The sequence below is a fragment of the Plecotus auritus genome, assembly GCF_963455305.1.
Source record: "Plecotus auritus genome assembly, chromosome: 4".
In the NCBI taxonomy this organism is placed as follows: domain Eukaryota; kingdom Metazoa; phylum Chordata; class Mammalia; order Chiroptera; family Vespertilionidae; genus Plecotus; species Plecotus auritus.
This window is the reverse complement of record NC_137775.1, coordinates 85,193,428-85,265,516: the sequence shown is the minus strand read 5'-3', so window position 1 is coordinate 85,265,516 and position 72,089 is coordinate 85,193,428. Positions and strand designations below refer to the sequence as shown.

At 40.6% G+C, this 72,089-nt stretch overlaps 1 protein-coding gene across 1 annotated transcript; it reads right to left on the bottom strand.

Moving 5' to 3' along the window:
- Positions 1–20,813: 20,813 nt before the first annotated feature.
- Positions 20,814–50,261, bottom strand: RHAG (Rh associated glycoprotein; the record flags this gene model as incomplete). Its single annotated transcript, XM_080665077.1, has 10 exons — positions 20,814–20,888; positions 21,588–21,661; positions 21,906–21,979; positions 27,602–27,723; positions 28,582–28,719; positions 31,158–31,324; positions 31,577–31,724; positions 34,154–34,304; positions 34,905–35,088; positions 50,105–50,261. 10 exons carry the CDS (start codon positions 50,259–50,261, stop codon positions 20,814–20,816), a joined length of 1,290 nt encoding a protein of 429 aa, XP_080521203.1.
- Positions 50,262–72,089: the final 21,828 nt, after the last annotated feature.

Sequence of the window (72,089 nt, the reverse complement as noted above, 5' to 3'; positions counted from 1 at the left end):
GAATAATTTGTTTTTGAAGAATGACATGAAAATCTTGATACTCCCCTTCCATAGTGTTTACATTCTATGCCAATAAAAAAATGTCAAAAAAATGTCAAATAACAAATGATTGAGTACTAACATATCCAAAAGAGTAAGATACATTTTATGCTGATGTTTTTCTGGAGGTTGTGTAAAACAATAACAATTTAGGTATTTTTAATTAGTAAACGCTAATTAAGAAATCCAAGAAATTATAGAAGATCCTTACAACATGTCCGATTTATAGCTTAGGACAAAGATAATAAAAAATATGAGTCTGAAGCATTATAGAGATAAAGTTAATCATTTCAAAAAGTTGTCTGATTCAATCTGATCAAAGTTAGGCTGAATTTCCAAATACAAAAATTGTTAATAGTAGCAAATTTTTATTTCAAAAAGTCAACAGTTCAAGACCTGTCCTTTTAACTCACAGATGAAGTAACTTAAGTCTAAATTTGAAGCAGAACATGAAATTTTACATTATAGTGGTAAAAAAAAATTGAAGTTTAACATTATATGGGTAAGAAAGTTGTTTCTACATTCTTGCTCAGTAGCAAAGGTCCTTATTCAGAGGCCTCAATGAGTCCATGAGCAGCCCCAGGGAAAAGTGTGTGGGCAATTCTTCAGTTCATTTTTGGGAGTAAAAGATTCTCAATGCTCCTTATAATCTGAAAAATTAAATTCTTGAGTAAATCACTCACAAAAATTCCAGAAACATTTCAGAGTCAGGGTGAGGAATGGGGAAAAATCCATAATATCAGTCCATTGAACTAAGTCAGTTGGATTTTAACAGTAAGAATAACAATGGGTAAGAATAAAATTTGTACGTGTGTGTGTGTGTGTGTGTGTGTGTGTGTGTGTGTGAGAGAGAGAGAGAGAGACAGAGAGACAGAGAGACAGAGAGACAGAGAGAGACACTGGGCTGCTGTTCCTGCTCTTGCTGATGTCATCCCAGCCCCCAATCAGGCAAGGGGCAGTAATTGCAGTCCAGTCAGGTCCATTGTGTGGGGACTGGGGCTGTGGCACCTGGGGCTGTTGGAGTGGTCATTTCAGATAGATGACAACGCCCACTTCTGGAAGGGGGCTTGCTGCTCTGAAAGAGCAAGACAGCATGTGTCCTTGTCACAGAGGCAGCTCAATGACGAGAAGCTGGGTCAACTTTGGGATGTGGCCGCCCTGAATGGCCTATGATGTGTCCGAGTCCACGGAGGCCTGGGGGCCCTGATGGTCCAGAAGCTGGGGGTAAGTCTCCTCTGGTCCCCACACCCTAGGATGGCAGCCTTCATCAGTGCCTGGAGATGGGGCAGATGCAGAAGGCCAAGGATACCAGAAGCAGAAGTCCTTCATTCCTAAATAGTGGATGAACTTCACTCCTGTCCTCCTGTCCCTTATGACGGGGGAGTGACAGATTCCGAGGGCCAGGGTGGTGGAGGTGGCCTGTGAGGGGCTTGGTCCAGTTAGCACCATCCTCTTTTGTCCAGGGGACTCCTATCCTACACAGAGTGCTGTGTCCTGGGTCTTCCCAAGAGGGATTCGCTGGTTGCTGCCCTGGAGTCCCTTTCCTGTGGACCTGTGTGTTCCTGTCCATGGAGGGGCAGCTGGATTCCTGCCCTACAGACCCTTGCCTGCCCTCATGGCTGTGCTCTAGCCCCAAAAGCTTCTTTTTGTCCATAGGATGGAGCCCAAACTCCTGGGCCCCTCTGACCTCCAGTCCTGTCACCCCCACGCCCAACCCCAAACCCCCTCGTACCCCCATCCCCATTCCAAACACACACACACACACAAGTCCTGGAACATGCCAGCTCTCTCCAGCCTCTGGGCCTTTGTTCTTGGTTCTAGCCCTGCCTTCCTTAACTTGGCTATATGGCCCTCTACCTCCTAGAGGGTCTAACTCATCAGACACACTCCTGTCTCCCTGTCCTTGAGGTCACAGAGCAGGCCTGGGCTGGCCTGGCCATGGGCACTGGGCTCCATTCCTTCCACAGCCCTGACATGGGGCCCGCCTCGGCCTTTTTTCTGCCCAGGATGCCAGACCCTGCATAGGCTTCTGGGCTGGAGAAAATGATGGTTATAACCAGAACAAAACAAACTAAATACATTTCTTGGAGGGCAGAGCATGGGGATGGAAATAGAATCCCACCCTGCCTGGACAGTCTTCCCCAGAGCATTGCAAAGACCCAGGGCTGGCTCTTTGCTCTTTATTCCACCCCTTCCATTTAAAAACATCCACAAGAATATATTGAAATAAGTTACAATCTTCAGCAGCCAAATGCACCTGTTGACTCGGGGCAAGGTAATCCTAATATGGATATGTATGTAGGCATTATTGCAACTCTGATGCTCACATTATAAATTATTCAGAAACCCAAAAGCATGGCCTTTGTTGTTGTCACAGCTGTCTGACACTCCTCTGTCTCATGTGGCAGTTTATTAAACTGTTCCCCAAATGTTCAAAAACATGGCAGCTACCATTTTTTAGGGCTTAATCTGTACCAGGTATTTGCTTAGCACTATATTTGCTAAGAATTATATCTAATTTACATAACCACCCACAGGCTTAACATTAGCATCGTTACTCCTTATCCTATATAATAAAAGCATAATATGCTAAGTGTCCGACTAATCATTTGACCATTTGATGGACTGCTCGACCAGTCGCTATGACACACGCTAACCACGAGGGGTCAGACACTACAACCGGTAGGTTGGCTTGCTGCTGGGTCTGGCCGATCAGGACTGGGTGAGAAGGCCGGATATGCCCTGGAGCCCTCCCCAGCCAGCCGACCCCCACAAGCCCCAATTGCTGGCCAGGCCAAGGGACCCCACCCGTGCATGAATTTGTGCATCAGGCTTCTAGTAATAGATATAAGCCTAAGAAACAGTGGATATATATATATATATATATATATATATATATATGAGAATCAGGGAAGACTTCTCAGCAGAAGTTATTCATGAAATGAGACCAAATGACAGGAGAATTAGCCAGAAGAGAATGAGAAGGAGTGCCCCAGAGCCAGCTTAGGAAGAACAATGAAAAGTATATTAAGAAGGTCTTAATAATTTTAAATATCTCTTAAGGTTTCTTTCCATCACTGTACTCAGACTTAACTGGTAACCCACCATTTTCAATTGTGCCAAGTGATTTGTCTGATAATTTGAAACACTGACCATTGAAATAGTCACTAACTGGATTTTGCTAGTTTTGTAAATAAGTAAACTAGGCAAAGAGATGTTAACTTTCCCAAGGCCACAGAGGGTGTAAGTAACAAAGCCAACATTTAAACTGAACGCTAGATGACCCCAAGCCAGTTTTTTTTATTTTCTATTGGAGTTGATATTCAATGTTATTTTATATTAGTTTAATATGAAGTATGATTTCATGATTTTACTTGTATGTGAAATTTAAATAGCAAGATAAAATAACAAAACAGAAACAGACTCATAGATGCAAAGAATAATAGACTGATGGTTGCCAGAGGAAAGCGGGTTTTGGAGGATGGATGAAAAAGCTGTAGGGATTGAGTCCAAATTCATAGTTACAAAATAGTCATAGGGATGTAAAGGACAGCATGGACAACATAGTCAATACTATTTGAATAACTATGTGTGGTGCCAGGTGGGTACTTGAATTACTGGGGGAGTCACACTGTCAAGTATATAATTGTCAAATCACTATTCTGTAAGCCTGAAACTAATATAAGATGATATTGAATATCAAATGTGGTTGAAAATAAAATTAAAAAAAAAAGAAAGTACTGCCCTACACTAAGTAAAGCAGAGCGCTCATGCTGTAATGCTGGAAGCTGAATCTTCCCCTCTGATGTCATCTTCACCAGGGTGGAAATCTGCCCTGTCTTGTCCATCTTGCTCTAGCCCAGTGGTCGGTAAACTCATTAGTCAACAGAGCCAAATATCAACAGTACAACAACTGAAATTTCTTTCGAGAGCCAAATTTTTTAAACTTAAACTTGTTCTAACACCACTTCTTCAAAATAGACATGCCCAGGCCGTGGTATTTTGTGGAAGAGCCACACACAAGGGGCCAAAGAGCCGCATGTGGCTCGCAAGCCGCAGTTTGCCGACCACAGCTCTAGCCTAATGTCAAATTGGTTCACATCCCTTTTCTTTTCCATTGGCCTCCACTGAAGCCTAAATGGACTCCGCCCACCTCTACCCAGAGCTTTACCTGGCTGACTCATCCTTGTCTTCAAGTGTCTCCTCCACTGTCTCACTTTCCATGACCAGCCACCCTGGCCCAGACTACCATGGTACATGGTACACGAGACTGACATCACTTCATTACTTATTTTTATTCCCTCCCCCCCCATCCTCACCCATTTAGCAACCATCAGCTCATCATTTAGAATTGAGTTCAAATGTCACCTCCTCAGAGATGCATTCCCTGATTTGGCAGCCACCATTTACCTACTCAAGGTCATTCTGTCTTCTTTGTTGCCAAATATCTATATTTGATGACTCATTATGATTTTGCACCAATTCTGGCCACTTTTCTGAATTAGATGTAGACAGGTGACCATTTGTGTTTAATAAGCTGGGAGAGGACTGAACTTCTAGGAAGGACTTTTTCCTGATAAAATGAGAGAGTGACACTAGAAAAAAAAGATGACCTTGCCTCTCTTCCCCTACCTCTTTCTCCCTCTGGCTTTCAAACCTGTAAGAGAATGTAGTGTCTGCAGCTATGGCAACCATCTTGCAACTATGAAGAAACAAGCCTGAGGAAAATGACAAAATGTTGAGGGTAGGGGAACAGAAGGATGCAAAAGCCTTGGACCTTAGTGACACCACTACATTGGTAAACCCACTCTGGGATCAATAACCTCTGGGCTTTTAAAATTAAAAAAAAAAAAATTAATGTTCCCAAGAATTGTGCCACGGTGAGGTCTTCTATTACTTGTGGCCAAAGTACCTTAATTGATACTTCTAACACCCTGTCAGTAGCAGCACCCCAATTGTTCTCTCTTACGTTCCACTTACTTTTTATCTATATAACTGGTCAAAATGATCATACGTGGGAAGGTTATTGGTTAATTTTATTCTCCAAGGATTATGGGGGCAGGAATTTAGTCAGCTTTATTACTGCTGTAGTTCTAGGACCTAGAACAGTGTCTGGCACTTTGTAGGATTTTAATAAATATGTGCTAGACAGTGCTCAGAGGAATAAATACCTCTTGTGACAACTCTGGTTCTTGCCCATCTCACATCAGATTGTGAGCTCCTATAGATCAGAGACCCAGATTTTATTACTTTATTTCCCCCAAACCTAACAGACTGCTTGGCATATAGTAGGTAAATAATAAGTATTTTCTGAATAGATACACCTGTTCTCTGGATTCCTTCTTCAATAATGACCTCTCTACATAAGATACAACTTCTGAGCATCCAACACTGGACACCTGGGCAAAGAAATTCTGAACTGCCATTTCATGAGAGTTGAACTTATAAGAAAACTTTTTGATAGAGTATTAATCTGGCAAAAGAGATTTGACCCTGTAGACCAAACTTCCAGATGAAACACTTCTATTAACATAGACCTGATCACCTCAGGAGGATGGGCTTACAATGAGGTTGGAAATACATTAAATGTGAATGGGCTCAAATAGACCTCTTTGTGAAACACAACTACTGTATTGTCAAGCTGCTATCTATTCATCTTGTTTTGCCTTTGCTCTGGTTTAAGCTATGCTTTCTGGCAAGTGGGAAGCAGTGTGGCTTCCTTCACAGGACACATCTCTAACTTCACAAAAGAGGTGCTGATGAAGGGATTTGAAAAAGAAGTAGAGACACCGGACTCTAAAAGGAAGGAGGTGAGAGCCACTTGGGCAATTTTAAGAGCAGAGAATGAAAGACTTGAAACTCTTTGTAGTAATCTAGAACAGAAATATGAATATCAGAGCTTCAAATGAAGCAGCATAATGCTACTTACTGACATAAACTACAACAAAAAAGATGTAGAAATCAAACTCTAAAAAACAATGAGATGCAGATGAAGCATGGTAGCAATCATCTTGGGTAGAAACTGCAGTTTAACTTTAACCCTGTTGTTTTGGCTTCTGTACTTATTGGCTTGCTAAAACAATAGAAAAATCACTTTGATTTTCTGAACTTATGTATGCTATCCCAATCCACTGAATACTCCATTGTTGGTGGTTTGAATATCCCCTTGATTGTGATCTTACTGGTCATCGAAACACATTCTTCTGTACCTGAAGACCAGGACTCTAAATTGCCTCAGGGGCTCCAGATAATGTGTTTCGGTTGACTCAATGGTCCCAAGACCCAAAACTGTGGCTCCAGATAATGTGTTTTGGTTGACTCAATGGTCCCAAGACCCAAAACTGTGGCTCCAGATAATGTGTTTCAGTTGATTCAGTGATCCGAAGACCCAAAACTATAATTAATCCTTGTAGATAACTAACTTGCTCAATTTCGCTTCTGTAACTGCTTTGTGCAAACCAGGTTCCTCATTCCAAACCCAAAGATGTAATCGATACCTTTGTAATATTCTGCCTATATAAGTCTGATGATGCCAGCATTTCGGGGCTGCGAGATTTGAAGTGCTATTGCCCCCTTGTAGCCACCGGCTTTTGAATAAATGACTCCATAATTTGACTTCTTGATTGAGGTGTCTTTTGTGCGATTTGTGGTTACACTACAACACAGAAGCTCCAGTCAGCCACTTGATCAGGAAATTCTGGAGCTGGCCTTGTACCATCAACATCGGCATCACCTTGACTGGTGATGACATCAACCCACATGCTTCTGCTGCTTACAACACAAAGACTTAGACATCATGCCGCTGCAAGGAAGACAGGTAGTGCTAAAGAATAAGCTGAAGAAGCTTCAGTCAGGAAATTCTGTAGCTGGCTTTGTACCATCAACCACCGCATCACCTTCACTGGGTGATGATGAGAGGAATTCTAGGGCTAAAATAGGCAGGGTTAGGGAGTCTTAGGAATCAAGAGGGTCCATGGGGGAGCAATGCATAGGTGAGGGCTTGGAGCCTCCAGATTGCATACATTCACAGAGAATAGAAAGGGGCCACAGGATAAGGGGCGAGGGAGACATACATTCGCAGAAGATAAGTAAAAGCCACAGAGTGTGGGGAAAAAAGAAACATACTTTGACAGAGGATAGAGAAATGTCGACAGATGCTGGAAAGTGGAAAATCTATGTTTACATGAGATAGAGGAAAGTTGCAAGGTAAGGGGGAGAGGGAAAGGGGGGCACTGAAGCTGATATTCTGCAAAAGACTGACCAATTAGAAAAGCTTAGGGTCATAAAGTGGGGAAGGGGTCCAATTAGCAGTGAGCATGAAGGGACAAAGAACAACAGCCTTTGTAAATCTTAGAAAAAAGGAGCTTGGTGGGTTACTCCCTTGGGAACCTCTCCCTATGTGTGAGTCTGTATTTGCTTCCAATAAATTTCCACCCTTTTAACTAACAAGTCCTTTTAGTTCTCAAATTTTATTCTTCAAACTTCGTGAGACAAGAACCCTCAAGGAGGAGATCTGCTCCCCGCACCCCATGCTTTAATGACATCAACCCTCATGCTTCTGATGTTTTCAATAGAAATACTTAGACATCACACTTCTGAAAAAAGAACAAATCGTGCTAAAGAATATGCTGCAGAAACTTCAGTCAGCCACTTGGTCAGGAAATTCTGGAGCTGGCCTTGTACAAAGTACATCCATGGAAGAAGCGTTGAGAGTGCAACAAGCACTGTCTGCTGCGGAAAATAAAATACTGAGATGGAGCAGCTTAAGTCAGGATAACAATCTCATTGACAACAATCAACATTTGGAGAAGAAACCAGCACTAACTCAGCTCAGTGTAAGGCAGCTCTGCAATGCCAACGATGCTCTTTCAGGTCAGTCTGAGCTTATTTCACCACAGCCCTCCACCGGATCAATGACCGCAGAATGCAGTCTCTCTGAAGGCAATGAAATCTGATGAACTCAGTGAGTCTTCTAAATTGCTCCCAGAAGGGCTTCAAGGGCTGAGAAAATCAATGCATGAAAAAGGAGCAACAATTAGAACCATCAAGAAAGAGAGAAAGATCACCAGATTGTCTGATTCAATTGCTGCCACCTCTGAATGAAAAGAAAAGAACGTGAACAAATTGATTTAGAAATTAAGCAGCTAAAGGAGAAATAAGATGTTTTACAAAATCTATTACGAAAAAAAGAGCCCTGACTGGTTTGGCTCAGTGAATAGAGCGTCAGCCTGCGGACTGAAAGGTCCCAGGTTCAATTCTGGCCAAGGGCATGTACCTTGGTTGCGGGCACATCCCCAGTAGGGGGTGTGCAGGAGGCAGCTGATGGATGTTTCTAACTCTCTTTACCTCTCCCTTCACTATGTAAAAAGTCAATAAAAATATATTTTTTTAAAAATAAAACCCTTAAAAGGGTGTGTGTGTGTTTTTTTTAATAAAAGAAAAAAAGAGCTCTTATTCAAAGCAAAATGTGATGAATTCCTTTCTTTAAGTGGCAATTTCACTAATAAAGTGAGCGAAAATGAACTTTTGAGGCAGGCGGCAACCAAAGTGAAGGAGAGACTATTGAATTTCGAAATTGACATGTGGAAACTAAAACAGAAAAATGAAAAATTAGTAGAAACATCAAGGGAAAAGGAAACAGAAAATCAAGCATGAGACAAATATGCAACTTTCCATGATGAGGAAGGAGAAAGAATTGGAATATGTTGCTGTTATGCCCAGATTTCATGATCCCCAAAGACCACCAGGGAGCCGAGTCCGATGCAAAAGCAAAGAGCCTTTAATCGAACTAGCTCGAGCTCAGTCCCACACACACACACCGGCACAGCGGCGAGGTGGAGAGAGAGAGAGCCCCAGACCCCAAACGCGCTGATTTATAGGGGGCCTGGGAGAGGTAGGAGGGGTGAGGTAGTGTGGCCTCGGCTGATTGGTCGGGGTCAGGTTGCACATGGGGGCAGGGCGCGGCTTGCTTTCCTCTTGCATTTCTATTGGCTAATTCAAAAGCGTGGGATGGGCTCTTGGAGAGGTTCTAGGGTGGGAACCTGACTCCACGAGGTGGAGGACATGGAACAAAGGGAACATGGAGTCGGTCTCTCCCCGCCCTTTCAGTTGCAATGAGGAGCAAGGCTTGCTGTAGATCAACTATTAAAAAAAACAACAGAGCAAGACGGGGGGAATTAAATACAAGTCCTGGCTGTAACAATTCTGTAGAGGATTCTAGACATCAGCATATATTTAGACACCCAGGTAATTCTAATGTGACCCAGGACTGAGAACACCTGTACAAGCTATCTTTCTAGCTTAGTTTCTCAAAATGCCTCCTAGATGCCTGTAGCCATTTCCTGAATAGACTATGCTTTCTCTCATTCTTCTCATATTCTCTTTCTGTGGAATCACTAGAAAAGTCTAGTGAATGCATTCTGCTAATTTTCTAGGTCTCTTCATAAAGCACCTCATTATTTATGCATAATAACTATTTATCTGGCAATTGTCAAAATACACTTTGGAAAAATGAAAAACAAATAACTTCCTAATAACTACCAGAAGCCAGTTGCCTGACACATGCATACTAATTGATTTTATGTTATGGCATGTTTAACATTTGGTTAAGTCTGTTTCAGGTATGGGTATAAATTAATATTATTTACTACTTCTTAAGAGGTCAAGATTATGCTTAGGTTCAAACTGGAGTGATATATTACAAATATAAAAATGTTCTTTGTAGAACATTGGAGATAAGTATTGTTTTCTTATTGGAAGGCACATTAAATATAAAATTCAGTAGAGTTATGCCATGACTCATCTCAGAGTCCATGTATTACAGATTGTTACAGATGAAAAGACATTTGAGTTTGGTACCTTCAATAATAAATGCCCTAAGTGAGCCACACACATGGATCTTCATTTTATGTTTTTAATGGAATTAAATATCCCATTTATTAATTTCTAAACCATAATAAAACCAGTTAGTTGTTTTCCCCTCACCAGCAGATCTTGCCTTAGAAGACAAATACACAAATATACAACTTTCAGCAACACAGAAATTTCATGAAACCTGAATGGAGGCCTAATCCATATTGGAGTTAGAGTATATGTTCAAGGAGTCAGCTATTCTAATCATAAAGACAACCACCGTAATAACTTTGCTGTGCAAAATTACCTCTGTTTGTCATTCACCTGTGAGAAAAACTCACTGTAGATTTGACTGTCTCTGCTGAGGGCACTCAGCCAGCTCTTGGCACCCATCACACCCTACGAAGGTTCCGCACAGCAATCATCTCAAAACTTATCATCGTAATGCACGAGGACAACCAAAAGGGACTCCTGAGGCTGGTGGCTCATAAACTGACAGGCCAGAAGGCATCTGAGACCTCTCAGGAGCAGCCCATTCATGCTCTGGCAAAAGAGAACCTCTTAAATACAACATACCAGTTATCAAAAGCAAACCAAAGAGGAGTCAAGCATAAATTATGTCACTTCCTCTCTGGATGGAAATGCCTCACTCCCCAGGAGGTAAGTGGTGACCCCCATCCATCTACCGGGGGCTGTGCTAAAGGAAGAAAGCAGCCATCACCCCAGAGACCTCCAGCCCAGCCAGTGGTCTCCTCCGGGAGGAAGGACACAGTCCTTGGTGATGCCAGGACTGACAGAGTCCCTGACCTGGACTTCAGCACACAGGGGTACCCGCTGGGCTCACATAATCCTCCTGATGATGTGAACTTGCCAAAGCCCAAACTTTTTCTTGACCAAAGGATCTGAATTGGCCAACCAGATCCTAGTGTGGTGCTCGCCCCTTCTCCCCTTCACCAGGACACGATTCAGATTCCAAGGTAAACACCACAAGAACAGGCCATGGAATCAAAGCATTGTGCTCTTGTCTGTCATACCAACCGTGGAGGTGACATTCTTGATTCCTTCCCCTTTCAGCGACTGTGGTCATTTGGAAGGTGCTTCTCAACACCTCATTGCTTCCTAACCAGTGCTGAAATGTGTCAAGGCAGGCATCACCAGTATTAGCTTTCTTGTTTTGAAACATTTAAAAACAAAAGAGTTTCTAGTCTATCAGCCAGTCCTCATGCATCCCCTCCTGGGGATGTGTGTATTTATATACACACAACTATAAAATAGTCCCTACAAAAATGAGAGATCCTCGTGAAATCAACATCCTGCTAGGTCGCCCACAGCAGTGAAAATCCACCAGAAAAGACACACAAAAAAAAGACAGAAATAGAGCTTGAAACACAGAATAAGATTTCTTAATGACCCCTTTCCCAGCCCCCACAGTCACCTCCTCCTTAATGCCCCCAGAGGAACCCTGGCCAGCTCAGCCCTTCCCTCTGGATCCCAAAACACAGGACTCTGACTTGCAGGTCAAAGAATCAGCCTCTAAGAATTCCATGCTTGCGGCAATAGCTGTTCTCCTGGGAGCACTTGCCAGTAGCTGCGAATGGCCAAGGGACTGGTGGGGAAACTGTGTCCATCTCTTGCCCACTCCAAGGTCTGTATCCCCAGCAATCCCGCCTTTCCAGGGTGTTATCTGGAAATGCTATTTGGGAAGCAGAACAGGAACTCTGAAATACATACTTGGGCAGTAAGTGCTCACAGGAGGGTCAACCCTGGCCAAGCTGTCCATAGCGTCACCGCCCACAGAGGACCGCTGCAGGAAGAAGGCAGGAAACACCTGAGCCACAAGGCAGTGGTCCTCACTGCAGGGAGGGCCTCCTGCTGACCCGGGCCAGGGACCCCAGAGTGCTCTGATGGCTGTGCAGGACCCCGAGACTGGGCTTCCATTCACTGGTTGTCATTAGTTTCTGATCCTGCTGGGGGTGGGGGAGGAGTCACAGAATGGCCCACCCTTGCCTCTAGGCCAGGGATTTTCAACCCTTTTCATCTCATGGCGCATAAACTCTAAAATTCTGTGGCACAACAACAAAAATTTTGTCGATCTGACAAAAAAAAATAGGTATAATTTTGATTCATTCACACCAGACGGCTATTGTTGTGTTGGCTGTTGTCGTTTTTAAATGTGACACTCTAAGGGAAAAGAGGTCAGTGCCCCTGACTAAATAGATATTGCATGTTTTCAAAATTCTTGTGGTTGACAATCACTGCTAGGCTCTGTACGTCAGAGTGGTTCAAATTGTCTGAGTTTGGGAAGTGGTCTGTTAAGATGTGATTGTGGTCATTTGGACAGTCCCCTTGCTGGGAGGAGAGGACGCTGTGCTGAGACATCTCCAGGGAGCTCTGATAGTGCTCCTTACTGCTCGTGTCCCCTGTCCTGATGGGGAGGAGGCACTGACAGCCAGGAGCTGGAGTTTCCAGGGACACTGGGACACTAGGTCAGGTCACTGCTGACCAGGAAAGCAGTGGGTCCACCAGGACCCAAGTGGGGATCATAAAGAAGAAGGTGTGGCAGCCCAAGATGTGCAGCAGCTGGAAATGGTGGATCCACAACTCTCTCAGTACCTTTATGGAGAAAATATTCTGAAGCAAGAAGTGCAGTGTGGATGAGAAAGCACCAAGAAGCCCCAGCTTGTCAAACTACAGCTTGGAGACAGCGGCCAGCAGGCAGCCACTCATGATGCTGATGAATGACCTGGTCCTCTGCTTCTCCTTCATGAAGATCGGAAGGGAGGACCACCCAGAGGGACACGGTGACCTTGACAGTGTGGCATAGGACCCTGGCACGCTGACTTGCACCTAAAGGGATGAGAAGTACTTTCCAAAGGCGGCCTGCAGTGAGGACCACAGGTTAGAGGCACTGCATCAGAGCGGCGGCTGGTAATGGTTCTGGCAACGGCGCGACTGGCGGGTGCCCAGGCGCGAGAGGCGGCGCTTGGGGAGAGGGGACGAAGCGGGGAGGCGCGGGGCACGCGCCGGGGCGCGCAGCAGCGGTGGGAGTCTGCGCACAGCGCCAGGATGCGGCGCAGAATCACTGGGAACCCAGAGGGCGCCGAGGGTCACCTTGCTGACAACATTGCCGCTGGCGCTCAGCACTTACTAGCGCAGGCACAGCACTGCCACCTGGCGTTCACTCCTGGAACCACCACTTCCCCCGCGCGCCCGCCATCCTGCCTCCACAGCGACCCCTTCCAGCCAGTTGGACCAATAATCTTTATTTTATTTATTTTCCACACTGTGTTGCACCACAGCTTGAGAACTTCACAGTGGCGTCTTACTCCTTTCCTGTGATTCGTGTCTCATTTCAGTGCATTTCTAGAAAGCCTGGAGCCATGTACGTGGCACATTTTCAACAAGAGTACATAGTCCTGATGTCTTCCAGATTCTCCCTGTGTCGTATTTACCAGGGTTTCCAGTTGTAAGTCCAGAAATCCACGTTGATGAGAATGCTTATGCTTAAGGAACCTAGCAATGCATGGGTAGCTGGGGCTCAGGAATGATTTGTAATCAGTTTTAAAATTCTTGTGGATTGTATGCCTCTCTGTATGCTTTATTAAGTAGGTTCTTTCATATCAGCTTTTTCCAGGTGGCAGAATGTAATTGCGGAGAGCTCCCAGGCTGAGTCTAGCTCTGTGTTTCAAATTTTTAAAATCTCAGTCTCTAAGGTTAATAACACCATTTGGACAACGTACTCTCCCTTCTGCCGGTCACTGAGTGAGATGGAAGCAGCTCTGTTGTGAATATAAAACAAACGAAAGGTGTATTTCCCCCAAAGAAAGGCAGTAGTAGGCCTCCTTTCTCTTAATCATATCCATCTCTGTAAAATGCTTTTGAGAAGAGGAAAAGAGAAGCTTCCATTTTAAAAAAATCTACTCCATGCCAAGCACTCTATAAGTTACTTTATGTAAACTGACATTTTTAGTTCTTTAGACCCAATAAATTTAAAATATAGTTCACATTTTCCCAAATATATTTAACAATCCAATATAACTTAACTAAATTCCTTTTATAAATCCTATAGTGCAAGCAATATGAAATATTCTAAAAGCAGAAGAAATTATTTTGATTAATTCATTAGATATTACTACATGCATGGGTGAGTAATCTGGACACAGCTAGAAAACTCCTATTACATTGCCCAGAATATAAACAGCACTGCAAACAAACAGGCACAACAGTGTCATCCTGGGTAAGAAGCTAAAAGTGAATGAATATATACATATATACAAAATATAACCAGTTATTGATGAAAGTGTCTACCTAATCAGTAAATTATGGCTCTTGAATATATTTGTTCAGTTCTGATAAAATCCCCAGGTGAATAAAGCATAGTCTCATATCCTTCCCTCCCTAGGCAAAGCCTTCTCAAATTGTAAAATAAAGGGTTTAAGATTATTGGTGGAAACAAAGATTGGTAAAGTCTAAAAACAGGTAAAATTTCACCAACTGTCTAAAATTATAGTCAATAATTTATAAACTAATGATTCAGATTTAAAATGTGAACAAAAAAAAAAAAAAACCCACCAAAAACTTCCAGAAATAGGCCATTTGAGTAGAGTTTGAGATTTTTAAATCATCCAATGACTTTAAGAAGAACACTGAGACATTTTGGGGGTCTAGCAATCTGAACCTGTGCCAATAACCTAATACACATTCTTATTAGCCTATAGTCTAGTCTCTGCCCCTTTAATTGTCTGGTCCTACAAGATCTGCTTACTCCCATTTTAGAGAGGCCATAAACCATCCCCAGACAGAGTTATCAGTGCTGGTGCCAGGCCAGGCCTTTAGTTGTGGTCTCAAGGCCACAGCACATGGGGCTCTTTAAGAACTTGAAAAGGAGACCGGGAAAACCCTTATTTGGGAGACAAAGAACTGGAAAAAGTATAACTAGGGAAAGTGTCCTCCATGTTTTTGGTTCAGAATTTGAAAGACATTTTTCTCTAGGCCCACATGTAATAATAAAGTGTAACTCCATTTCTCCAAGCGTTGCTTGGTGTTTCTCTGGTCTTCTGTAACATTATTTTCCACTTTATATGATTTTGGAACACATAAGGCATAAACATCCCCAAATCATTGTTTCAGTGCCTTGGAGTTGGGCTAGGCCTTGGGGCTCTCCCTCAGGTAGAGGATCCTGAGACCAGGAGGGTGTGGGAAGGGTGAGATGGGGATAAGGAGGGGCAGTGACACAAAGAAGCCATAGAGAAGAGAAAGGGATGCCTTCTAGTGCAATGAAAGGTTAAAGGAAACAATAAAAAGGAAATTAGAAAAATTTTAAAAAAGAGACAGAAATAAAATATATTTGGGGTTTATGGATAGACATACAGTATTTATACTTTTAGGTTATGAATATTTACATAAACATCACCTCAAAATCTTTAAAGCAAATGAGTAGAAGTCTCTATCTACATTTTCACATTTACCCTTTAATTTATTAAAAGATCAACTGGGGCATATTAAACCTTTTAAGAGTTTTTGGGCAAAAAACTGATTCAAATTAGGTAATGCTAAATCAGAAGTGGTTAGGAGGGCTCCACACACAGGAAGTTGGAGAGAGACCTTTATACAGAAAAGGCAATAGCAAAATAAGGTAATTATTTAATTATCTATAGCCTAAAGCCTAGCTGTCTGTCTGTAATATTTTATCCTTAGCATTTGATTTTGTAACCTTGAGGTGTTCACAGGCTTAGATTTTAGTTTGCTTACATAGGCCTCTCGGCATTAGAGCCACCTTGGTCTAATGACCTTGTTTAATTAATTTAACAAACTTGATTCCCCCCCATGTTCTTCCTTAGTGTGAAATTTAACCTAACTTTATATATATATCAATGTAATCCAAAAATCTATTATCTCAACATTCAACAAAATTTGTCAAATAAAAAACACACAACAGATTTAGTACACAGAGACTTCATTCAAAATAATTATTGCAAAGGAGAGAGAGGGACTATTATGATAATGAGAAGGTTGTGATCGTAATAAAGTCTGCAAGTATCTTAACAATATAGAGCCCAGCTGGGGTGGCTAAGTGGTTGAGCATCAACCTATGAACCAGAAGGTCATGGTTCGATTCCTTTGCCGTGACTGGCCTGGGTTGTGGGCTCAATCCCCAGTAGGGCACTCAGGAGGCAGCCAATCAATAATTCTCTCTCATCACTGATGTTTCTATCTCTCCCTCTCCTTCCCTCTCTGAAATCAATATAAAAAAATACATTGAAAGGAGTGAGCAAGACCAGAAAGACTAGAGTGTGTGCAAGTGGGATGAAAGGGCAGCTTGATGGGGTAGTAGTAGTAGCTCAGAGAATATTTTACCCTGAGGCCAGCATCTTCTTGTGTTTTCCCTCTTAGTTCTTCTGGCTGGTTAATAAACAAATTGACATGAGACAGATGAACAAGGCAGAAAACCAAATTTATTACATATTTACATGCAAGTGTTCCATAAGAATTGATTCAAATCAGGTAATGAGCTGACTTAAATGAAACCTGAGGACATATTGGACAGTCGAGGCTTAAATGCCATCTTGAGCTAAGGAATAGGGGGTAATGGTCTGGGACTTTAAGGAGAAGATAGGTAATTCACAGGTAGATAAGAAGGAGCAAACATTTGGTAAACAAATTATTTCTGGGTCCCCCAGAAACAATGGAATGCAGAAGGGAGTCTAACAGACTTGGCCAGGTTGCTCCCTGTCTGTTACACTTATGCTAAGGTGATCTCTCTTCCTGGAGCAGATTTTTCTATCTGAATTCACAAGGAGGAGGTAAAAGGCTCTTTTTTGTGTCTTTTGTTCTTAAAAATCACCAGCTTAATTAATATCCTCAAAAGCCATATTTTGGGGTGACAGACTTTGCTCCTCCTTAATGGGAATTTGGAGGGTTTGTGCCTGACATCATCATAGGGCTTGTGTGAGTTTTATCTAAGTTATATGAGGAAGGGTTGTTTTTTCAATAAGTTGTTTTGTGAAACATAAAAGGGTGGTTTCTATTAACTTTTGCTCTTTCCTGGAGCACAGAGTTGAGGTAAAAGTCATCATTGTCAAATCCCTGTTATCTAACGATGTTATTTAAAAACTTGTTTAAAACTAGAAAAAGGCACTAGAGAATAGAAATCCATACATATATATTTATTCACCAATTCTTGTTGTAAGGCCAAGGGCTCTCCTTTGAGTCTGCTCATAAAAATTTCCCATCTTCTTCCTGGCATAAATTACACAAAAAGTAGTTCAGCTAAGATGTTCAGATGTCTAAGATGTTCAGCTTCAGGCTCTTTAAATAACATGAAGAAACTTGACAAACAATCTGAATGAAGAGTCATTCTAGATCATGTTGTATACTTTCCAATCTTCATTATTGTCTGGTTTATACCTAATGCAAAGGCAATTTCTGTTTTCCTTATTGTTATAGTTTTAACAAATTGTCTTTATAGTCTTTCTAATATATCCAATATAAAAATTACTGTTTGTTAGTTGCACTTTCAATATAAGAAATGTCCAAACCTACAGAGAATTTTTGTGACTTTATTTGAGCCAAACTGATGACAATTGTCAGGAAGCCAAAATCTCAATGGATTGAGAAAATGCTCCAGAGGATGGTAGTTTTGCACCCTACTTGACATCTTAAATGCTATTGTTGCTTTTTTTTTTTTAATATATTTTATTGATTTTTTTTATAGAGAGGAAGGGAGAGGGATAGAGAGTTAGAAACATCAATGAGAGAGAAACATCGATCAGCTGCCTCCTGCACACCTCCCCCTGGGGATGTGCCCGCAACCAAGGTACATGCCCTTGGACGGAATCAAACCCGGGACCCTTCAGTCCGCAGGCCGACGCTCTATCCACTGAGCCAAACTGATCAGGGCTGCTTTTTTTTTTTTTTTTTTTTTTAACAGATAGCATATAGATGTTATTTAAGTGTTGACAGAGCTGGGTTAGATTTTGATTTTGATCTTGAACAAAAAGAAGACCCTGCTCCTCAATATGAAAAATCATAAAAACAAGGAGATTAAAGCATAGCACACACAGGCATGCATACCCACACACGCAGACAAAAAAAAAGAAAACTTTGCTGGTTCTCTAAAAATGGACCATAATTTGTGTGCACACACACACACGCAATATGAATAAAAGGAACAGAGATTCTCAGTTAAAACCAATGAGATAAGGTGGGGAAATAATAGATTTGGATAAAAATTGCAGTTGACTTTCTGGGTGAATAAAAACGGTGCTAAAAAAATAAAAATGAAGAGATGAAGCAGAGGAAGTTATTAAATAGTATGAGAGCTTATCTGAGCAGAAGCAGACTTAAATCTTCAGATTAAAATGCATCATTGAATTCCAGGTGACACAGATAAAAAGAGTATATACACTATTGGGAAATAAAGACCACTAAATCAGAATTAAAAAAAATAAAATGTTACTGTTTCTAAGAACAGCATTGCAGGAAGATAGGAGGGAGTGTTCACAAGTCAGAGGTGATGACCATTATAACCCACTTCCTTAACACATCAAATTATAACCTTTTACAAAGTACCTGAGTAAAGTTAAGTTTTGCATTATGATCAGCACAGAAGGAAGGGTGTTGGGACATCCTGGTAGCAAAAATGATTCTTTGTGATGCTCAGCAAGGAGGGGACAGTGGGTTTCATATTTATAAATGAGCACACTTCCAAAAGCTCATAGGAAAGAGAAACTGATGTACATGTAAAAGAAATCATCTATTTGTCTAGGGAAATACTATAAATAAACTATTTGTCCAGAGGAATAAAATCTTATATAATAAAAGGCTAATATGCAAATAGACCACATAGTGGAACGACTGGTCACTATGATGCACATTGACCACCAGGGGACAGTTGCTCAACTCAGGAGCTTCCCCCTGGTGGTCAGTGTGCTCCCACAGGGGGAGCGCCACTCAGCCAGAAGACCTGAGCCGGGGTCACAGCTGGCGAGCTCAGTGGTGGTGGCGGGAGCCTCTCCCACCTCTGCAGCAGCACTAAGGATGTCCCACTGCCAGCTTAGGCCTGCTCCCTGTGTGGAGAGAGCCTAAGCCATCAGTCAGACATCCCCTGAGGGTTCCCAGACTACAAGAAGGCACAGGCCAGGCTGAGGGATACCCCCCTACCCCCGGAGTGCATGAATTTTGTGCACTGGGCCTCTAGTGTTTAATAATTTGCTATTGTAATTTTTAATTTCTAGCATTCAGGAATTGAAGTTCTATTAATTACAACAGGGCTGTTTTCCTTAGTGATGCTTAGGTACATCCCGGTAAGATTCCAGGATACCAGAAATAGAAGAAAAATACTAAGAGCTTTCAGAAAGAAGAAAAATTTATTTTATTTTCCTAGAAATGATTTTATATGACTAAATATAATGATGAGTTACCTTTTCTAAAACTCAGTTCTTTAAAACTTATCCTATAAGACATTAATTTAATTTTTATAGTGAATACATAATAATGTAACAATTTATTTGCTTTGAGTATGGAATAAATATGATGAGTATCTGTGTGTGTGTGTGCATGTGTGTGTATGTGGTTGTTATTAAAATGAATTCCTATAACCGAAATAAATAAATAAATAAATAAATAAATAAATAAATAAATAGAAAGAAAGAGAGCAAGAAAGGAGAGCCAAAGACTAATGCTATATTTTATAGTAATATTTAATTCATTGAAATTTTATACAAAATTGATTTTGGTCAGACAGCATGTGAGTTCTTTTGGCAAATAATAAACATACAAAAGAAATTAAGCATAAGAATATTCAAGCAAAGACGTAACATTACTAACTCCACTATTTTTTAAATCAAGAAAGCACTACAAAAAGGAATCATATTACTGCTCTATGTATTTCTAGTTTTTGAATCTGTACTATGTACAAATACAATGATCAATACATAATGTGTATTGCATGTATGTACATGTTTCTCCGGAGATTTGAGGGAGAAGGAGAGCAAGAGAGAACCAATTAGCTAGGTATGTAAATACCAAATCAATGAGTAAAATATATGGCGTTTCCTTACAGTCTTTTTTTTTAAGTACATTTGAGAATTTATTGGTTTTTTATGAAGGCTAAATTTAATTTAATTTAATTTAAATAATAGTCTTTTATTCTGAATATGTCTGTACCATTTTTGTGATGTCAGGCTTATCTTTTTACCTTAAGATGAAATAATGATAGTAGGTAGTTCTTTTTTGGTATTCTTTTTCATTAGATAAGAGCATTTGCAATTCAAACTAGTCTCTCAATACATATTTCTTAAATAGATCCGTGTATACATTATTGTTTCACTGGCTTCAGTTGTATAATCTTTGGGACTGAAGACATAGTAACTACATTTAAGAAAGTGATATGATTAGAAAGTGTTGATTCTATGTAAATCTACTTCCATTGGGAATATATATGAATATGCATTAAATGTTCACTCTGTATCTACCCACTGGTCAAGAGTAGTCTTGACCATCATTTTATATATATATAACATTGATTTCAGAGAAGAAGGGAGAGGGAGAGATAGAAATATCAATGATAGAGAGAATCATTGACTGGCTGTCTCCTGCACATCCCCCACTGGGGATCGAGCCAGCAACCTGGGCATGTGCCCTGACCAGGAATCGAACCAGTGACCTCTTGGTTCCTGGGTTGATGCTCATCCACTGACCACACTGGCCAGGCTTGACCATCTGCTTTATGAGTCATATGCCCTCAACTAAACAATCAGTGAATATCAAGAGAAAACACAACATTATGCTAAGACATTTTTACACTGAACATTTGTGAGTCGGGATCTTCTATTCTGGTCCATATTTTCGCTGGATGCTTTTTGTCTATTTAAACTTGATTCTAGATGAAAGGAAAGGAAGTGGAGGCAGAGGAATGAAACTTAAAGTTCAGGTTCCAAGTGGTTGTGGCCATGATGTTCATGGAAATGATGGTCATGTTCTCTCCACCTAGGGACCTTGAGAGAAAACAAGGTTAGGACACTTTATAGCTTTTTTCACTGGGCCTGTCAGAAATAGCTACTGAAACAAAGGTATTTTCTGTAATCATTTACCATGCTTAGAAAGAATTGGTTATAAAAATTGTTGGGGAAAAGAGAAAAGAACAAAAATATTTACCACACCCACCCTGACTACATTCCCTTTTCCCAAGCCTGTTCTCCCTGGAAATCTTGCTGAACACACCCAAACGTCTCTCACTCTTAAGCTTTGCAAGAAACAATTTGGGAGAAAATTATTTACAGTGGAATAAAGAGGTAGAAACCAGAGGATAGAAAGAGGCTGATGTTTTGTTATTCACAGAACCTCTTATTGTGAACTCACTGAGATTCTCCAACCTTTTATTTTCCACCAGCTTTTGCCTATTTTTCTGTATGGTATAAAATTTCATGCCCAGGGTCCCTATTATTTTAATGAGTAGATTTTTTAATAACTCTCAGAGGAATGAAAGGACACTTGCTTCAGTCTTTACTTCATCTAATATCTGCTTTGGAAAATGCCATAACTTCTGATTTTATCTGTCTGCACACATTGCCTTAATTTCTCTCTATACAAAGGGATTTCATCACACAAATACACACACACATCTAGGCTTGAAGTGAGCAAAACTCACTAGTGGAGTCATCATTTACATCCTTATTTAGAACAGTGCACAGTACCTCCCAAAAGACAGAATCATCGTAGCAGTTCTGGTCAGATGGCTGTCCCCAGATAGGTAACTTTAGAATTAAACCTGTGAAGGTGGGGAGAAAATAAGCCATGTTATGACACAGACGCTGATGAGGAAAACTTAACCTGCATAGTAATTAAGTAAATATTTACATTGAAGTAATTACTGTTAGAAAAGCATCCCCTTGCACTTACATGATTGTTGTCAGAAGTTTAGTACATTTTCAAATTTAACAACCAATATGTTTATGAATAATCTATCATGCTGAGAGCATGAGCTACGGGGAAGAGTTTATTTTTATGCTGACCTGCGATCAGCCCTCCAACAATGGCTATTCCGATGGAAGAACCCAGAGCAGCTGCTTGCATGGCTGGGGTAGACCTACGAAGTAAAAATAAATAAAAAAATAAAAAATATTGCTTTTTGTAATTATGACTATTGATTTTATTTTTTTATTTTATTTTAATTTTTCCATCACCATTAACTCTCCACCCTGCAGTCACCACACTGTTTTTATGTCCATGAGTTCTCTCTCTCTCTCTCTCTCTCTCTCTCTCCCCTCTCTCTGAAAAACTTTGTATCGGGTTTGGATACATTATCTGATTCATTCAAAAAATGTGTTTATTGAGCTTCTCATGCCAGTTTCTCTTCTAGGCACTGAGGATAGAGTAATGTATACAACAAATATGAGCTTCTATCTCTCCTCACCCCATCCCAATAGCAACAATTATAGTGAAATTAAAAAGTCAGTAAGGTCAAAAAAGCTCATTTTAGCAAATATTGTAGAAACAACTCATTGAAGACACTAAAGTATATCTTTATGTAAGCTTAGAAATAGTTACCTTAAAATGAAATGTGTAAAAAACTACGTCAACTTTGGAAATTAATGATTGTAATAGTAAGCTATTGGAATGTATAGGGTGTTGTTACATGAATGACAAATGTACTAGGAATGTAGGAATTTCCTTAGCACATGCCTCTCTCTTAGCAGGCAATCAGTAAACAGTTTTTGAAAGATTGAAGGAGTGATTGTATGAAGGCAAACAATTGGAAAATGAGAGTGTGTTGGTGTTTCATCTTCATCATTCAAGGGAAAGATGCACTAAATTCAGATTAATTAATTAATTTATTTTTTATTTAAAGGGTTTAAATATTTCTACTATGTAAAAACTATAGAAATAACACATGATCATCATAAAAATACTTTAAAAAATTACTAATTAAAAAATAAGGGAAACTGGGAGGAAACCAAGATGGCGGCATAGGTAAACACCTCAACTTGCTGCCTCACACAACCACTTCAAAACTAAAAGACAAAATGGACATCATCCAGAACCACAGGAAAGCTGGCTGAGTGGAAATTCTACAACTAGAAGGAAAAAGAAAAGCACGCTGAGACTCAGAGGAGGTGCAAAAGTAAAGTGCGGAGGTACAGAGGGGTGAGCGCAGAAAGGGCTGGCAACTGAGTACGAGATTGTCTTTTTCAATCGGGAGGGAGACACAAGCTCCCGACTGCTCTGAACTCCAGTTCCGGGCGAGACTCTGGGGACCCAGACTCATACGGGGAGAAACTGGACTGTCTCGCATTGGGCCAGAACACGAGGGCGGCTTTCTCTCAGAGATGCTTGCAGTGATTACCTTGGGAGGCTGAGCCCTGGGGGCCTCTTAGGGCAGGGCTGACCGGCAACCATAGCTGTTTGCTCCGCCCTATTGATTCCCTGAGACCCAGCCCCACCCAAGCTGTGCACAGAGGCTTTTGCATATGAATGGCCTGGCCCTTTGCAATCTAAAATTACCTAACAAACTGCAGCTGGGTCAGAGAGCCCCAAAACTTCCAAAAGAAGGCCCAAGGCTCCACAGCAGCTTGCATTGTTTCACAGCTGGGCCTCATCTGGGCACCTCCAAACCCCAAACAAAGAAGAGGAATCTGCATATCTCTCTGTAGCTCCTGCTGGGTGTCCTCAGGCAGAGGCTAAATTTGCATCTCCTTGGAGATCCAAGAGCCAGTGTACCCAGTGGTCAGAGTGGGACCATCCAGATTACACCTCCTCAGATCCATAAGGGGACACACTCAGGGGGCAGACTCAGTGAGCACCAAAGCTCCACTGAAGCAAGTCTTGCCCCATAAGGGTGTCTCCAGCACAAAAGTTCTCCCATCGTAGGCACAACTGATCCTCACAGCCAATTGGCCTGGAGGTCAATTCCTCCCAGTGATACCAACAACAATCAAGGCTTAATTACAATAAGATTGTGTACACAGCCCACAAAGGGGTGAACCAAGAGTGTCCACCTCAGGTAATTGGGGAGGCTGAGTCACTGGGCTCTGTAGGACACCTAGCACACAAAGCCACTCTATCAACACAGGGATGCAACCAAAATGCGAAGACAAAGAAACAGGTCACAAATGACAGAAATGGAGAAAAGGAAACTACTGGATATAGAGTTCAAAACCACGGTTATAAGGTTATTCAAGAATCTTCAAGGAACTGCCGATATATTTAGTGAAGCCCTCTAGGATATGAAAAAGGACCAACTAGAAATTAAGCATATACTGACTGAAATAAAGAATAATATACAAAGATCCAACAGCAGACTAGAGGATCACAAGAATCAAGTAAAAGATTTGAAATACAAACAAGCAAAAAACACCCAACTGGAAAAGCAAAAAGAAAAAAGAATCCAAAAATATGAAGATAGTGTAAGGAGCCTCTGGGACAACTTCAAGCGTACCAACATCCGAATTATGGGGTTGCCAGAAGAAGAGAGAGAGCAAAATACTGAAAACCTATTTGAAGAAATAATGACTGAAAACTTCCCCCACCTGGTGAAAGAAATAGATTTACAAGTCCAGGAAGTGCAAAGAACCCCAAACAAAAGGAATCCAAAGAGGACCACACCAAGACACATCATAATTAAAATGCCAAGAGCAAAAGACAAAAAGAGAATATTAAAAGCAGCAAGAGAAAAACAGTTAGTTACCTACAAGGGTGTACCCATATGATTGTCAACTGATTTCTCAACAGAAACTATGCAGGCCAGAAGGGAGTGGCAAGAAATATTCAAAGTGATGAATAGCAAGAACCTACAACCAAGATTACTCTACCCAGCAAAGCTATCATTCAGAACTGAAGGTCAGATAAAGAGCTTCACAGATAAGAAAAAGCTAATGGAGTTCATCAACACCAAACCAGTATTATATGAAATGCTGAAAGGTATTCTTTAAGAAAAGGAAGAAGAAGAAAAAGGTAAAGATAAAAATTATGAACAACAAATACATATCTATCAACAAGTGAATCTAAAAATCAAGTGAATAAAAAATCTGATGAACAGAATAAACTGGTGATTATAATAGAATCAGGGGCATAGAAAGGGAGTGGACAGACAATTCTTGGGGGAAAAGGGATATGGGGGGTGTGGGAAGAAACTGGACAAAAATCGTACACCTATGGATGAGGACAGTGTGAGGGGGGTAAGGGCAGAGGGTGGGGTGGAAACCGGGTAGAGGGGAGCTATGGGGGGAAAAAAGAGGAACAACTGTAATAATCTGAACAATAAAGATTTATTTAAAAAAATAAGGGAAACTAATTTTCCTCAAATTTTACCAGTATAAAATATAAAACATGTAGTTTTATAAAGTGCAATCATAATACTTATGTTTCCATTAGATCTCAGTGTCTTTTTATGTCAATAAATGTCAATCTGGATCATAATTTTAGTTGCTACAGAGTATTGCACTGTACAAATATACTATAATTATCCAACTATAGGTGGGATATTCGGATTGCTTTCAGGGTTTTATATATATTTTTTTAAATTCTGTGAGAATACATCCTCTTATGAACATTGTGAACTTGCCCAATAATTTCTCTAAAATGAAACCTATCTAGAAATGAGATTATTGGTAAAAGGTAATAAACTACACATGGGCTAATTCAAAATTGTACAATTTATGTACCCATTTCTCTACTTTAGCTACCATTCTGTATTGTTATTCATTTAATCTTGTCAACTTAATAACTGAAGAATTGGTAATGTTTCCATTTACATTTCTTTGATTGCTAATGAGATTTAACATTTAAATATTTTTTGTTTGATTTTCTTTTATTGTAAGTTTACTGTTAATTTTACCAGAATTTGCCAAGATCTTTTACAAGGTATTAAAAGATATATTTGATGAAAAGTGTTCCATGATAAAAATAGGCTTGGAAAACACTTGTTTAAAAAGAAATTAACAGCATTATTAACTTCTCATTGTCCTATGCTTACCAAGAAACCAGAATTGCATTTTAGTATTCTGAAGAGACACAATGTGGGTTAATAGTCTTGGTTCTTGGACTATTTTAACTGGTGCATGGGACTTGTGAATTTTACCTACCTGAATAGGCCTTCCATAATTTCCCTCCCTACCACAACTCCTCCTGAGTAAATTGAGAAGTTGTTGCTAAACCTAGACCCAAGGACTAGACTCTCAACCTTAAAACCTACCCCAAATCTGGCCACCCAGTCAGGCCCAGCTCACAAGCCAGATAGACTGTCATCTGTGGAACTGGTCTAGGAATGATGCTCAATAGTTCCTCTATTCTTAACCATGAGGCACCTCTTTAGAGTGTTTGCAGTGTTTATACACTATAACCCTAGGAGTTGGATTCATTGATACATGCTTTTATCATGCTTGATTTAAAGCATTGAAACACTTTAGGTTTGGTCTTAATAGCCTGTTAGGTGCTGGAGCAAACTGAAATAATATGTACTAGTATATGTTTTTAGAGATGTCTTCCAAATTTGTAAAAGGGGTAAAAAAAAATAAAACATACAGAAAACTCAGTCAAATACACAAATGGAAGAAGGAAACTTTTTATCCGGTAGGAAATGTGAATAAGCAAGTTTTTCAAATATTTATTATTACTGGTCTCAACAGGGTTAAATTTTAATCTGTTAAAATTGAAGAGGTTTTTCTTTTCAAATTATGCAACTCTAGCTAGTAGTAATCTTGAGGCATTTGCTTTATTTTTTTAAAATTTATCTTTATTGTTGAAAGTGTTACAGATGTCCCCCTTTTACTCCCCATTGACTCCCTCCATCCCTCTCCCCCCTCCACCCGCTCCCCCAGCCTTGACTTCACTATTGTCTGTCTTGAGACATTTTCAAACACACATTCACCTTTTATTCATGGTTTGAGTGGTCTTTAAAAATTGTGCATTTTGCTTCCTCCATACTTGCTCTCTGAGTGATCTGCACTCTTTGATCTTCCTAGATGTTTGGCATGGATGACACTCAAATCAAATTGCTTCAATATTGTTTCCTAAAAGTGACATCTGATGGCTTATGATATAACTTCCATGCTTCTGGATTTCATTGATAGCCATTCTTCTTCTGCCCATTTAAATAAACACCTAGGCCCCCTTCGGGAAGAATCTAAGTCTGCTAGGGATTTTAGAGAACAAATAGTACAATTCTCTCATTTTACAGAAGAGGATACAGAGCCAGAAAAGGATACAGGTTGAGTAACTTGTCAGAGTCCACATAACTAGTTAGTAGACAAGTCGGAGCCTCATGCCAGTGTCCCTGCTTCTCCAGATCCAACTGCTTTCCACGTCATGCTAACTCATTCTTATTTGTGAGTTGGATGGAAACGACTGCTGAACTCATCACTTATGCCCTATATGCCCCATTTTGCTGGGATCAAGTAAAAGAGTAAACCTACTGTAATCTAATGGTGATGATCAAATTTCCCTATCAACTAGAAGACAATGTCTATGGTATATAAATTTAAATTAGCACTGTTAATTTATACAAAAAAATATACCACAAAACAAAACCGAAACATTAATAATATTAAGACACATCTTCCAATAAATTCTATTCTCTGCAGTAAGGACAATACTTACAGCTTTGGCCTGGACTGCTAAAGAATAGGCTTTCTAATCATTGGATTTTACAGAGTGAGAGAAAACATTATTGGATGGTGGGAAGGGAGGCAGGAAAACCCATTGTTTCACTCACATGTCAGATGCTCCCAAGGCCACTGCCACAATGCCTGCGAGGCCTCCTATCACACCAGGTAAGCCATGTAGGTTATGGACCCCACATGTATCGTGGATCCTCAGTTTAGTAGCAAAAACTGGCTGAAATGGTAAAAAAGAGTAAAGCTTATTTCATTAGATATATAGGACTCTATAACTGAAATAAAGATCATGCAGGAAACATTTTATCTACAATCTATATATCCATCCATATCTAAAACCCACTTACAGTCCACTTCTCCACCCAGATCTAAAACCTACTTAAGTCAAAGAATCTGAAAACATTGGTGGCAAAACTGTTCCTTTTAGTGTTTGGTGGATGGATTTGAAGGCAAGTGATTTGAACTCCTACTCCTTCATACTTACTGATCTTATCTTAAATCCCCCTTTAAAAAGCACAGAGTTCTTAATTATACAAAACAAACATCATCAACCAAAATAGAACCAGAGTAAAAAAATCATCGAACAGACTGCCAACCTATGAGGGAAGGTGGGGGGTGAGGGGATAGAGATCAACAAAAGGATTTGTATGCATGCAAATGAGCATAACCAATGGATACAGGCGGAGAGGGGAGTGGTGAGGGCACGTGCTGGGGGATGGGGGTGGCCAGGGAAAGGTCAATGGGGGAAAGAGGAGACTTATGTAATACTTTAACAATAAAGAATTTAAATTAAAAAAAAATTTAATGGTATTTTGGAAAGGAACACAGTACTTGACATTCCATCCTATCAAGTGATACATAACCAATATTGGATTCTTTCCTGCTACCCAAAAGAAGTCAGGAAAGAGTATAAACACTGGACACTAAGATGTGAATGGGACCTCTGACAAGAAGGCAAATGACTCGCAACAAGGAAAGGTGCTTATGAAAGCAAATTTTCATAGCTTTTCTCTGCTGGTGGGATGTGAGAAGATGATGGTGCAGAATCAAAGTTTCACTCAGCATCTGTCATACTTACAGTCAGAAACTTAAATCCAAGTACGGAGACCATTCCTGCGATGCTCCCAATGATCATAGAAATGTATGGGTGGATCGCCATGTCTGCACAAGTGCCCACAGCAACGCCTCCAGCCAGGGTTGCATTCTGAATGTGTACCTATAGGGAGCCGGAAACACGAGTGAAGTGAGCTGAATAGGCAAAGTTCAGGACTGAATGAATCAAGGACTCATGGACCCCAGGGCACAATATTCAGTTGAAAAGACTAGTAATTATTTTTAAAATGAGTGTTTTTTTATAATTGCAGAAAACCTTTCTTCCAAGCAGTTGACATGATATCTTTCTTGCCAGGGTTTCTTGGGAGTGTATGAGTGATCAGAGACCAGAATGGGGAGGGATGTGTGGAAATAAAAGAACTTGTAGTGGAAGGGTGGAGAGTAAGCAAAGCAATTATTCTACCCAGGTTTTGCCTGTTGGTGCTGTTTGGGAACACATTCGTGGTTGTCATGAGCCAACAGAGGCCTGTGGCTGTTGTGTGCTTTCTGAGTCTCTGCTATTCCAGTATTCGAAGAGGGAATTTAGAGAGATTTAAAGGCACGCATTCCACATGAAAGACAACAGCTTTCACAAGTGTTATTGTACAAAGGACATTTGAGGATGGAGGAGAGTCTCCAATTTCTGTTTACCAGAATTTGTCAGGAAAATCTTATTCTTACTGCCTGGCCGAGGAAGAAGGTCAGCAGTGCTTTTGAAAGAGAACCAGCTCGGCCAGTGTGGGTTAGTGTTTGAGAATTGACCCATGAACCAGGAGGTCACGTTCCATTCCCCGACAGGGCACATGCCCAGTTTGTGGGCTTGATCCCCAGTAGGAGGCGTGCAGGAGGCAGCCGATTGATGATTCTCTCTCATCATTAATGTTTCTATCTCTTCCTCTCCTTTCCTCTCTGAAATCAATAAAAACATATTTTAAAAAAGAGAACCACTTGTGCATAATTTTTTCCCTAATTTTCCTTCATGAAGCAATTTGTAGAGCATTGAAATACATCCTTAGCTATGCTTGAAAAGGGACAATATTCTTTTCCTCCCTCCAGCTGGAAAAGAAGAGTGACTGCTCTGAGGACCACTCCTTCACTGCCATTTCTCTAGCTCACAGGCAACAAAGTCAAAGGACCAACTTGGGGCATTGAAAAATGAGTTTTATTTATTTACTTTTAAAAATCTTTTTATTGATTTTTAGAGAGAGAGGAAACAGGAGGAAGAGAGAAAGAGAAATATCGATGTGAGAGTGGAACATCAATTCCTGCCTCCTGCATGTCCCCTACCAGAGATTTAGCCTGCAATCCAGGCATGTGCCCTGTCCAGAATTGAACTAGCAACCTTTTGGATGGCGCCCGACCAACTGAGCCACATGGGCCAGGGCAAAAATGTTTTATTTTGAAATAATTTTAAGACTATTTAAAAGTTGCAAAAATACTGCAGAGAGTTTCCATATATCCCTCACCCGGTTTCTCCAGATGTTAACATCATACATAATCATAGCACTAGAAAATTAGCATTGCTATAATACTCTTAAAGACCTTATTTGAACTCCACTAGTTTCCCACTAATGTCCTTTTTCTTTTTCAGAATTTTACTCGGGATCCCACATTGCATTTAATTATTTCTTTGAGAGGAATATTTGCAGTTAGGAAAATAGAAACAACTTTCCTTCTCCATTCTCTTTTGCTTCTCTTGACATGTCCTGTTTTAGATTTTCTAAGAACTTGGAGATAGCTTTATTAACAGTTAGCTTTATTAGTAGAGAAAAATGCCTCAAATCTTTTATTTTTGCATGATTATATTCGCTCCTAGACTGTAAGTTTCTTGATAAAACTTTAATTTTCCAGAGTACCAATTTGATGAAGAAAGGAATGAACACTGTTCTCTTCAAAATGTTCTTTAAGGTCTGCAGTGTTGAGATCTATTCTGGCAGCTTGGCAGAGACGCAGAAATGACCAACCATTCGCACTACTTAGTGAAACTTCCATGGGGTAAAGGGGAGCCTTTGCCACTTCAACATGTGATTTTCCTTGGGATATTGTTTATTTTAAGTTGGCTCATTTTAAGAAATAAAAGGCTCAAGGAGAACCTTGAATCTTCCTGAAAGAATTTAGATAGAGAATCTGGTCCAGGAAGGAAACTATGATAATTGATAACTGTACTTTCAGTCTGAACTAGGTGTGATAGATAGGGAGAAGCCTAGCAAGGCCCTTTTGCTCAGTCTTTTCTGTGTCCTATTCTTAAAGATGGTCCAATAAACATTTGTTTAGCAAACATTTGCTTCTCCATCTCCATGTGAATTGCTTTCTTCCCCTTTGAAGTTCAAACCACTACGCACTTTTCCCCTTAGTTCAAAATGACATATAAGACTTAGCTGTCCCATTTGTCCTCAGATCACATAGTTGTATGGATCCCCATGTGTACATACATAATTAAGTCTAGTTATTTTCTCCTGTTAATCTGTCTCATGTCAATTTAATTCTCAGGCCAGCCAGAAGAGCTAAGAGGGAAAAGAAGAAAACGTTTTCCCTCCCCACAAGGGTTCATATGACACTCACCATATCAAGCTTGCCTCGGTGCTCAACAAGGCTGGAGAATGCATAGGCTGTGAGCACGCAGGCAGCAAGAGAGAAGTATGTGTTTACAACGGCCCTGTATTCTTTGTCTCCGGCTTCAGCAATGGCCGAATTAAAGCTGGGCCAAAATATCCATAAGAAAAGAGTCCCTGAAGTAAACCACAAAAAAAGATATTAGTTCTTAATATGAAAGACAATCTAGGGGATGCAATTTGCCTTGGAGGCTGATAATGTCTCTACTTTTAGACTTAGTTATCTAAGAGTTAGGAGGAGAGCCAGCATAAACAAAAGTAGCATTCAGAAGATGTTCCTTCTTGAAGATCTTCACAGCTGTGCTGGAGTTAACCTTCCCTCATGCCTGACCAAATAGACAAGAAGCGAACAAGTTCATCCCTACTCACCAATCATTGCAAACAAGTCCGAGTGGTACACTGACTCCTCATTGTCATGTCCCCGTCTCAGGCCTGATCGATATAAGACACCTGCTACAGCCAAGCCAAAGTAGGCCCCAAAGGCATGAATTGTCATTGATGCTCCAATATCAGTGGCCTGAAGGGGCAAAACATTCATGCAAAAGGTGAAACTGAATCTCACTGCAGGAGGAAAGTCAATGAAAGGACTGCTTTATTGGCTTAGCAATAAAAAATAAAGTAGATCAAGAGAGAAAGAATTTGTTAGAGAAAGAGGGATAAAGCAAGACAGTTAAATAGAAAAACTATAAAGGCTTTGGAGCCACATAGAACTGACTTTTAATCCTAGGTCAGGTACTTCCTTGTGATGTGATTTTAGACAAATTACCATACTTCTCTTAATCTCAGGTTCTGTTAAATGGGAAAACATTACCCAGCTACATAAATGAGACCATGTTCATAAAGTGCTATGGTCCTTAGTGGGCACTCAATATATTTTAGGTTATGTTTCCAGGTTAGGGTGTGTCTCCGTGAAATATTATGCTTGCATGTGATACAAAACAAAGATAATTTTTGCATTTACTTGACATTACAGATAAAACTCATTTAATTGCAATTTAAAGATGTGAAGCTTCATAAGGCCTAGGTAGTTCGACCAGTGTGGCTCAGGGGTTGAGCACTAATCCATGAACCAGGAGGTCTGGGTTGAATTCCCAGTCAGGGCACCTCCCCAGGTTGTGGGCTTGATCCCCAGTCGGGGGTGGGGGGTGTGCAGGGGGCATGCAGAAGGCAGCCAATCAATGATTCTCTCTCATTATTGATGTTTTTTTCTCTCCTTCTCCTTTTTTTCCTCTTAAATCAATAAAAATACATATTTTTTTAAAAGCCTGGGTCTTGCCCATATTTTTTCACTCTGCTATATGATGACATGAAAACCAGCTGGTGGTCCAAGATTCATTGGAATATATTTTAGGTCCCTTTTAGCATACTGTATGGATTTAATCCAGTTTTCTGCATTTCCTGCCTCTAGAGGGAAAGTTCAGAGTACCAAATCCAAGGCATTGTTCTGTCCTTATGAAGACAGGAATATGATACTATATTAATTTACTTAAGATTTTCCTCCTCAGTAAACTACTATGTGCCATTCAGGTCCAGCTTAAGTGTCATTTCCTCAGAAAGCCTTTCCTTGTCTCCCCAGTCTAAATTGGGTCTTTCAGTTACATTCTGTCATAATCCGCTCTACTTATTTTTTCATACTATGTATTATCATTTATAGTAATATTTGTGTGTGTGTTTGCATGCACACATGCACACATATGCACATGCCTATGAGTGGGTCAGGGAATGTATGATTATTTGTTTGATGTCTGTCTCCCCAATTATATTGTAAATTCTATAATGACAGGGACCTTAACTATTTTGCTTGTCACTGAAGCACCAGCTCATGACACCTAGAAATTTGTCAAAATAATTGCTGTTGAATTAAATGTTCAACAGAAGCATACACAGCCTGTTGGAGAGTGCCCAGAAATATTCTATTTATAATTCTTGGGCTACTCAATGATATTTTTATGGAGAAGAAGAAATTTGACCTAGGCCTTAACAAAAGACTTAGGGAAGACTATTCACCTAGTAGTTGAGAAAGAAATAGGAATTGATCATTCATAGGAAATATCCTATATAATAAACAGGTAATATGCAAATTGACCATCACTCCAACACACAGGATGGTGGCCCCCATGTGGTCAAAGATGGCTGCCCCCATGTGGACACAATATGGCCACCACAAGATGGCTGGCAGGGGAGGGCAGTTGTGGGTGATCAGGCCAGCAGGGGAGGGCAGTTGGAAGGGACAGGACCAGCAGGGGAGGGCAGCTGGGGGGGACCAGGCCTGCAGGGGAGGACAGTTGGGGGCGACCAGGCTGGCAAGGGAGGGCAGTTATGGGCAACCAGGCTGGCAATAGAGGGAAGTTAGGTGTGACCGGGTCAGCAGGGGAGGGCAGTTAGGGGCAATTGGGCCAGCAGGGGAGAAGTTAGGTGTCAATCAGGCTGGCAGGGGAGTGGTTAGGGGGTGATCAGGCTGGCAGGCAGAAGCGGTTAGGGGCAATCAGGTAGGCAGGTAGGTGAATGGTTGGGAGCCAGCAGTCCTGGATTGGAGAGGGTGCAGGCTGGGCTGAGGGACAACCCCCCCCCCCCCCCCGTGCATGAATTTTGTGCACTGGGCCTCTAGTAATGTAATAAGAAGAGTTTTGGAGTTAGAAAAATCTGGGTTTGAATCCAGATTCCAGCAAGTCATTTAGTATCTGTGCTCATAATTGTTTGTTTTTCTTCTTGTATAAATATTAACAAAAATAACACCTACCTTATAGTATTGTGATAACAAAATGAGATAATGTCTATAAAACTCCTGGTTCACAGTAGGCACTCAAATAAATGAGGATTGTTATTACTATTTTCTGTGATATAACTCTTGCCAGGGTCTGTCCCTGCATAGAGTAGGCATCCATTATGTGTTGTAACCACAAACCATGTCCAAAGTTAGGTAAGTATAAATCCTCTAACACGTACCATAAATATCTCCGCAACCAGATGTTCATTACCAGCAAAGACAGCAATTTCTATGATTGTCATGATCAGCATTTGGAGTGGACTTATTTTCCCCAGGACAGCTCCAAAAGAAATCAGAACTGTGGCTGTACTGAAATCTGCATTTATCATGCTAAGGGGAAGAGAAAGAATACATTAAAGAATAATGCAAATCCCAAATAAAACTGTGAGTTTTAATAAACTATAGCATCACCTTACCCAGAGTGCAAGGCCCTTCTCCATGCCAGTCCCCATCAGTAACTTGTCCCAGGCCTGCTTTTGGCTTCTCCCACTTCCTAACCCCCTCCTCTCTTCTATTCACTGTACACTCCTTAGTCGCTCTAACATTTTCTTTATTTTAACCTACCTGCTCTTTATCTCATTTCGGGTTTTACTTTATTTTTGTTGATCTGATAAATGACCTATTTTCTAGAGTGTTTGCATTTCAAAAATAACCTTAGAAAAATGACTAATGGTAGATTTGTGTTCCCTGTAGCTGAGATTAAAAGAATAATAATTTTATGCCTTTAAAGTCAGACCAGAGAAGACATAGACATTCATGTATGATCCAGCTCAGTAGAGCAAGACATAGATTTGCCTCCTTGGATCCCAACAGCCTTCTATTGGGTAAGGCAGACAATATGCTTGCTAGCTCAGAGACTGGCTGTCAAGAGACTAAGCAGAGAAACAATTGCTCTGAAAACACAATGTTTGAAAAGGAAGAAATGCTTACTTTTTTATTCCAATGTGGATTTTCTGTCCATGGCTGTGCAGGATCCCCTGAACAAGAGTGCCCCATTGGAGACCCAGAGCAGCAATCAGTAGGTTGATGCCCACACTACTGAAGCCATATTTCTTCAGGAAAGTCATGAGGAAGCCAAATCCAACAAATATCATAACATGCACATCTTGGAACACTGCAAAAAAAAAACAAAGGGGGGAAATCTGCTTTAGGGGAGCACAAAGAAAGTGTTATATCATAGTATATCTCATTTATTTAATGTGACAGCCTTTGTGTAAGATACTGTAAAGGGAGACCATTAACTGGGCAGCCAAAGGCTGGGTTCCAGTGACAACCATGAGACCATGGGCAAGTTATTCAGTGTTTGAGCCTTTTCTTGGAACATTGTGTAGTATCACAGTGTGTTCTTCATCCTCTCCATGAAGAGTTTCCCTTTACCTTTCCCCTGAAGAAATCTTTACAAAGCACAGTGCAAGCATCACCCTCCTCTTGTAGGTTTTTCCAATACCACAAGGGAAAATTAATATTCCCTGGTGTCTTTCACACAGCTTTCTGTATATACTTCAGCTTTAGCATCAGTCACATTGTATTGGCATTTATTTAGTATGCATCACACTGTAATAGGTGGTCAATGAGGTGTCCTTCTGCACTATATAGTAAGTTTCCTTATTAAGAGACTAGAGGCCTGGTGCACGAAATTTGTGCATGGGGGTGGGGGGATGTCCCTCAGCCCAGTCTGCACCTCTCCAATCAGGGACCCCTCAAGGAATGTCCAACTGCCTGTTTAGGCCTGATCCCGGCAGTCGGACAACCCTCTCACAATCCAGGACTGCTGGCTCCTAACTGCTTGCCTGCCTGCCTTCCTGATTGCCCCTAACCGCTTCTGCCTGCCAGCCTGATCACCCCCTAATCACTCCCCTGCCAGCCTGATTGATGCCTAACTGCCCTTCCCTGCAGGCCCGGTCACCCCCAACTTCCCTCCTCTGCCAGCCTGGTCACCCCTAACTGCCCTCCCCTGCAGGCTTGATCACCCCCAACTGCCCTCCCTTGCAGGCCTGGTCCCTCTCAACTGCCTTCCCCTGCTGGCCTGATCGCTCACAACTACCCTCCCCTGCTGGCCTGATCTGTCCTAACTGCCCTTCCCTGCTGGCCATCTTGTGGTGGCCATCTTGTGTCCACATGGGGGCAGGATCTTTGACCACATGGGGGCAGCCATCTTGTGTGTTGGAGTGATGGTCAATCTGCATATTACTCTTTTATTAAATAGGATAGAGGCCTGGTTCATGGGTGGGGGCCAGTAGTTTGCCCTGAAGGGTGTCCCGGATCAGGGTTGGGGTTCCCTTGGGGCATGGGGTGGCCTGGGCAAGGGGCCTATGGTGGTTTGCCAGCCAGCCACACCCCCCAGAGACCCAAGTGGAGGCCCTGGTATCTGGGATTTATTTATCTTCTATAATTAAAACTTTGTAGCCTTCAGCTGAGGCCAGGGCAGGCCAGGAACTTGGCTTCCTCCATTGCTGGGAAAACCCAAGCCTCCTGTTCCTTCAGTGGCTGCAGCCATTTTTGTTGGGATTTATTTATCTTCTATAATTGAAACTTTGTACCCTTCAGCAGAGGCCTGGGCCGGCCAGGGTGTGCAGGAAGCGTGGCTTCCTCCATCACCAGGGAAATCCAAGCATCCTGCTCGCTCCATGACTGCAGCCATCTTGGTTGGGTTAATTTGCATACTCGCCCCTGATTGGCTGGTGGGCATGGCTTGTGGGTATAGCGGAGGTACGGTCAATTTGCATATTACTCTTTTATTAGATAGGATTAGGACATATTCACCTATTACTCCCCAGAGTTTGGTATAAATGTCTGCATATAATAAAAAAGGCAATAATGATTAAATGAATGAGCTACAGTCTTCCTATATCAAATGGTATAAATAATAGTATCAGCCCTGAAAATCTTTCTAAATCACTGTTCAAGTCAAATGAGAGAATGTGTTTGTTAGCAATTTCTAAACTGATAGAAGGAAGGCTGTATCCTTTTGGGGAGCAAATATTGGACTTGGTATCTGGAGATGTAGGCTCAGGCTCCTAAATTCTATCACATGATTGTGTGACCTTGGGAAAATCATTTATTTTCTGTCCTGGATTGTGAGAGGGTTGTCCGACTGCCGGGATCAGGCCTAAACAGGCAGTTGGACATTTCTTGAGGGGTCCCTGATTGGAGAGGTGCAGACTGGGCTGAGGGACAGTATTCTCATCTGCAATACTGAAAAGATCCTATTTCACAAAGTGACTCTGAGTGGGATAACCCTCTGTGGGAGGGAGTATCAGTAATGCACTATATAAATGAAACACATGACAAAATGTGAGATTGTCAAAACATAGCCCTTTTCCTCCAGAAATTTACAGCTTAGTTGGTGAGACATATATTTGATAGAACTATATAAAATTGACATTTTTGCATTGAATTTACCAATGAAAGTTTGACTATTGGCAATTTCTTATGGTTCAACCCAATAGATAGACAAAGCAAATTAAGAGCAGACTAGGAACAAATTAAAACCGGAGCTAAATTAAACATGTAAGTGTTGAATTAATATTAACTACTGTGGCCAGATGTTTAAGTGCAAATAGGCACGAGGGAGGACATGCCTAGAAGCTATATCTCAGAGGAACCTGACGTTAGGATCCAAAAAATTTACCCAAAGGGTGGAGACAGGATTTCAATTCAGGCCTGATGACACCATCTCCTCCATGCATGGAGCACTGTGGGGTGTAAGGGTAACCAAGGCAGAGTCTTGGCCTCACCGGCACTCAGAGACATGCTATGACTTCTTGCCTCTCTCTACCTTTGTTCTACCATCAGGCTTAGCCCACGGTGAGCTTAGGGTGGGAGACCATACCCTTGGGGTCTGTCTCCTGCAGGAGAGGCTCTGATGCACTGGGCAGATCCCCCACTTAGAACTGAAAGATTTATTTCTTCCTTTTCCCCTCGCCATAGGAAGTGCTGCTAGATGATAGCCCTAAGCTCTCAATTCTCTTGGGAAATGCTCTTGCCTTGTCAATGTCACAGTCCTAATGTAGGGTAGCCTGTGTCTAATGACTAATTCACATGAGCATTGCCTGCCTCAGGAAAGGACCACCTGTACACCTACTATTAGCTAATCCTAGTCTCAGAGTTTCCTGTGGGGTCAGCTGAAGTCACACCTCTCTCTGCCCAAACCCTTCTGCTACAGGTGTGGATCCTTAAGGTATTCCCTAATAAACCTCTTTCAGGCTATCGTCTGTCTTTGAATTTGTTTCTTGAGAAACCCAATCTGCAGCATCTTCCCTATGGGCTTCACTCCCCACCCCCAACTCCACAGAACTTTTCTGACTTTCTCTCCTACACAACTTGTATACCATATTTATTTGAAATGTTGCCAATTAAGTCCAATAAACTAATCTGTGGTGTTGATCATACCCAGATGTGAAGGAAGAGCCTGGCTTTCCAAAGGTTCCCAACATTTAAAAGGGACCCCTGGAGGCCTGGGAACTTAATATCAAGTATTACTCTATTGCAAATAACAGAATAGTCATCACAGATTAAGTCACTAGGGTCCTTTGCTGGTCTAGCAGCTAGTCTGTTTTGTATGAGTGCAGCAAATGTTCACATAAAGAGATTGAGAAAACCAGACCAATCTTTCATGATTCAGGCACACTTTGGTGTCACTTATGCTTTCGACCCTATGCACACATTGAGACTTTGGCCATTTCATTGTTCCTTGGAGCCCCCTCCCTAGAGAGACAGGATGAGGAGGGTGAGAAAGGAAACAATTGATCTCTGGGAATTGTCCTTGGTCAGCAGCTTCCAGGGAAGTCACAGAGGAGTATGCTGCCCAGTTTTTTTCTCCTGCTGGACATCAGTATGGAAGACCATATACATTCATTTTTCTTTACAAGTTGTTTTTCCGCCATTTATTTTGTATATGTAGACATCTAATATAGATCATCAACTAAGTTGAAGAACAAACTTAGTGAATATACCAGTACATGGCTTATTCTATGGCTTTACTAAGTCTTTCTTGGAGAATTATTCCTTCTTAAAGGAAGGTTTAGATTACATGAAGCCTTGGCTTCGCTCTAGGCTACAAAGTCTCTTTCAGCTCCACAATTTATTTACAACTACAGAGATAGAACAAAAATAAGAACCAAGTTCTATTGACTTCACTGTTGTTTTTTAATTACACAAAATTATTTTCCTGAACATCCTTTGCTTTTTTTTAAAATTAGACTACTCTTTTCTTCCTGTGATCTACTAATCCTATCTAATAAAAGAGTAATATGCAAATTAACCATCACTCCACTACACCCACAAGCCAGGCCCACCAGCCAATCAGGAGTGAATATGCAAATAAACCCAACCAAGATGGCTACCGCCACAGAGAGCAGGAGGGAGGCTTGGGTTTCCCTGGCAATGGAGGAAGCCAAGCTTTCAGCCTGCCCTTGCCAGCCTAAGCCTCCACTCAAGGCTACAAAGTTTCAATGATAGAAGATACATAAATCCAAACAGAAATGGCAGCAGCCATGGAGCTGGAAAGAGCAGGAGGCTTGGGTTGCCCCTGGCGATGGAGGAAGTCAAGCTTTCTGCACACCCTGGACAGCCCAGGCCTCCACTTAAGGCTACAAAGTTTCAATTATAGAAGATACATAAAACACAATAGAAATGGCTGCCGCCATGGAGCAAGCAGAAGGCTTGGCTCCACTCCAGGCTACAAAGTTTCAATTGCAGAAGATAAATAAACCCCAGATACCAGGGCCTCTGCTTGGATCACCAGGGGGCGTGACTGGCCTCCAAACCACCACAGGCCCCTCGCCAAGGCCGCCCCACGCCCCAAGGGAACCCCCACCCTGATCCGGGACACCCTTCAGGGCAAACCAGCTGCCCCCAACCTGTGCACCAGGCCTCTATCCTATCTAATAAAAGAGTAATATGCAAATTGACCATCACTCCAACACACAAGAAGGCTGCCCCCATGTGGTCAAAGATCCTGCCCCCATGTGGACACAAGATGGCCACCACAAGATGGCCAGCAAGGGAGGGCAGTTGGGGGGGACCAGGCCTGCAGGGGAGGGCAGTTAGGGGTGACCAGGCCTGCAGGGGAGGGCAGTTGCAGGGGGCCCAGGCCTGCAGGGGAGAGCAGTTGGGGGGGGGCAAAGCCTGCAAGGGAGGGCAGTTAGGGGTGACCAGGCCTGCAGGGGAGGGCAATTAGGGGCAACCAGGCCTGCAGGGGAGAGCAGTTAGGGAAAAACAGGTTGGCAGGGGAGTGGTTAGGTGGTGATCAGGCTGGCAGGCAGAAGCGGTTAGGGGCAACCAGGAAGGCAGGCAGGCGAGCAGTTGGGAGCCAGCAGTCCTGGATTGTGAGAGGGATGTCCAACTGCCCGTTTAGGCCCGATCCCAGTGGGCAGTCGGACATTTCTCGAGGGGTCCCAGATTGGAGAGGGTGCAGGCTGGACCGAGGGACACACACCCCCGTGCACGAATTTCGTGCACCAGGCCTCTAGTTTTCTTTTACTTTGAAAATATTTTTATTGATTTCTGGAGAGTCAGGAAGGGAGAGGGACAGAGAGAGATAAACATCTATGTGAGAGCGGAACATGGATTGGCTGCCTCCTGCATGCTCCCCACCAGAGGACCAAGCTTGCGACTGGGGCATGTGTCCTGAGTAGGAACATGCACAAGATGATGCTCAGCCAGCTGAGCCACACAGTCCAGGGCATGATTTTAAAGCAGTCAGTAACTAACTATTGAAAAAATTTGTTTTATATGATTTTGTAATGGCTCACACTGGTAGCAATAATTTTTCAGATTCTGTCCCCATCCCCCTTTGATGGAAAACCAGACCTTTTCTATGGAGGGAAGAATTTCTCATATTAACTGTGCTCCAATATTTTTTTCCCCTCTGATTTAATTTTTGTTACTGCTTTCTGCTACAAGGGGGCTTAAGACCTCATTTATTTTGTTGCTAAAGAGAGCTAACAAAGTTGTGAAAGCTCTTGACAGATAATGATCTGTATAAAATATATGGATTAAAAGGTTTACAAATAATTATGATAAGGTATTATCTTTCGTTTTGCTCTAAGATTTTGTGGGTGGGGACTAGGAATAGGGCCACAAGTTTAGTTTTCTGGTGCAAGACTTCTATTAAAGGAATAAAGAATCTTCTTCATAGAGGAAAAAAGGAATTTCCTTAGTGGTTTGAATGTGAAGTCTTCTGACAGGTCTCAAGAATTTCCAAGACATATCTACATCAGATATTCTCAATCAGGCGTGATTTTAGCCTCCAAAATAAATTTGGCAATGTCTGGTGTTTCTATTCTACTTTACTTCCATGTTTGTTTTGCAATAGGATATCTTACAAGCCCTGATAACTCAACATGTTTAAAATGCAACTGATTATTCCAACTCTGCCATCACTGATAGCCAGAAAAATGAAATGGAACCCTTCTTTTCCTCTTATTTCCTGTGTATGCCTGCTGCCTACAATATCCTCTCTTTCTCACACCCAACACTTCTTTACCTGGCCAACCAAATACTCTACACAGTATTACCAGACCCAGCTGTAACACTGTGCATGTCCTCTTATTTTATGTCATTTTTTTATGCGTTTACCTGTTTTGTTACTCTATGTGCTCACCTGCCATTTATTCAGATAGACAACTGAGCCAGCACTGCCAGTTAGGCACTCTTTCAGGAGAAAGTGAATGCAAGTCTGAAGGTCAAAATCATGAAGTGCTTGTTCATGATAGACCCCCACAGAAAGTCTGGCATGTGTAGCTTTTCAGGAAATGCCTGTTATGTGTGAATAAATGGACCACTGAGAATTCTAATTGGGACTATAGGACTCTTATTCAGAAATATTGTTTTTCTGGATCAAGTGTTAAAAACCGTCCAGCCCACTTTCCAGTTAGGCATTTGTTAGCTTTCTTGTTATATTTTGTTTCTCAGTAGTTGAGGGTCAACAAGGTGTTTGCATACACATCGTTTTTTGCTCTTGTGAGTTCCAGTCTTTGGGCCATTGAGATTGCATACTGAACTCTTTTCTCAGAGAATAGTATCCTGAAGATAAAATCTTTCCTCCCCCACCTTCCAAATAGTTTAATTTCACATATTTCAAATATTTAGAAAAATCATATAATGAACACTATACTATTTATCTAGATTTATCAGTTGTAAATATTTTCTTCAGGTTTACATGTATGTATTCTTATAAGCCATTTGAAAGTCATTTTGCTCCAAACAACCAACATGAATCTCTTAAGCAAAAGGACATTCTCATAAATAACCACAATATTATCTTCACATCCAAGAAATACCATATTGATACATTATATTATCTAATATAGGATCTATATTTAAATTTCTCCAGCTCTCCCAACTTGTCCTTTTATAGGATTTTTTGACCCATTATCCATTCAAATTTCATAGCTATTCTTTGTCATGTGTCTTTAGACTCTTAATTTAGATCAGTTTTCTCACATGCTTTTTATTGGTCATAGAGTTTTGTCTTTTATGTAGTACTAGTGGCCCAGTGCATAAATTCATGCACATTGAAAGGAAATTAATTAGAAGAAATATTTTAACATCGCTATTTGCCCTTTCTCTATAGTAGAAGTGTCAACCAAATTTATAATCTACAATGACAGATCGAAACACACGCATGTGATTGGCAACAGCGAGAGCTCTATATGTATCGCGCATGCATGAGTCAACTTAGCCTTTTATAGATATAGAATAAGCTTGTTTAATTAGACCTGCTTTCTGATGTAGCTAAACTTTTTCCAGCCCAGGGAAGCACCCCAACTTCTCTTTCAGGTAATTGTCAACAACACAGCAATAAATATCAACATGGAGCAGATTATTATTGTAGAACACTCAGGGAGAACAAAGGGTAAAATATTTAACTGAAGCAGTGTTTGACTATATTCTGCGCAGTAAAAAAAAACCTGAAGTCATTTTCAAAGTCCAACATTTTTTACTTCTTTTCAGTCGGGTCAAGTTTCTAAGCTTTCTAAATCTCCGTTTTCTGGCTAATGAAAAGAAAATAGGATTCCACTGAGTCTCCTATCTACCTACTCTAGGACTTCTGTGAGGATCAAATGAGATGAGGCATGGGAAAATGCTTCACATACATTTAGTTAAAGTGTAAATGTTTCCATCTGGCTATAAAGCAAGTCATATTCCTGGGCTGAAGTAACTTTAAGGAGGCTAGTTGCTAGGGAGAGGAAGCCGGGTGTTGCTACATGACATCATTACCTGGATGGACACTTAGCATATTAGCTTTTTATATATATAGATTAGAGGCCCAGTGCATGGATTCATGCACTGGTGGGGTACCTCTACCTGGCCTGTGCCCTCTTGCAATCCAGGACCCCTAGGGGTATGTCGGAGAGCCAGTTTTAGCCCAATCCCTGCAGGCCAGGCTGAGGGACCCCACAGGTTCACGATTGGGGCTGAAGAGGGACCATGGGAGGGCTCCAGGGCATGTTAGGCCCATCTCACCCAGTCCCGATCTGCCGGACCCCAGCAGCAAGCTAACCTACTGGTCAGAGTGTCCCCTAGTGGTCAGTGCACATCATAGCAACTGGTCTAACGATTGAAGAATGGTCGGACACTTAGCATATTGGGCTTTTATTATGTAGGATGTCTCACAGTTTGCATTTGTTTGATTGTTTCACTATAATTAGAATTCAACAAAATATTTTGGTAGGAATGTGATACAAGTGGTATTATGTACTTCCCATTTTATCACACCAGGTGACACATAATTCCTTTATCCTATTATTGTGATGGTAAGTTTGAGCACTTGGTTAAGATTGTTGTGGGAGATCACGTTCTTATGAATGTACTTTTTGCCCTTTAATCAATATGTAATCTCTGGCCTGCCAGGGCATGGTTTAATAGTTGAGCATTGACCTATGAACCAAGAGATTATGGTTCGATTCCTGTCAGGGCACATGCCCATGTTGCAGGCTTGATCCCCTGTGAGGGGCATGCAGGAGGCAGCCAATCAATGATTCTCTTTCATCATTGATGTTCCTATCTCTCTTTCACTCTCCCTTCCTCTCTGAAATCAATAAAAAATATATTTAAAACAAGAAATAAGTAATCTCTGGGGTAATTCTTTCAGACCATGTATTCTCCAATAACTCTTCACCTAATGGTTTTAGCAGCTATTGATAAACTATGCTAGAATCAATTACTACGTTTTTAATTACAACATGATAATTTTCTATATTTATTACTTCAATTAAATGAATTAGTTGGCATTCTTCTGTAAAAAACTTCTTCCTTCTCCCCTACTTCCCTTTAAGGAGTATATCTATGAGCTCCTTGTTGGTTTCAATATGTCATAATCTATTACTATTACATCATTATTATTTTTAATATTCTGTTTATTCCTAATTTGTGTAGTTGGTGCTCCTTCAAGCAGGACACTGTTTTTTTTTTGTTTGTTTGTTTTTTGACATAGTCCCATCCCATTAGCCTTTATAGACTTGGCTTACCTTGTGCTTTCTTTACCCTGACCTGGAACTAGCAATTTCTCCAAAGAGCTGCTGAGTAGGGAACGGTATGTAAAAACCAAAATTTGGGTTCTATTTGTGCCTTTTGCTTTTTTTTTTTTTTTAAGTAGACAAAACTATTCAATTCAAAGGCAACACACAGGGATCTAGTGGAGGCTGGTATCTTATTGTAAAGCCATAAACCACATATAGTATGTTAATTCTGGAACTGTAACAATTCTAGGCAATATTTAGAATGGCAGCAATTTCCTAGGAATTTTTTTCACTGCACAAATGAGTTACCCTTTGCCTGAAACATACATCTAGATTTGATAAATCTTTTGGTAACAAATGAACTGAATGATATCTGAATAAATACTGGAACAAATTCTTAGGTGTAGACTTAAAAATAAATCATTGTATTTAATCCATTGTTAGTATAAAAATTCACAAAATAATTTCTATTGCTATGTACACCCTTTTCCAGTTTACCTATATCTAACATGGTTACCAAAGTGTAATTTGAAGGTATTGGGGGTCTGATAGATTAAAATTATTGCATGTAATTCTAAGATGTTATTTGCCTTTTTCAGTGTATTGGTATTTCCACAGATGGTGAAACATAATGGCATGTAAAACTACTAGCATTTTAGCATGAATGAAAGAAGTGCCACCAAACTGTACAAGTAGTCATGGGATTTTTATTTTTTACCACCACACACTTTCAGGGGAAAAAAAATCCAGTTTTTCTTAATAATTCCTCGATGAAGCAGTAAAAATTGTTCATTTTAATTATTGACTTTCTTATGCATGTCTTTTTAATATTATCTCTGAATCTGTATGCTGAAATGGAGTTACACACAATGTACTACTGAAACATGATGGTTTTCTCAGAAAAAAAAGACACTTTTGTTATTGTTGGAGTTATAAATGAAATGAGCACCTTTTTTCATGAAATTCCATTTTTACTTAGAACAAAGACTGGCATAAACTATGGTTTTTCAGATAGGTATTGATGTTTCCTGAAAAATGAATGAAATAAGGCTATCATTTCAATGAAAAAAAATGACAGTATTTGTTGCCAGGAATACTGACTGAATTTTTAAACATTTAGAGTTTTGCAAAGTTTGTGTCTGCCACTACAAGCTCATTAGCTTTTTAATACTTCCCAAGGGTTTCCTGTGGGGATTATTGATGATATTAATAAGTATATTTAAAAATATTATGGATAGAAATATGTCAATGTTTGGAATATCTGCATAGCCATGAATTAATATTTTTCTTATGAACAATATAGAATGCTATAAGATCACCCATAGGTAAAAGATCCTTTCAAAGCACAAGATAGACCAGTGAATTTTAATGTAAAATGTACCAAAAGATCATTAATATAGTTTTACTGTCTCATAGGCATCACTGTGTTTGTGGAATCTCTAATAAAATGTTAACAGTCCTCAAAGGGCTTTCTTCTTAAACTTTATTTTTCTCTAGTCTGTGTACATGTTAGCAAGGATTAGCTGACAGTCATGGTCAAGCTTTATTCCTTGTCAAATTATTTGCCTGTACAGAGTGACCAACACTTTGCTAGATGCCATGGCAACCAATAGAGCTAATTTCTCAAATGCGTATCTCTGGGGTTATTCACGACATGAAACATGCCATTCAGGAGTGCCACACATTCCATGGTTGTGCCTGGGATGAGTGCTAATTCCAAGCCTGTGTAAGTAACATCATTCTTTCTTTTTTATTATTCACAAAAGCACAGCACTATGCAAGGAAATGAGAGAGAGAGAGAGAGAGAGAGAGAGAGAGAGAGAGAGAGAGAGAGAGAGATCTGATTGAATTTGTTTAAAATATAAATACCTTACTTTACTTATTTGTGAAAAACTCATAAGTTCTACCACATTACAATTGAGAACTGTTGAAATACACTGTGAGCTTCGTAGGCAGGGATTCTGTTTGAATCCCTGCACCTAGCACAGCGCATGGCTCCCGGAGGCACCCCAAAACATCTGTTGACTTGAACATCGCTTTTTCATTAGTTAATATTTAATAATCTTCTCTCCAATGACATGCTGTTCCACAGGTTTTGTGGAAATCCATTGTTAAAATGTAGGAAAAAGTATACATGCACAACCACAACCATGTAGCTCCTAGGGCTAGTCTACACAATATTTTAACCAGGGATAATATAGCTGACCTGGAGGATTAGTATTAGTCATAATTTTAGTCCTTGTTTCCACTTCATAGAAGAGAGAATGTTTGAGTATAGATTGGGTTATGGACAGCATTTTGAAGGAGTGAAGATGCCTCCCATGTAAAATTTCACTTTGTGTTCTGCTTAATGCCCAGCAGCCTCTATTGATTGAAGTCTCCCTCCCTTCCCCCAACCCCTGTCCATATCCTGGCCTCACTGCGTTGTAAGTGGGAAAGAGGTCACCATCATGGTGGTGTGTGTGTGAGGAGGAGGGGGGCGCTGTTTGTAAGTAAGAAACTTTTGTTGGTTTCAAGTACAACAAAATGATTGTTAATCATCACTATTATTGGCAACTGTAATTTGATGTTTCCTTTAAAGAGTGAAAAGGAATCCTGCTATGATATCATTTTAGATTCCTCTTTTTTTTTTTTTCCATGTTTGACACAGCTGATATATCAGAAAATCCTGCCTGCTACACTTTCAATTATAGCTAACATTTGACCATTTCTCAGTACTTCCGCTACCACCTTGGTGAAGCCTGCTATCATTTCTCTGCTGGGTGACTGGACTGGTTTCCTAAGATGTCTTTCTACTCATCTCTGTCACCCCCTGCAATCTCTTCTCTACTTAACAGCCAGAAGAAAGCTTTTAAAACCTAAGCACATTAGTTCCTTCTCTCAAAGTCCTCCAGTGGCTTCTCAACTCACTCAGGATAAAAACTAAGTGCTCACAATGCTCAAGCAGCACCCAGGCTCTCATACCTCTGACTTTATTCTCTCCACTTGCTCACTACATATATTAAATACCCCAGTGCCTTTGCATGTGCTATTTCTTCCACATAAAATGTCCTTGTCCCAATATCTATATGGCTTACTCTCTTGTTTCTTTTAGTTTTATTAACTGTCACTTCAAAGCAGAAAGAACTATCTAGACCAGCGATTTTCAACCCTTTTCATCTCATCACACATAACTAATTACTAAAATTCTGCGGCACACCAAAAAATCTATGTTTTACCAATGTGACAAAAAAAATAGGTATAATTTTGATTGATTTACAAAAAAATAGTAATTATATATCCTTTTGATCCAAAGTAACTTTTAAAAAAAATCAAGTATCTATAATTGTATTTAAGAATTTCTGGTACCAAGAACCAGATGCAATCTTATTACATATCATGACCAATAAGATACAACTCTATTATATGACCGATATATTTATGGTTCAAGAGAGGGCATTTACACCTGACAGACCCTATTCTGTTGACTATTGTCACTTTTAAAATTTAACAATCTAAAGGAAAATGAGGTCAGGTATTGCATATTTTAAAAATTCTTGTGGTACACCAGTGTGCAGTGGCACACCAGTTGAAAATCGCTGATCTAGACTATACATTAACTGCCTGTCTCAACCAGATTTCTCATTTAAACCACAGAACAATATGGCAATTTAAGTGACAGTTGTATAATTCTCTCAAGGACAGTACAGGATTGGTATCATTCTAGATGCATATGATAGAAGTTAGTTAAATGCAAGCAGTTGTAGCTTGGCCTATTAAGACTTATTTCTTTCACATTACCCTGGTTGTGAAAGGCTGAAAAGACATCCTCCCTTGTCCAGATGTATCTACTTCATTAATATCTCTTCATTTATTGCTGTGGCATTTTATTACCATCTAAATGTGAGTGTAGCTATGTGTACATATATAAATTAAAATAGGTATTTTTATAAATATTAATGTACATATATATTTGTATGTTTGCAGTCGGTCTTCCTGGAATATAAACTTCATAAGGGCATGAACATTGCCTACTTTGTCTGTTTTGTTTTATTCACTTCCTAGAGCATAGAGCTCTGAAGATTGTTTTACAAGAATTGGGAGCTTAATAAATATTTTCTTAATAAATCATGAAATGAATTAATTTTCATGTTGTTGTTTTTTGCAAGCCGAGTATAAGGGTGATATGATTGCTAAGCAACTGACAAAATGAGCATGTTTAGTAATTCTCTCCAACTTGTTTTTTCCCCTCAAATTTTGAATTGAAGTTTTACCTAGGAAATTTTGACACTGGATTTAGAGAATTCAGCTTGAATTATGCAAATTATGAGGCTTTCAAGATAACCTTATTTCAATAACACTCATCTTAGATCATAGTTTGGCATTTTATCTTGTATATTTTGTTTACATGTGGACCAGATAGCAGAGTTTTAGAATAAAAAGATTGTATTTCTTTTATCTTTTAATAAGTTTGCTGTGGCACATGCTTGGTATGAAATAAAAACATTTATTAGATGCTTAAGTGAAATGTACAAAAGCATATAGATTTGAACAGACTTCTGATTTGTGTTTATTTTCTAGCTTGAAAATTATGAAATTATTTAATCAAGAACCTTCTTGGACATCTATGTAATGTACATAGAACTAGACTTGGAGTCTGACTCCCCAACTTATGGTTTTAACTCTTAACTTGAAATTGTGCATTTCAGCTGAGTCATGTAGCTCTACATCATTTTTCCATGAAAATACTCCCCACTTTATAAACTCCTTCAAAATGTATATAAATGAAAAAACAAATATCAAATTGTTTCTTAAAAGCTTACATATTTTTTTTATAAAACTATAATAGGCATTGCTACCATTTTAAAAAATCTTAACTATTTAAAATTGTTTGAGCTTCATTTAAAAAATAAACAATCAGGATAAGAGAAACATATTGCCACTGCCTTTCATGGTTACTGAGGTATCAAACAGGCCTGCTTCATCATAGGCCATCAGTGTATGTATGGTAGTAATTGTCATATTAACTATTTCATAGCCGCTCTTCCAAACTCGAGATTAAACTCATTCTTTTCTCTTTCACCATCTTCAGGGAATGATTCTGCTTTTAAAATGTTAGGTGTTCACAATTTTCATCTCAAAGGAATAAACTTCCTTCCTTTCAGGATATTATAAAACCATGAGCCTATTCGTTTCAATTAAAGCTCTATTTACATCCTATATGACCCTAAATGACTACTTCTTATATCTTAGGGCCCCCACATGAAATCCTGGCTGCTCTTCTAAATACTCCACTTTGTTTCTACTCTCTCTCCTCCAAAGTTCCTTTTTATTTTATTTTTTTTAGTGGGAAGTGCTATTTTTATACTTTGCAGAACTAATGAATAATTCAAAAGAAAAATAAGGTCATTTAGCCACAGGTAGGCAACACAAAAAGTTTATCAATTATTTTAACTTGTAGCTTCTTGTTCTGATATTTTAATAGACACATATTCTATCCAAACACTGTAATTACAGAGACCAGATGCCACAGCATAGATTTACAATACCCTTAGTACTTACAACTATCACATAATTCTATAAAGGGCTCCAACGTGGAGCTCAGGTGGCTACAGTATTCAAAAATTTCACATTTTGAGAACCTTGAAGAACCTAAAATGTATAAGAAGTAGATTGCCTACTCACGAGGGTATAACTCAAAGAATCTGTCCACATCTGTTGAATTGGAGCTGCTGGGCGGCTGGCGAATATTTTGTTCCGTTTCATACTGAACAAATAATCCAAATAAAGTAATCATGGCAACCTCCAGGCCAATGGCCATGAGAGGGAATTTGAACCTCATGTTTGTACCAAAGGACGGAGACACACTGTGGGTTTCACAGGCTGTGGGAGGTTGATAAAAACAGAGGGACTGCTCTGTGTGTGGACTGCATGTTAAAGGTATACCAATGACATTGCAAGAAAAAAAAAAAAAAAAAAAAAAAAAAAAAAAAAACATGGGCAAGACTGGTTAAAATGTCCCACCCATTGGTGGGAATTATGCTCTGTAATCAAATTGAACAAAATAATAAAGTATACTACATATATTGCAGTATTAGACTGGTTGAATAGTTCACATTTGTTGCCCTTCCTCTGAGCATAGGACTTTGTATTGAAATAAGCTGGGTCATGGACAATCTGGGAAAATAATTATTTCTCTCTTTAGCTCTTCCCTCCAGCTGTTCTTTGTAAATGGGGCATTCTTTCCACACATTCTCTCCCCACACCCTGCACCCAACACATATCATCCTTCAGTTCTCAGATAAAAGGTGACGTCCGCAGCAGCCTTCCTTGACCTCCCATCTTAACCCAGCTTCTCCCTATCGCCTCTCCTTGAATAAGGACCTTTTCTGCAATAGCACTTCCCATAGTTGGTGGTGTGTGTGTTTATATGGTGCTTGTTATTTATCTGACATTTTTTAAACGGCTGTCCCCCTCACTGGCCTGTTGCTCCTGAGGACAGCGACTGTGTCTCTTTAGCACAGCATTTAAATTTCTAAAATTTTAAAATTATAGTTGATGTTCAATATTATATTAATTTCAGGTGTACTGCATATTGGTTAGACTGGTTTATATAATGGTTTATGTTACTCATGAAGTCTTCCCCCGGTAAGTCTTGCACCCGCCTGACACCATACATAGTTATTACAATACTAGAGGCCTGGGGCACCAAATTCGTGCATGGAGGTGGTGGTGGGGGGGGGGGTGGTGTGTGTCCCTCAGCTCAGCCTGCACCCTCTCCAATCTGGGACCCCTCAAGGTATGTCCGACTGCCCCTTTAGGCCCGATCCAGCGGGATTGGGCTTAAAGGGGCAGTCGGACATCCCTCTCATAATCCAGGACTACTTGCTCCCAACTGCTCACCTGCCTGCCTGCCTGCCTGATTGCCCCTAACTGCTTCTGCCTGCCAGCCTGATCAATGCCTAACTGCTCCCCTGCCAGCCCGATTACCCCTAACTGCACTCCCCTGCTGTCCTGGTCACCCCTAAATGCCCACCCCTGCCAGCCTTGTCCCCCCCAACTGCCCTCCCCTGCAGGCCTTGTCCCCCCAACTGCCCTCCCCTGCAGGCCTGGGTCCCCCCCCGAACTGTTCTCCCCTGCAGGCCTGGTTGCCCCCAACTGCCATCCCCTGCAGGCCTGAGTCCCCCCTAACTGCTCTCCCCTGTGGGCCTGGGTCACCCCAACTGCCCTCCCCTTCAGGGCTTGTCCCCCCAATTGTCCACCCCTGCAGGCCTGGGTCACCCCTAAATGCCCTCCCCTGCAGGTCTGGGTCACCCCCAACTGCCCTCCCCTGCAGGCCTGTTTGCCCCCACTGCCCTCCCCTGCAGAGCTGGTTGCCCCTAACTGCTCTCCCCTGCGGGCCTTGGTTTCCCACCCAACTGCCCTCCCCTGCAGGCTTTGTCCCCCCAACTTCCCTCCCCTGCTGGCCTGGTCACCCCTAACTGTTCTCCCCTGCAGGCCTGGTTGCTCCCAACTGTCCTTCCCTGCAGACCTGGTCACCCCCAACTGCACTCCCCTGCAGGCCTGGTCACCCCCAACTGCCATCCGCTGCAGGTCTGATTGCCCCCAACTGCCCTCCCCTGCAGGCCTGGTCACCCCCAAGTGCCCTCCCCTGCAGGCCTGGTTGCCCCCAACTGCCCTTCCCTGCAGGCCTGGTCCCCCCCCCAACTGCCCTCCCCTGCAAGCCTGATCACCCCCAACTGCCCTCCCTTTCAGGCCTGGTCCCTCCCAACTGCCCTCCCCTGCTGGCCATCTTGTGGCGGCCATCTTGTGTCCACATGGGGTCAGTCATCTTGTGTGTTGGAGTGATGGTCAATTTGCATATTACCTCTTTTTATATAGGATTACTGACTGTATTCCCTAAGCTATACTTTACATCCCCATGACTATTTTATAATTATCAATTTGTACTTCGTGATCCCTTGCCCTTTTTCACTAGCAAATCTTTGTTATCTAGAATCAATACCGTGCTTAGCACACAGTGGACAATTGAAAAATATTATTTGAGTGAATTAAATTAAGGGCAGTCTCGAAGAAAAAAAACAAACAGCTCACAAGGCAATCCAATCATGTCATGAAGGGAAATCGGGACAGCCTTACTGTAATGAATTGAATTTAAATGATAAACATATAGAATCCCAACAGTCACTTTAATAGTGCTGTTCACTCTCTCATTACTCCAGTCAGCAAACGCTTATCATCAGGATCTCTTGGGCTTGAGTAAAGCTGAGGATCAAGCTCAATATACGAAGCCTGGAAGAACCAAAGATCTGGCAGATGTTAAACAGTTGTGTGATGCAAGTTCTCCTGACAGTTCTAACCACAAAAGGAAGAGGCTGGAGAGCAGGGCGGTTCTGAAGTGTCAATGATTGGAGAGAGCTCCCTTCTGGAGCTTCAGAGACTTTCAGTGGGTGAGGTAAATGTAAACTGATCAAGAATGAGTAAGCCATGTTCCCATCCTAAGTAAGCCATGTTCCATCCTACGTTGATCCTTAACTTGTGTGGTTTCAGGTAAGTGACACAATTTATCTCTATTTCTGAATATATGTACATTTGGGTAACAGTTGTTATTATAAACTTTCATTGGAGTTGCTTATTTTGATATCAATGACTGATCAAAATAAGACCACTACTGCTTTTTTTCTTTTTATTTATTAAATCTTTTTTTTTTTCAAATATATTTTATTGATTTTTTACAGAGAGGAAGAGTGATAGATAGTCAGAAAAATCGATGAGAGAGAAACATCGATCAGCTGCCTCCTGCACACCTCCCACTGGGGATGTGCCCGCAACCAAGCTACATGCCCTTGACCGGAATCGAACCTGGGACCCTTCAGTCCGCAGGCTGACGCTCTATCCACTGAGCCAAACCGGTTTTGGCTTATTTATTAAATCTTTTTTTATTAAATCTTTATTGTTGAAAGTATTACATATGTCCACTTTTTTTCTCCCATTGACCCCCTATAGTCTGCCCCGTCCCTTGCCCCAGGCCTCCACCACCCTGTTGCCTATAGGTTATGCATATATGCATACAAGTTCTTTGGTTGATCTCTTCCTGCCTACTTACCTACTCCTGCCTCTCTCTCAAAGGGAACCTTCATGCATTGTTGGTGGGAATGCAGATTGAAGCAGCCATTATGGAAAACAATATCGAGAGTCCTGAAAAATTTAAAAATGAAACTGCCTGATGATCCAATGATTCTACTTCTGTGTATATATATGAAGAAATCCAAAACACTAATTTGAAGGAATACATGCTTCCCTATGTTCATTACAGTGGTGTTTACAATAGCCAAGATATGGAAACAACCTAAGTGCCCATCTATAGATTGAATAAAGAAGTAGTGGTACATGTAAATGATGGAATATACTCAGCCATAAAAAATAATGAAATCTTACTATTTTCAACAACATAGATGTACCTAGAGGGTATTATGTTGAGTGAAATAACTAAGACAGAGGAAGACAAACACCATATGATTGCACCTATATGTGGGATATAAAGAACAAAATAGCCGAAACCGGTTTGGCTCAGTGGATAGGGCGTCGGCCTGCGGACTGAAAGGTCCCGGGTTCGATTCCGGTCAAGGGCATGTACCTTGGTTGCGGGCACATCCCCAGTGGGAGGTGTGCAGGAGGCAGCTGATTGATGTTTCTCTCTCATCGATGTTTCTAGCTCTCTATCCCTCTCCCTTCCTCTCTGTAAAATATCAATAAAATATATTTTTTAAAAAAGAACAAAATAAATGAACAAAATAGAGACTCACAGAAACAGAGAACAAACTGAGGGTTGCCAGATGGGAGGGGAGTTGGAGAGCTGGGTGAAAAAGGTGAAGTGATTAAAAAGTACAACTTTGTAGTTACAAAATAGTCACGGGGATGTGAAGTAGAGCATAGGGAATACAGCCAATAATATTGTAATAACTGTGTGTTAGGCTAGTGCAGCCTTGGGCAAACTACGGCCAGCGGGCCGGATCCAGCTGTTCTATCCGGTTCTCTTGCTCTCCCCTCCGCTCCTTTACTTGGAATTTATATTAGTTCATACAAACACTCCATCCATGCTTTTGTTCCGGCCCTCCGGTCCAGCTTAAGAACCCATTGTGGCCCTCGAGTCAAAAAGTTTGCCCACCCCTGGCGCTAGTGGGTACTAGAATTTTGGGGGGATCACTTTGTAAATCATATAATTGTCTAACCACTATGCTATACACCCAAAACTAATACATTATTGAATGTTAATTGTAACTGGGTGGGGGGGGGGGAATCACTCTCCAGAGTGTTTCCAAGAAAAGGTATGTCCCAAACATGCTTCCCTTGCTTCACTAATAATGAATATGCATGCAGTAGCTGCTATCCCACCGTAACAATGAAAATAAAGAACAAAAGAGAAGGAGGTAGCGAAGGAGGGCAGGAGACAGAAACTTGCACCTCAGTTCCAGAGAGATCCCGCCCGATTAGTGCAGTGGCCGTTGCACCCAAGGGAGTAGACAGCTTAAGTGAAAGGAAGTCACAGAAGCCAGGCAAGCTGCTGTTCAAAGATAAGGTTGGAACCGAGGGCCTCCCAGAAAATATGACAGATCTTTATTTATTTATTTATTTTCTTTCCAGAACTTGGTTTTTTCCCCATAGCATTTTATGAATGTGACTCAGCTTTCTGAGCCTCAGGCACCCATGTGCTAGAGTAAGTGTTTGGTGGCCTTAACACCCCCTGCCACCTGATATCTACCAGGCTCTTTCACGTGCTAATTATAAGCCTTAAAACAGCCCAGCCCGGGGGATGGGGGGGGGGGCGGGGGGGGGAGGAGAGGGGGGAGAGGTCATTTCTTAATGTCATGTTACAAGTGGGAAAACCAGACACCAAATGACTTCCAAAGTCTAAAACAATTTGAAAATTTGTTTGGGGATTATTCACATCCTAGAAAAAGTACTCCCCTTCATAGGGATATAATAATTGTATATGTATACATACACACATATGTGTATTTAGGTTTAGTTTCAGTTTTCAAATGATGAAAGCTATAAGCAAATTTGTCTTTTTTAAATCATTCATACCACTTGAAACGTTGTAACCATTCAATGCCACTCCCATACCAATAGCTTGGTGTTCATCTTTCTGGGCTTTCTCTATATATTTATATATAAATATGTTTTGATAGCTCCATATGTCTTATATTTTAATGTCAGTAACATCATATTATAATACCCTCTTATTTAAAACTTAACCATATATCTTATTTTTTTGACTTTAACATTTTTTATTTTTCAATTACAGTTTAACCATATGTCTTAGAATATCAGTTTCACCTCTTGATTTTTAAAGATGGTAAAATGTTTCATACTGTAGATGAACCACAGGCTTTGAAGTTTTTAACAGAGGATCACTAATGATTCTTATTAAAGGATTACAACCCAAACTGTACTCGGAAGCTTCAGGCATTAGGGAAAGGAGCTGTTTGGAAGCAACTGGGGGTATATAGTGCAATTCAATGTTTAGTACCTCAGACTTGAATCTAAACTGTCTGCCTTCTGATCCCAGGTGCAATGTTTACTGATAAACTTGAGTAAGTAAAATTCTGTGGTTGGTTTTGCTCTCTAAAAGATGTGGGTACTGTTTACTGAGGGGTCATCCTGAGGATCCTATCACAGTGCATAAGAAAGACAAAGCCTGGGACATAGTAGGGACACAGTAAATGTAACTATTATTCTTACTGTCATTTTTGCCTACCCACATTCAAACACTCGCTATTTTGAGAGAGTTTTTAAATAAAAATATTGCTTTCCATTGTGGAAACTCAAGTTGGGTGGATATTTCCAGCCCTCCCCCACCTCGCTTTGGCAGTTCAAGCCTGTGACCTGGGACCGGTCAATTGTATCCTCACATCTGGAATTTAGGGATCAGTTATGCAAAATACACAGGAGTTGACTCCTTGGGGGCTGCTTGTAAACAGCAGTAGGTCTTCTAACTGAAAGGTTCCTGTGGTGCCCTCGACCTGTGACCTCAGCTTGCCTTGGTCGGATTTGTTTCCTGACGTTTGGGTTGATTCTCTGAGCGGCCTGGTACCTGTCCAACAAATCCCATTTTCTCTTTAAGAAGAAAATTTGGTTTCTGTAGTTTGCAACTAAGGAACTTGATGATGCACTATCCACTCTGTATCCTTCTTTAATCTCACTATTCACTCAAAATATTTACTGGGGACTGTCTACGTCTGACAGGAACAGTAGAGCCTGTGATATTGTTCCTCTTTAACAAATTCAAGGATTATGCCTAGAAAAAATACATTCACACTAGAATACCCTGACACAACTGTCACTGGATTTAGGGCATTTTTTATGAGTTGGAATCATGAGGCTGCTTATTTACACACACCCTTTGGGGGAAAAGTCAATTTTAAGGTAAATGGGAAGTTAAATGGCTATTTAGTAGCATCAATATTCTAAAAAGAGTTTTGTTGTTTTTTGTAATCTAATGAAACAATTTTGCGTGTAGGAAAACCATACAAACCGGTGTTGTTCAGGAATAATAACATGGCAATTTCTGTATGAGTTTCTATGGAAACTCCCCATCAAACCTACATTGGGTTATTCTGCATAGAATAGTCTGGCAACAACAGCTTCTGCCTGAAGCAATACCATCAGCCAACAAGGCTCTTTCCTTCTGACTCAATTCAAACCCAGCTTCTCATCAACTAAAAGTACCTCATGTTAAATCTCCTTATATAACTATTTCTTAATCTCAGCTCTGTGTGGGCTAAAAAAAAAAAATTAACACTTTGAGAGCAGGCAGTGCACTGCAGAGGAATTGCCAAAAGTCCAACATAAAAATATTTGCAATCTTACTAATAGTTAAAGAAATAAAAATTTAAACCATAATAGGATATCATATTTGCCAATTTAAAAAGTACAATAAGCTATGTGTTTTATGGACATGGAGAAACTGGAAATCCTATTTTTGGCTGTTGGGAGTGTAAACTGGTCCTGCTAGTTCGGAGAATAATTAGGCAAGTTCCAGTAAAGAGGAAGATGTAAATTACTTCATGTTATGCCCAGATTTCGTGATCCCCAAAGACCACCAGGGAGCCGAGTCCGATGCAAAAGCAAAGAGCCTTTAATTGAGCTAGCTCGAGCTCAGTCCCCCCCCCCCCCACACACACACACACACACCGGCGCAGCAGCGAGGTGGAGAGAGAGAGAGCCCCAGGCCCCAAATGCGCTTATTTATAGGGGGCCTGGGAAAGGTAGGAGGGGTGAGGTAGTGTGGCCTCCGCTGATTGGTTGGGGTCAGGTTGCACATGGGGGCAGGGCGCGGCTTACTTTCCTCTTGCATTTTATTGGCTAATTCAAAAGTGTGGGTTGGGCTCTTGGAGAGGTTCTAGGGTGGGAACCTGACTCCACCAGGTGGAGGACATGGAACAAAGGGAACATGGAGTTGGTCTTTCCCCGCCCTTTCACTTCGTCCTGTCAATTTTAGTCCCAGAGAATGCTGGAGCATGTTTACAAGAACATGTGTAAAAATGTTCAGTGTAAACTTATATGTCAGGGTAAAAAACCGGAGACAATTTAAGTGTACATGAAAAAGAGGATGAATATCTAGTGTTGGAGAACACAATTAAATGTTTATACAAAAGTGAAAATGAGTGTGAACAACTTGATAGCATAAGAATAAATAAATCTCCCAAACAATCTATATATAAAAAAGGCTAATATGCAAATTGTCCCCTCGGGAGTTTGACTGGAAGACTGGGAGTTTAATCGCTTGCTATGATGTACACTGACCACCTGGGAGTGGTGGGGAATGAAGGAAGGCCTCAGTCGGCACCAGGCCTCTAGTTTTGAGATAAAAAGACAAGCTGTAGATGGTATGTACAGTATTGGCAGAATTTACATAAAATTTAAAAATATGAAAAACAATACTTAATACACATATAGGATACACATATGGGAAAACTATGTAGTGACTAAGTCATGGGCATGAGAAGCAACAAATTTAAGATAGAGGCAGGAAGAATAAGGGGTCATGGTGGTTACAGTGAGTTTCAACTTCACAATATTTTGTTTCATGAGCTGGCAGGTAAACACATGGGTGTTCATTATATTGGTCTCTGAAATATACACAATATACACAAAACCTTATTTTTTTGCCAGAGCTATTAAAACAGCAGTGTGGAGTACTGTGGCACTAAATAAGATGCCTTGTGAATCTAATAGAAGCACTATTGGTAGAGTAGATGGATAGCAAAGGTATACTATGTACTAAGGTATAGTATGTACTATTTGCCTGTTATATAGAGGGCAACTGTGTGTGATTATCTTTGCTGATTGTAATAGAATAAGAGCAACTGTGAGATTATAGCTGTATTCCTGGTGCCAGGGAATCTGTTGATTTTCTGTAATAAAGATTTGACATATAGAATCACCATTGAGAGTGGTACCACTCTGTGGTTAAGTTTGCAATAGTCCACTGCAACAGCGATTTCCAACCAGTGTGTTGCAAGAATTTTTAAAACTTGCAATACCTATTTAGTCAGAGGCACTAACCACTTTCTCCTTAGAGGGTCAAATAAAAAAATGACAACAACTAATACAATAGTAGCCATCCAATGTGAATGAATCAAAAGTATACCTATTCTTTGTCAGATTGGGAAAAAATATATTTTTTGGTGTTCTGCAGAATTTTAGTAATTGGTTTATGTGTGCCATGAGATAAAAAAGGTTGAGAATTGCTCGCTGGTCTACAGTTATTATCCATAAGCCATTTAGCCTTTACACTAGCTAAATAGACAAGTTAAATAGGGATGGGGTCACAATTACCACCACTGAATTTTGTATTGATTGTAATATAAATTTCTGTAGTATCCCAGTCACTTAAATTTCTTTTTGGCTTATTATCTTGCTAGTGTCATGGACTTCCACTTGGCCCTTGCTACCATGATAGCTCTTAATCTTTGGGTCAGAAAACCAATGTAGTGAATTTGAGACTTTCTAAGTGTATTGATTTTTTAAAAAATATGTTTTATTGAATTTTTTAGAGGGAGAGGAAAGAAGAGGGATAGAGAAACCTTGATAAGAGTAAAACACCAATTGGCTGCCTCCTGCATGCACCCCACTGAGGATCGAGCCCGCAACCCGGGCATGTGCCCTGACTGGGAATTGAAAGCATGACTTCTTGGTTCATGGTCGATGCTCAACCATTGAGCCACACTGGCCAGGCTAAGTGTATTGGTTTTTACTCCATCTTTCGGAACTGGAAAATTACCCATGGGATCAGTCTGTAGTCCTACTGCTGCTACTCTGAGATGCACTTGAGCCAGAACTTTATTGTTTTGACCTTTCTAAGATTTATTCTGATCTATGTGCTGTGGTGGTAATTGAAGTCTTTGGAGATCAGCATTAGTTTTAAGTCCAGATCTAATAAACCACAAAAAACTTTTTTCCACTCCTGCCAGTTACCTTGATAGATAGCCTGGGTTCCTTTGAGTGAAGGCTTAACAAAAGGTTCATGGAATGTGTTATGATGGTATTGCTGGGTCCTTTCTCTAGGGACATGGCCATGGCCTCCCCCTCAACTGGGAGAGCCAAATACATGAATTAATTTATGTCTAGTGACTGGGTAAGTGTTTGTGAATTTTCACTTTAGCAGATTCTTTCATGTTTCTGCCAACAGACTTAGATATGTACGTATTTTAAATTATCATTGGGGTCAGCATCTTCCTCTGTCATCTTTGTCCTATGAACACCAGCCAAAACAGAGCTCTTCAAGGATACAAGTGCATACGCTCATCAATGGATTGTTTAATGCCTTAGTGAAAGCAAGAGTTTGTATTAAAAGCTTTGAGTACATTTATTCATAAGTTGCACAAAAGCTTTTAGCACATGTTACCAATTATGACTAAAGAATTTAATAGATTCAGCATTACATTTTTAATTTATAGTTCACAAATACTAAATGTACTGTTTTTGTTACCTGGTTTTCTTTATTGAGATATCATCAAATTGAATGGATGAAAGAGGACATAGTCAATAGAAGACTTTTACAAAATTTGATCATTTAGAAAAAGACAATGACATGTTTACAGTTGTTTTTAAGCGGAGTCACTTTGCTCTTGAGATGAAGAAGCAGCCTTAAAACGTGTTCTATTTTATTGCAGAAGGGCATTCACAGGTGGCCTGGCATTTTTCTTTTGTGATTTGTGCATCACACCCTACTTTTCTGACCATATAGTCACAATTCGTTATCTTATCCACCTTCATGCAGGAATTGGCTAAAATGAAATAAAAAGTAAATTAAATGCTGCTTCTTGGATTAAAGTATTAGTTACCCAAAACTATATTATCTTAGGGAAAATCCATTTATTCTTTATATATTCTATTATTCAAAGCTCACCACACACGGGAGGTAATAATCTTAAACTGCTTAATCAATATACCTGATATAGCAGATAGAGAGTTCACACACTCAGAACTTCATGAAATCAAATAAATTTCACTACCATGTTCCAACAAGGTGCATAGTAACAGAAATAAAATAATTACCAATATATTTCAGGTGCTCCTTATTTAGCCCTGTGGGTATGAGTGCTGCCATGTCTATTTGTGCAATGAATAGACTGTGCAAAGGGGCCAGGGCAGCAAATGGAAGACAAATCCCACTCATACCCCATTTACCAAGCCATGCAAATGATTAGTATCCTATACCAGCAGTAGCTTTGGTGTGCACATTTATACGTGTATGTAGTGTCTGGGGATTCCTAGAAGACTGGCAGGAATATTCAATGCATGTGCTTAAAGTAGTCCAAAGTTCATTTGAAGGTGCCTGCTCCCCAGGAAATGCAGCTGTGAGGAAGGAAGCAAGTGATATAGTTGGCAAAATATGTGAGTGTATGCTAGTGTGTGAGTGTGACTGTGTGTGTGTGCATAGGGGTGGCCATACTGAGGAGAACAACATCAAGTTTCCCTTTATTTTAGTCCCAGGCTTTTATTTAGGAGCAACAGAAAATCAAGCCTGAGCCTCTCTGAGGCTGTATAGAGAGTTTCGATACTTTTGCCTTTCACCACCCTAACTGAGAACTGACTACCAGAAGGGCTTAAAGGGCAATTTCAACTCCACATTGGCATAGTTTATTTTGCTTTGCATGACTACTTCAAAGTCTATCTTAATTTAGTATCACCACTCTCAAATGGCAGCTGAACATACCACTTTCATTTTTAGCTCTTTTTTAAAAAAATATGTTTTTATTGATTTCAGAGAGAGGAAGGGAGAGGGTGAGAGAGAAGTATCAATGATGAGAGAGAATCATTGATCAGCTGCCTCCTGCACCCCCCTCATTGGGGATCAAGCCTGACTGGGCATATGCCCTGACTGGGAATCGAACCATGACCTCTTGGTTCATGGGTCAATGCTCAATCACTGAGCCACACCAGCTGGGCTTTAGCTCCATTTTTATTGCCAAGATCAAAACGACTGAAGTAGGAAAGGGGGTGGGGGCAGAAGCAGAATTAGGTCATTCATATATCAGGGCAGATTCTGAGACTGTTATACTCAGCAAGGCCATGCCCATGTAGACATCACCATATAACATCACCACATAAAGATGCAGAATGAATAGTACTTACTGCAAAGTCCATTATCACAATGATGAGGGCAGTCTTCACATGGTCTTCCTCTTTTGTATGGGGTCCTGATGGTATTCCACACATTCCCACTGGCGATGGAATATTTGAAGGACAGAATCAGTGACAACATGAAGAAATATAGAATTGTACCATGGGAGTAGAATACATAGCAAGAGTCACATGTCAGCAAAGGGAGAGATTTGTGAAGGTTAGGTCCACAAAGACAATTTCAAGGTAAATTGGTAGGATTTAGATATATGAAGAAAAAAGGAGATGGGGTTCCACCGTCTTCACAGTAGACCAAAGGTATGCCACCAGAAGACAGGTTTGTAGCAAGGTTCCTAAGAATTTTTGGATGTGGCATCTCACAGAGTATTTCTTACTTCTTTACTGGATGAATTTTTATTTCATTGAGATTCTAATAGGTGGCATGAGCTATGCTAAGCACTTAAAATAGCTTATTATGTCTAATCCTCAGAAAAACACTGCAATAAATGTATTGCTATTGTCTCTTTATAGATAAGGAAGAAGGAGCTCCAAGTTGTTAAGTTATTGGTGAACTGAAGGTCACACAACTAGTAAGTGACAGAGCCAACATTTGTCCTTGAACCTTGTGGACCACAGAGCCCATTCTTTCTGCACTTTGCTACCAATATCCCCATGGCTCTTTTGTCCCTTAGAATGCACTGCTTGGCCTTCCCAGTCTTATCCAATTTTCTCCTTTCTTCAAAACCACCCTCAATGCTCTCCGTGAAGCTACCTTACGACCTCAGATTGATGAAAGGGGTTGGATTATAATTCAAGGTGCAGGCCATTTGGCCTACCGTATGCCAAAAGTGGCCCTTTGGGCTGTACTTACGCAGGGCAATAATGGCAAACATAGAAATACTGAAGGTTACTGTGAGGACAGTGGGCTAATGCACAGCCAAGTTGGTGGGAAGTGGCCCAAACGAGCTGTAAGAGAAAAGTTTAAAATAGTCATTTTAATAAATTCATGCTGCTCACATTGTATGGCTTGTTTCTTAATTGCTTATTAGACATTATCAATGAAGAAAATTTTAAAAACTGAAAAATGTTGGCTTCAGATTTTTTAAATTTATAAACTTGATGATTATTCTTTTAAAATATCTCTTCCAGTTAAGGGGGTTCATTTAACATTAAATAAGCTTTATATATGCATGATACCTTTGTTATAACAGTGAATCACACTCAAATTCATAAATATATGGACAATGGGATGCTGGGCAATAAGGGGATAGTCACCTAAGGGCAATTTGATTTTTGCAGGTAAAAAGAAAAAACTTTATTGATCTTGGTGTGTGTGTGTGTGTGTGTGTGTGTGTGTACAGATAATCTTAGGGGCCCAATATATATAATACAAAAATACTTATTTAACAACTAAAAACAACTTGCATATATGAGTTAATTTTTTTATCATTTTTCTCTTCAGTGTTTCATCCTGTGATAGTCTAGAGAAAATAGCTTGAGACTTGTTCAAAGTGTTGCTTAAATATAATTAAGTTTATGAATCACTTTATTCTCAGAGCTGTCATTTAAAAAATCCATTGTGGTAAATCAGGGTCACAATAAGCAGATGAAGTTGGTGGGTATCCAAGAGATAATGGGTTGATGTTTATGTACATTAATGGGTAGCACATACTTTGTAAAGTAGGGAAGCTTTTACACTCACATATAGGTTGCATAGCTAAGATGTATGCTTAGCATCTCCAGAATAAACTGTGCAGAAAAAATAATTCTGGGAGAGTAGTGGACAAAAAACATTAAACTTCTGTCATTTCATTTTACCTGGGTGTAATGGCCAGTTTCAGCATTTGCTCGAGTACTTCCATATCCATATTTGAAATCTTTAACTTCATCATAAAGTTGTTGGATTGCATGTGACCATGATTGGGGACTACTGGACTTGTATAAATTCTCTCCACAGCCAGTGACTAAAATTTAGAAAAGACAATGAAACAATAGTTAAACCAGTAGTTGCAAATAATTCTCATTGAAAACTATTAGAATATTATATTTTAGTTTTTGTGATCAATATCACCTTCCAAATCTTTCACTGACTGATTGGAGAAATCTAATTTCAATTTCCAAAGCTCAGTTCTGTGAATTGGAATCACTTCCTCCACCCCCCCCGCCCCATTTATGAATAGCTTTTTAAAAATGTATAAATAATGATTCATTTTCAAGCTGATTGTGTAGGTTAACACAGTTACAGATATCATTTTGGCAACACTAGTAAATGAATTAACAAACAACAAGTATTTATCATTATCTGTTATGCCTTCAGCATATGCATATAGGGGACATGAGTTTGACCTTCTGCTCTTTAGTTAGAGAATTAAGAGGAGCATGTGTGAAGCAGACAGCAAATAGATCAGACATAAGTTGGTATATCCCGTGGGAAAATGAAATCAAAGCCATGAATACAAGAGTGGTGATGAGGAGGCCCATCAGATTTTAGCAAAAAAGTGTAAGACAGGTTTGGGTATGGTGGGCTTGCAGAGTGAAGCAAACTGAGGACCTCAAAAGTAAGGTAGAGAGTTAATTCTTCATTAACATAATTTACATGTATGCCCTGGGAAGTTATATTAAAAGAAATAATTCTTTTCACTAGGAATTTGTGGTCTGGTAACTTTGACTACAATGCAGTAAGTGTGAGGGTTTCAGGAATAAACTTGGCATGTGACTAAATAAGAATGATGAGTATCTAAATGAACTCAAGTTCAGAAAAAAAATTTAAAACAATGTTTTTTGTTGTCTCTTTCTCCTTCCCCCAAAGCTTTTGCCTTGGATCTCTAACTTAGAGTCATTTTCCTTTTTTTTTTCTTTCTTCTTGGAGTAGCAGGAGTAATGAGATTTTAGGGCACGAGTTTTAAAAAAAAAAGAAAACAGGATTACAAGAAAGGAAGCAAAAGGAAGCAAGTTTTCTGTGTGGGAGGATAGGGCATGACGTTAAAACCAACAGACAAAATCTACATCACTATTCCCAAGCTGCCATAGCTCACCACTTCAGTGAATTTTAACTTAATTTTTTGGTTTTTATTGATTGAGGAAATGTGACTTACAGCCGATTTCTCGTTCAGATGAAGGACTGTGAGACAAGGTACACTTATTTGCCCACTTTGCAGCATTCCTCGCAACTACATCATTCCATGTCTTGATATAAAAGATAAACATTTGAAAATAAAAATATGATGTTTTCATGAGACAATCATGATGTATATGATTAGATTTAAAACAAATGCCTATATGGTGAATTGTTTTCTAGTATTTCTTATTGTTCTACCTAAAGATACATTTCTTGCTTTTCTAAATCATTTAATTACAAGCAAGCATCTTACCATATGGGGTCACAGATTAAATATTTTAAGGAAAAAATATTTTAAACCCAATTAGGTGGATAAGCATAGCTTGGGGCTATGGATATTTAATTAGAAATGAGAACTAAGTATGCTGTTTTCTTCAAAATGTCTGTTGCCTTTGCCCCAGTCTTCATATACATTAATATATTTCCAGATGCTATAGCAAGCATTAATAAGTTTGTGCTGTACTAAATAAAATATAACAGTGTGAAGGACAAAATATATGGAAAAATAAATGTCTATCCTTATCTCATATGTAAAAAAGGAAAGATATAAGAAAATAAATCCAAATAGGAATTGAGTATTGTCATAATTCAGATAAGTTAAACCAAAATTGCTATATATTACTTTCTAGAGAGAGGGGGGAAAAGTTTCAATCTAAGATGAAGAGGTGTTCAGAATAGAGCAGACAGCCTGTATCTTTGAGAAGGCAATGTCAATTAGCTAATATGGTCAGGAGGCATTTGTCCTGTACATTGGGCACAACATACTTCCTCAGAAATAAAGCTAAACATATGGGTCAATAGAAAAATTCCTTCCTATAGCCTAGATTTAGCAACAACTAAATTTCCTGTACGGGTCTCAGAAAATTCCTTTTCTTATGACATCACAAGAATTCCCTTTCCATAGTGTCTCAGAAATGGCATGAACCAGAAAGCTAATGGATTCTATTTCTCATTTATTATAGGATTCTCTTCCAAAACATATATATTTTGTCTATAATGGAAGTATATGTTCAGTACCTCCTAAGACAGCTAATTGCTAAATAGACTTTTTTTTTTTTTTTTTTTTTTTTTTTTTTTTTTTTTAATCTCTTGAGGTGTATACAGTATAACTTCCAAATACCTATGATTTGTTAATTCTAGCTCAGGTCTTTAAGGAAATTCAGAACAAATTTAATTCATCATATGATAGCACTTTAAATACTTGAATGGGGAAAAGAAACAGTAACTACTTTTTACTGATCATCTCATATGTTAATGGCATTTTATTTACAACTAGTGACCCGGTGCATGAAATTTGTGCACATTAAAAGGGGATTAATTAGAGGAAATAATTTAATATTTCTATTTGCCCTTTCTCTATAATAGAAGTGTCAGAGATGAAAGAAACTTAGTAAAATGTATATGAAAACCTTCTTCCTGTCAGAGTCTGGGGCACACCACGGGACCCATAGTCAAGTCCCCGCCCACCCACATGCACCTCAAAATCACATGAGACCCAGACCCGGCCGCGCCCCCCCCCCCCCCTCCCGGTGGGCTAGATCCAGACCCGGCCAGTCCCACCCTTGTCAACCATGCCAGGGAGGGGGCATGGCCTGAGGTCCCCTGTCAAGCCCAGCCAGGCAAGGGGGCGCAGCCGCAGGTTCCCTGGCCCGGTGCTGGGGCAGGGGGCATGGCCTGAGGTCCCCTGCCAAGCCCACCTGGTGGGGGGTGCGGCCTGAGGTCCCCCAGCCTGATGCCAGGGTGGGAGGCTTGACCTGAGGTCCCCTGTCAAGCCCCACGGGGGCGGGGGAGGAGGAGGGCATAGCCTCAGGTCCCTGCTGATTGTTTGTTAAGGCTCCTTATGGGAACTTGGCCTCAGCTGTAAGTGCAGCTATCTTTGTGATGGAGTGATGGTCAATTAGCATATTCCCTCTTTATTAGATAGGATAGCATTTCTATACTGATGTTCATAAAGGTTAGCAAAGTTTAATGATCATTTCCAGTAATAGCCAAGAAAACTGAGGCTCCTTCAGATTAAGTAATTAGCTTAAAGTCAGTGATCCTATTCTCCTGGGATAGTATTTAGTCTAAATATCTCAGACTGCCTCACCTTTTGGGTTCCAGGCTCCCCACCATGCTAATCAACACCTTCTGTGTAAGCTCCCTTTACTAGTGTATTGCCGAAACCCATACACGTTTTATAACATATGACCTGACCATAGCTGAAGAGCAGTGTTACCCTCTTAACTAATTTATTAATATTAATAGTAGGAAGAAAGCAAAGGGAAGGTCAGATATCATAGGCATGGTCAACTGGGCAGCTTAACCAGGAAGCTGCAACTTAACATTCCCCAGGGAGCCTGAGGTCCATTCCCTGCAAATCACTGGGGGAAGGAAACTGGGCACAGGTGCAGTGAAGTTGGGGTGATGTAGGGAAGGTACTAACTTGGGGAAAAGATAATTGGCTAAAAAGGCAGAGATACTGCAAACATGTGAAATACTGAAGGGTTGATTGGTTAAGCTCCTGGTTATAATCCCCAGACAAAGAATTCTCTCTTTCTTGTTCCTCTTGCTTGTTTTCCCTTGTGCTTTTGCTCCCTTGCTTTCTCTTGCTTCTCGACCATCACTCACCTGTGAACCCCCAAAGCCATGTAGATTTAGCAGCTGCATGGCCCATGGCCACACAGACCCTACAGGCAATGGACTGCAGATAGGAACACAAGCTGACCTAGCCAGATGCTAGACTGCACTGGACTGTGCTTCGATATGGGGCAGAAACTGTAGGCAGTGGCTTAAATTCTAGCTCTGATGAAGACAAGGCTGGACTTTTTTCATGGTGAGATGAAGGGAAATGGGACCTTGGAAACCCAGGGGTTTAATTCCATGCAAGTAAATATCTCATTTTCCTGTACGGGTCTCAGAAAATTCCTTTTCTCATGACATCTCAAGAATTCCCTTTCCACCAGTAACAAAGGTGGGACACAGAGGGTACCCCACCAATAACAGAAAGAATATAATTTTTAGACCTATACAGCATATTTTATTATATAGTTTAGTTTTCATTTGTCGTTTAGCATCTAATTACTCAAGTAATATAATTTACAAGGTTTCTTTCACTGTCCATTAATTATACTTTCATCCTATATTGAGAGAGTCAATATGTTTTCCAATTCAAATGCAGTGTTAACTACCAACCAATATGGTAACTTTTCTAGGGAAATAAAGAGATCAGAGTATTTTACATATATGTCATAGTTTAATATTCATTGTTAAGTGGTTAGATGCTAATTGATAACTATCTATCAATCAGACAGGACTTACCATTTTAAGCATGTTGCTGGCACTGGGACTTGTCATCCTTCTAAGGTCATTGTGCTTATTAATAATCTCCATTTGGATTGATGGAAGTTGAGTCAATAAAGATAAAACTGAGGTATTTGACTTTAAAATGAAGCAAAAAGTAAGAACAATGTTATAATATTGAAAATCAAGATAACAAAACAACTGATTTATTTCAACATGGAAGTTAAAAAAATGTTGAGTTTTGTGTTCTTCAATTTTACCATCAACTCACCCAGAGGGCTTGTTAACATACAGATTGCTGGGCTCCACACTGCAGAGTTGTTGTTATTTTTTTTAAATATATTTTAATTGATTTCAGAGATGAAGGGAGAGGGAGAAAGAGATAGGAATATCAATAATGAGAGGAAATCATTGATCGGCCTCCTCCTACAAGCCCCCACTGGGGATCAAGCCCACAACCCAGGCATGTGCCCTTGATTGGAATCAAACCTGGGACCCTTCAGTCCACAGGCCAACACTCTATGCATTGAGCCAAACCAGCTATGGCCACCCCTCAGAGTTTTTGATTCAGGAAGATTAGGTGGGGCCAACAAGTTCTCAGGGACCATGCTTTGGTAGTCTAAGTCATAGAATTTTTGTGGGAACTTAAAAGTGTCCTTTTGAATATCAACATTTTTTTGCCTTTAACAACAGATTAATTTGATCCATAAGACCTGCTTTGTGGGGCGCGGCTACAGTGTTTTAGACAGGTTTAAGCCTTGGACTGATGAGAGGTCACAGTCCTCTCATGGCCACATGCAAGTCCCAGCTTGGAGGGCAGAGCCCTCCCAGCACAATTATAGCCAACAGCTATAGTTGTAAGCTTGAACCTATGGTCCGAACACGTGACCCCACGTGCCTAAGTGATATAGGCTGCAAGCAAGCAAAGTTTGATCAAGTGCATGTAATTGAGTAGGATCGAAACCCACAAGAACGTTGTAAACATCTTGACCATGCCCTTACTTTCTACAGCTTACTTTCTACCTGTGAACTATAGGTAGGCTTGGCTGCCCCTGCCCAAACCTCCCTGGGTTGCAACCCTCATAAATTCTATACCTTGCCCTAACCTGTTTGGCTCAGTGGATAGAGCGTCGGCTTGCGGACTGAAAGGTCCTGGGTTCGATTCCGGTCAAGGGCATGTACCTTGGTTGCGGGCACATCCCCAGTAGTAGGTGTGCAGGAGGCAGCTGATCGATGTTTCTCTCTCATCGATGTTTCTAACTCTCTATCCCTCTCCCTTCCTCTCTGTAAAAAAAGCAATAAAATATATTTAAAAAAAAAGTTCTACACCTTAACTGAATCCACAAAACCCCACAAGGTCCAGTGCCTATGAGCAAACAAATTACCAAAATTTTACCTGTACTGGAGGAGGATCCAAGATGGCGGCGTAGGTAAACACCTAAACTGCTGCCTCACACAACAATTTCAAAACTACAACTAAAAGACAAAACGTCTATCACCCAGAACCACGGGAAAGCTGGCTGAGTGGAAGTTCTACAACTAGAAGGAAAGAGCAAACAGCATTGAGAGGTGCACAAGCGCTGAAAAGCTGAGGTATGGAGGTGCGTGAATTGGGCTGGCAACAGGCGACTGGGATGCTGCTTTTTTCAACCCGAAGGGAGACAAGCTCCTGATTACTCCAAACTCCAGTTTCTGGGGAGACGTGGGGGACCCAAACTCCTATAGGGAGAAGCTGGACTGTCTGCCGTGGGGTTGGAAAGTGAGGGTGGCTTGCTTGCAGGGCTGCGCGCAGGAATAATTGTTTACTGTGCTGGGGTGCGGGACGCGGGGACACGGTTGGAGACACAGAGCCAGCTTACTGGCATCCATCGCTGTTTGCCACACCCTAGCCTAGTCACGCCCTGAGACCCCGCCCCGCACAATCTACAAACCCATCCAAGTTCTAAGCAGTGGCTTTAGCATATGAATGGCCTGCCCTATTGCAGCTTAACCTAGCAAACTTGCAGCCTGGGTCAGACAGCTCCAAAACCTCCAAACCCCAAGCAAAGAGGAGAAAACTGTAGTTCTCCCTGTAGAGCCTGCTGGGTAGCCTCAGACAGTAGCTGACCTGCACCCCATTGGAGATCCAGAAGCCAGTGTACCTAGTGGTCAGTGTGAGACACCAGATTTCAACTCCTCACATCCATAAGTGACACATTCAAGAGGCAGACTCAGTGAGCACCAAAGCCCCACTGAAACAAGTCCTGCACCATAAGCGTGTCTCCAGCACAGCAGTTTTTCCATTATAGACACAGCGGATCCTCACAGCCAATTGGCCTGGAGGTCAATTCCTCCCAGTGTACCAACAGCAATCAAGGCTTAACTACACCAAAACTTTGCACTCAGCCCACAAAGGGGTGTACCAAAGGCGTCCACCTCAGGTGATTGGGGAGGCTGAGCTACTGGCCCTATAGGTCACCTACCACACAAAGCCACTCCATCAACACAAGGAAGCAACGAAATGCGGAGACAAAGAAACATATCACGAATGAAAGAAATGGAGGAAAGCAAACTAATGGACGACATAGAGTTCAGAACCACATTTATAAGGTTACTCAAGAATCTTCTAAAAACTGCTGAGGAACTTAGTGAGACCTTTAAGGATCTTAATGAGAATGCCAAAAAAATGGAGAAGGACCAGTCAGAAATTAAGCATACACTGTCTGAAATAAAGAATATACAGAAACTCACCTGTAGATCAATGTACCCCAAGAATCAAACCAAAGATCTAAAATATGAGGAAACAAAATCACCCAACCAGAAAAACAAAAAGAAAAAAGAATCCAAAAATATGAAGATAGTGTAAGGAGCCTCTGGGACAACTTTAAGCGTACCAACATCCAAATTTTTGGGGTGCCAGAAGAAGAGAGAGAGCAAAATATTGAAAACCTATTAGAAGAAATAATGACAGAAAACTTGCCCTACCTGGTGAAAGAAATAGACTTACAAGTTCAGGAAGCACACAGAACCCCATACAAGAGGAATCCAAAGAGGACCACACCAAGACACATCATAATTAAAATGCCAAGGGCAAAAGACAAAGAGAGAATCTTGAAAGCAGCAAGAGAAAACCGGTTAGTTACCTACAAGGGAGCACCCATACGACTGTTAGCTGATTTCTCAACAGAAACTATGCAGGCCAGAAGGGAGTGGCAAGAAATATTCTAAGTGATGAACAGCAAGAACCTACAACCAAGATTACTCTACCCAGCAAAGCTATCATTCAGAGTTGAAGGTCAGATAAAGAGCTTCACAGACAAGAAAAATCTAAAGGAGTTCATCACCACCAAGCCAGGATTACATGAAATGCTAAAGGGTATTCTTTAAGAAGAGGAAGAAGAAGAAAAAGGTAAAGATAAAAATTATGAACAACAAAATGACATCAAATACATACCTACCAACAAGTGAATCTAAAAATCAAGTGAATAAAAAACCTGAAGAACAGAATGGACTGGTGAATATAATAGAATCAGGGACATAGAAAGGGAATGGACTGACAATTCTCAGGGGGAAGGGGGTGTGAGGGGTGCGGGAAGAGATTGGACAAAAATCTTACACCTATGGATGAAGACAGTGGCGGGGGGTAAGGGCATGGGG